Source organism: Homalodisca vitripennis, chromosome 7, assembly GCF_021130785.1.
Source record: "Homalodisca vitripennis isolate AUS2020 chromosome 7, UT_GWSS_2.1, whole genome shotgun sequence".
Classification (NCBI taxonomy): domain Eukaryota; kingdom Metazoa; phylum Arthropoda; class Insecta; order Hemiptera; family Cicadellidae; genus Homalodisca; species Homalodisca vitripennis.
In genome coordinates, this window is record NC_060213.1 from 23,727,526 (window position 1) to 23,799,614 (window position 72,089).

General features: G+C 36.6%; 3 protein-coding genes across 8 annotated transcripts; all 3 read right to left on the reverse strand.

The window, feature by feature from the left end:
* Window positions 1-240: 240 nt before the first annotated feature.
* LOC124367013 (probable CoA ligase CCL7) lies at window positions 241-29,047 on the reverse strand. Of its 5 annotated transcripts, XM_046823690.1 has the most exons (7): window positions 16,211-16,293; window positions 11,798-11,955; window positions 10,790-10,889; window positions 4,478-4,674; window positions 1,896-2,120; window positions 1,650-1,815; window positions 241-1,100 (listed from the first exon to the last, which is right to left on the reverse strand). In XM_046823690.1, exons 2-7 carry the CDS (start codon window positions 11,891-11,893, stop codon window positions 997-999), a joined length of 888 nt encoding a protein of 295 aa, XP_046679646.1. In that variant the 5' UTR covers window positions 11,894-11,955; window positions 16,211-16,293; the 3' UTR covers window positions 241-996. The 5 variants fall into 5 exon arrangements, with proteins under 5 accessions (XP_046679646.1, XP_046679650.1, XP_046679648.1 ...); XM_046823694.1 differs by lacking the exons at window positions 241-1,100; window positions 1,650-1,815; window positions 1,896-2,120; ... (1 more) ...; window positions 10,790-10,889; window positions 11,798-11,955 and adding exons at window positions 13,889-14,080; window positions 17,462-17,660; window positions 19,505-19,694; window positions 29,025-29,047 and having other exon boundaries at window positions 16,211-16,514; XM_046823692.1 differs by lacking the exons at window positions 241-1,100; window positions 1,650-1,815; window positions 1,896-2,120; ... (1 more) ...; window positions 10,790-10,889; window positions 11,798-11,955 and adding exons at window positions 13,889-14,080; window positions 17,462-17,660; window positions 19,505-19,694; window positions 28,680-28,936 and having other exon boundaries at window positions 16,211-16,514.
* Window positions 29,048-39,235: 10,188 nt separating this feature from the next.
* LOC124366505 (probable 4-coumarate--CoA ligase 2) lies at window positions 39,236-55,717 on the reverse strand. 2 transcript variants are annotated; one of them, XM_046823093.1, is made up of 5 exons: window positions 55,597-55,717; window positions 43,036-43,662; window positions 41,569-41,734; window positions 39,908-39,940; window positions 39,236-39,771 (listed from the first exon to the last, which is right to left on the reverse strand). In XM_046823093.1, exons 2-5 carry the CDS (start codon window positions 43,237-43,239, stop codon window positions 39,689-39,691), a joined length of 486 nt encoding a protein of 161 aa, XP_046679049.1. In that variant the 5' UTR covers window positions 43,240-43,662; window positions 55,597-55,717; the 3' UTR covers window positions 39,236-39,688. The 2 variants fall into 2 exon arrangements, with proteins under 2 accessions (XP_046679049.1, XP_046679048.1); XM_046823092.1 differs by lacking the exon at window positions 39,236-39,771 and having other exon boundaries at window positions 39,778-39,940.
* Window positions 44,108-54,216, reverse strand: LOC124366645 (mycosubtilin synthase subunit B-like). The gene is made up of 4 exons (XM_046823245.1): window positions 53,564-54,216; window positions 53,029-53,185; window positions 48,164-48,263; window positions 44,108-44,681 (listed from the first exon to the last, which is right to left on the reverse strand). Exons 1-4 carry the CDS (start codon window positions 54,214-54,216, stop codon window positions 44,623-44,625), a joined length of 969 nt encoding a protein of 322 aa, XP_046679201.1. The 3' UTR covers window positions 44,108-44,622.
* Window positions 55,718-72,089: the final 16,372 nt, after the last annotated feature.

Consider the following 72,089-nt stretch of genomic DNA (forward strand, 5'->3'; position numbering starts at 1 on the left):
TATAATATAACGTTAGCTTGTGAACACAATGAATGCCGTAATTTATAAAATATTCAGACTAAATGTGGTACAAAAGCAGCACTTGCACATAGCTTGGGAGAATTCGTTATTCAATCTTAAACAATTAAAAGTCTCAATATGGCCAACATTAGAATTTGAGCAAAATTTTCAAATCACCAAATTACCACCATACATACGCTGCGTGTATTGGATATTATTGGACTGGATAGTAAAAAGCAATTAAATATATGTCATTTATTGACAAAAAATATATAATTTTTACATACAAATTATAACACACACACACACACACACACACACATATAACTATGTGGAGAGTAAATTTATATTCAGTAATTATGAAATAAAAAAGGTACTCTAACACTAGTCTGTTTGCGTTTGCTTCGTCTAGCGTCTGTCTGTGTCGTGGCATGTGTATCATCCGTTCATAAAATTTCGTCTGTTAAAACGCTGTATTTTATGTGCCCTGTCAATTTTAAAGTAAAATCGTTTTAAACATTATAAAAGGCCGCATTTTTTTTTAAATATTGACGATAAATACTTTTTCAGGAGAAACTGACATTCCATTAAGACTTAAAAATGTGCATATTACAAAACAGTAACTGAAACAGTTTCTAAGTCATTTTTTTATTTATTAAAACACAGACAGACGATAAACGAAGCGAAATTTACCGCAGTGTTAGAGGAGCGTTTTTGGTTGTATTCACCCAAAATCCTATCCCCAAAATATTGTTCCACATTTATGAGCACTCTGTGTAAATATATTCTAGTCGTTCAGAACGAGAAGACAATTGCATGCAATATCTTCACTTTTTTGGAACCATACTTTCGAAATCAGAAGAATATATTTTAATAAGACGTAATGTATAAAGATATGTAAACAGCGACTCTGTATAAGTGGGAGTGGTAGCAGTAGCAGTATAGTACTGTATCGCTGCCAGGCTAAACTGATCGGTGCAATAACAAGACCCAGCCTCAGGTTCTCAACACCTTCCTGATGACTTTGCCGACAGCGATCCTGGGTAGGCTCTCCACAAAGTGGACTCCACCACGCAGCTTTCTCATGTCATCCACTTGATCTGTTAACATGTTGGAAACCTTTACAGCAAGTAAATTAGCAATGGGTTTAATACATGCAATACAATACACTGGGAAATAGTAGATACGTAAGAACCAGTTAGATAAATATTGGTTCTATTTAGTATGTTTCAGCCTACAAAATCAATACATCACATTCTGATTTTTTTCTGTTCGATAAGCAAGAATTAAATTAGTGATTACCTTAACAGACTAAGCTTTACAATAGTGAGGTTTTCTTTTCCAATAAGTACAGACTTCTTTACGTTCATATAGCTAAATGAATAATAAAATTAGTGGAAAGAAACGTGAAACATTGAAAACTGGTTTGTAAAGGTTGAGGCAAAACAAATATTATAACTGAGGCCTGAATGGAATGAAATGGGAAAATACTGCAATGCGACATAGAATCCTTATTGTCTTAGCCTCATAAAATCTTAGTACGTAAAATCCTAGTCATATTCATATATACTTAATTATAGGATTTTGTTTATTCTTATTAATGATTTAAAATCTACTAGCAGATGAACACCAAAATGCTATTGCCTTACTATGGACGAAGGCGGCGATTTCCTCTCCCGTGGCCTGACAGCCAGGTCGCCTGACGACGAAGGCCGTCACGTGTTGTGTGTCGGTAGAGTGAGCCTTCCCTATCACTACGGCGTCCAGGACTGCGGGGTGCGACATCAGCACTTCTTCTACTTCTGCAGGAGCGACCTGTCACATAGCCAACGTGAGGACATCCACACACCGTGTCACCTGCAGACACTCACAAGCAAGCGTAGTCCGACAGTTACCTTGACACCCTTGTACGTGATGAGATCACTGACTCGGCCTCTGTGAAGCAAGTACCCTCGGTGGTTACGGAACCCAGCGTCTCCACTGCAGAAGAACCCGTCCTTGTCGAACACCTGACGGTTTACCTCTGGGAGACTCCAGTAGCCCGGTGTCATGCCCGGACACTTGAACCACACCTCTCCCAGGCTTCCTGGCGCCACGGGCTTCCTGTCATCGTCCAGTATCTAGGACAATATTGGAACAGTAGTTACAATCAACGCAATATCGCATCATCCAGTACCTAGGACAATATTGAAACAGTATGTACAATCAACGCAATGTTGCATCATCCAGTATCTGGGACAATATTGAAACAGTATTACCACTCAACGCAATATCGCATCATCCAGTATCTAGGACAATATTGGAACAGTAGTTACAATCAACGCAATATCACATCATCCAGTACCTAGGACAATATTGAAACAGTATGTACAATCAACGCAATGTTGCATCATCCAGTATCTGGGACAATATTCAGTTTCCAATCTGAAGCTCAATTTGTCTTTCAGTTGGTGGACTTTTATTTTTAATGATAGCCCATGCCGTTTTAGAAAAATTATGTGACGTGAGCAATTTGTTGGTGACGTCATATGCTTTTGCAGCTCTGATCACTTTTTATAAATCCGCTTTTTAATTTCAGAGTATAATCGTAATGTCTCTCTTGAAACCAAAATGCCTCTTGTAATCCATTCACATTTTTTTATTGTAGCCTTTTGATGGATTATTTTTAGGGGACAGCTCACGTTCAGATGGAAAACAAAATTGTCTTCAAAGTTTTTGATTTGTAACTCAAGTATTGAAACAGTAGTTACAATCAATGCAATATCGCATCATCTAGTATCTAGGATAATATTGAGACAGTAGTTACAATCAACGTAATGTTGCATCATCCAGTATCTGGAACAATATTGAAACAGTATATACAATCAACGCAATGTTGCATCATCCCGTATCTAGGACAATATTGAAACAGTATTATTATACACATCTAGGATCTAGGAAAATGTGCGTCGGTAATATTGAGCAAATTGTTTTTTTCTCATTGTTCAGAGCCACTTTACATAATTTGATGATACATAACATTAGCATTCAGTGCAAAATCAGATATTTTTGGTTGTTAACAGGATTAGTTATTATACCACTTATGAATAGTATTTTCATCGATTATTGAGCATACGATTTGTAACATGCAGTCGATAAGATATCTTATTTGTATAAACACTGTGAGAGTCGAAGGTAGACGTAGAAGAAGTGTGTTTGCTCCATGAAGACATACGAATTGTAACATGCAGTCGATAAGATGTCTTATTTGTATAAACACTGTGAGAGTCGAAGGTAGACGTAGAAGAAGTGTGTTTGCTCCATGAAGACATACGAATTGTAACATGCAGTCGATAAGATGTCTTATTTGTATAAACACTGTGAGAGTCGAAGGTAGACGTAGAAGAAGTGTGTTTGCTCCATGAAGACATACGAATTGTAACATGCAGTCGATAAGATGTCTTATTTGTATAAATACTGTGAGAGTCGAAGGTAGACGTAGAAGAAGTGTGTTTGCTCCATGAAGACATACGAATTGTAACATGCAGTCGATAAGATGTCTTATTTGTATTAAACACTGTGAGAGTCGAAGGTAGACGTAGAAGAAGTGTGTTTGCTCCATGAAGACATACGAATTGTAACATGCAGTCGATAAGATGTCTTATTTGTATAAACACTGTGAGAGTCGAAGGTAGATGTAGAAGAAGTGTGTTTGCTCCATGAAGATATACGATTTGTAACATGCAGTCGATAAGATGTCTTATTTGTATAAACACTGTGAGAGTCGAAGGTAGACGTAGAAGAAGTGTGTTTGCTCCATGAAGACATACGAATTGTAACATGCAGTCGATAAGATGTCTTATTTGTATAAACACTGTGAGAGTCGAAGGTAGACGTAGAAGAAGTGTGTTTGCTCCATGAAGACATACGATTTGTAACATGCAGTCAATAAGATGTCTTATTTGTATAAACACTGTGAGAGTCGAAGGTAGACGTAGAAGAAGTGTGTTTGCTCCATGAAGACATACGAATTGTAACATGCAGTCGATAAGATGTCTTATTTGTATAAACACTGTGAGAGTTGAACGTAGACGTAGAAGAAGTGTGTTTGCTCCATGAAGACATACGAATTACCAGTAAAATGTATACATTAAATGTGAAATCTGTATGATTATTCAATTTCTTTTGTGCATGTTGTTTGACGATGGTACAATACATATTATTTAGTCCAATCTATAACAACAGATATAATGCTAGTAAACGTATTATCACTCTTTAATATTTTTGTGCAAGGATTCTTTCCATGTAGATATAGCTTTTTGTACTTCTAACCTAATTTTAAGACAATAACAACTATGTTAAAACTATATCGTGAAGATAGTGATATTGTATGATAACCTTTCGTAAGGGATCTTTAATACTCTAATATGGGTTTTGGATAAACAGTATATATCCATATTACCCCTATCATCGTGCCACTTTCTCTAACTTATCGTACCTTCATCTCCACTCCAGGGGACAAGTGTAAGAACAGTCCCGGCTGAAGACTCGTCTCCAGAAGAGCCTCGTCATCGCTGTTGGTGGTGGCCATTATCCCACCCTCTGTAATACCATACATGACCTGCACCATGGCCGGGCCTCCCACCACTTTGGCCAGGAACGCCTCCATCACGCTCTTTAACATCACTTCTCCTCCTGGAAAAACGCCCAACAAATAAATCCTTGGTTCAATCTTAATGTATTCTTACTTAAAGAGTAGCGTTCTTCAGTGGACAGCGATACAGGTAACTTTTAATGATGACTGTGGAGTATCGTATAACGTGGAGTCAAACGTTTCCCTTGGCCGGAGCATTCTTACTCATTCTTACCGTTCAGTTCTCTAGAGCCCGCTACTAGCCTGTTGTGTAAGACAACATTCGGATCAATTCAGAAGTCGAAACATATGATCGTTTAACCTTTTATTTGTAAATTTCTCTTTACTTTCCTCCCACACATGACTTTAAAAATTATCATACAGCTAGGATCAACTAAATATTTGTTGTTTTTTTTGGAAATCCATTTCAAAATTCATTGAGTAAATGTGTGGTTATGGAGTTTTCGTAGATGTCCCGTAAAAATTACGAAACGAAATGACAAATCTTTACCAAATTCGACACCCAAGTGAATAATTGGATACTTTTTAATATAAAATTTACATTTGGCATATTGTAAGCAGGACACAGTATAATAGTATGTGGTCTATAAATATGTAAATAAACAATTGGGACATACAAATATTACACATTACATTTATTTTATGTTTAAATTATGAACTCGGCCTTGTCCTTACATAGACTATTTAAACAATTTACATATGGATTATTGTAAGCAGGACACAGTATAATAGTATTTGGTCTAAATATGAAAATAAACAATTGGGACATACAAATATTACACATTACATTTATTTTATGTTTAAATTATGAACTCGGCCTTGTCCTTACATAGATTATTTAAACAATTTACAATTTAGCTTATTGTAAGCAGTGCACAGTATAATAGTATGTGGTCTAAATATGTAAATAAACAATTGGGACATACAAATATTACTCATTACATTTATTTAATGTTTAAATTATGAACTCGGCCTTGTCCTTACATAGATTATTTAAACAATTTACATTTAGCTTATTGTAAGCAGGACACAGTATAATAGTATGTGGTCTATAAATATGTAAATAAACAATTGGGACATACAAATATTACACATTACATTTATTTTATGTTTAAATTATGAACTCGGCCTTGTCCTTACATAGACTATTTAAACAATTTACATATGGATTATTGTAAGCAGGACACAGTATAATAGTATTTGGTCTAAATATGAAAATAAACAATTGGGACATACAAATATTACACATTACATTTATTTTATGTTTAAATTATGAACTCGGCCTTGTCCTTACATAGATTATTTAAACAATTTACAATTTAGCTTATTGTAAGCAGGGCACAGTATAATAGTATGTGGTCTAAATATGTAAATAAACAATTGGGACATACAAATATTACTCATTACATTTATTTAATGTTTAAATTATGAACTCGGCCTTGTCCTTACATAGATTATTTAAACAATTTAGAATTTAGCTTATTGTAAGCAGGGCACAGTATAATAGTATGAGGTCTAAATATGTAAATAAACAATTGGGACATACAAATATTACTCATTACATTTATTTAATGTTTAAATTATGAACTCGGCCTTGTCCTTACATAGATTATTTAAACAATTTACATTTAGCTTATTGTAAGCAGGACACAGTATAATAGTATGTGGTCTAAATATGTAAATAAACAATTGGGACATACAAATATTATTCATTACATTTATTTTATGTTTAAATTATGAGCTCGGCCCTGTCCTTACATAGATTATTTAAACCATTTACATTTAGCTTATTGTAAGCAAGACACAGTATAATAGTATGTGGTCTAAATATGTAAATAAACAATTGGGACATACAAATATTACTCATTACATTTATTTTATGTTTAAATTATGAACTCGGCCTTGTCCTTACATAGATTATTTAAACCATTTACATTTAGCTTATTGTAAGCAACACACAGTATAATAGTATGTGGTCTAAATATGTAAATAAACAATTGGGACATAGAAATATTACTCATTACATTTATTTTATGTTTAAATTATGAACTCGGCCTTGTCCTTACATAGATTATTTAAACAATTTTAGAAAACAACGAACAGTTTGACAGTATTTAGCACGATCCAGATAGTAAATATACAATGTTCAGGGTTAACTATTGGCAGGGAATTAAAAACGGAAATCATCAGAATTAGTTGTATAAAATCAATATGTATCCTTGGAAGGCTATCTCACTTTAAAAAAAGTATTTTACTAAATAATATATTAAACTAGACAATACGATTATCTTTGTTTTTAATGAATTTTATATTTAATACACAGAAAAATAAGCATCAATTTAAACAAACTTTAAACGTTATACGAGTAAAATTGTTTACAAACCAAGACGTTCATCGCAGTAAAAAACACTACCTTGAGTATTAGTCATTGGACGCAGCCAGTGTCATAACTAATAGCAAAGGTTTCCGGCTCACACATTACTCACACAATTAAATTACACCATAGGAATATTTTGGCCTCGTTGGAGAGAGTCAACCACCGACCAGTTACCAATATGACTTCTTTTAATGGACTGCCAACTTTTCTACAATTTCACGACTAGCTTCTTTGTTGAAGTTATTTTCTTTCTTCATTATGTTTTAATTTTCTCTGATTATCCTTGAACAATATAAGAAGTTTTCGAACAACTTTTATTTTGTTGGTTATTTATATATTTTGATTTTTAAACCGGGTCCTGCTGCGGCTGATTTTTCACAACTTGACGTTTCGTAATGTTCACTTATTCCTGTTGTTATTAACAGTGTTGGTCCCCAATATAGACTGAGAAAACACTACATGGAATTTCTTGTACTCCCGGCATACAGAAGTGAATCGTGTCCTTTACTGGATTCGAGCAGTTCTTCAATTTTTGAGATGCGGTCAGTTCATCCTTGATGTAGTATATCCTTATATTATCGATCGTTCCCTGGATGTAAGAAAGAGATGCTAGTTTTACGATATAACATCGGGAATATTGATCATTAGTCGGTGGTTGTTTAAGAATCAGCCTATCACGAAATATGTCTAATACTTAAGTCTCCTTATACACAGACGAATGCTTATTGGCAATTTCGGCTTAACATCTGTTGGCTCTCCGCAGCGCGGTTAGAATATTTCAACACGCCTGTTTAAGACAAGGACACCCTGTACAAGTTTGTAACAAACACAAACAATAACAAGGTATGGGTACGCCACACCAAGAGTTGTTGCTACGCTAAGGTTGCATGTAAACTTTCACGTCATTCTCGAGATATCTCGTTAAGATTTTAGAATATTTCAACACGCCTGTTTAAGACAAGGACACCCTGTACAAGTTTGTAACAAACACAAACAATAACAAGGCATGAGTACGCCACACCAAGAGTTGTTGCTACGCTAAGGTTGCATGTAAACTTTCACGTCATTCTCGAGATATCTCGTTAAGATTTTAGAATATTTCAACACGCCTGTTTAAGACAAGGACACCCTGTACAAGTTTGTAACAAACACAAACAATAACAAGGTATGAGTACGCCACACCAAGAGTTGTTGCTACGCTAAGGTTGCATGTAAACTTTCACGTCATTCTCGAGATATCTCGTTAAGATGTTAGAATATTTCAACACGCATGTTTAAGACAAGGACACCCTGTACAAGTTTGTAACAAACACAAACAATAACAAGGTATGAGTACGCCACACCAAGAGTTGTTGCTACGCTAAGGTTGTATGTAAACTTTCACGTCATTCTCGAGATATCTCGTTAAGATAGGCAGACATACCTGTACTCCTATGTTGTTAGAATACTAAGTTATAGGCTTCAATGACGCTCAGCCAAGTTCCATGGTTGGACATTTACCATCATAGATCCGATTCTTGTCTATATAGAAATGAAGTTTTATGCCAAATTTAAAGTCTACACGGGATTATTATAGAAATATGTTGCTACATGTTAGATTGAAATCGTTGTTCGTAGAGTTAGGTTTAATGGCATTGTTTGAATAGTAAATATCCGGCGAGTTAAAGAGAGTAAGATCAGATTCTAGTCACCAACCTTTAACATTGAATTTCACTCTATTATTTTTATTTTACCATCTGAATGATGTACATGTAGTGATGTGCAATATTTTAAACTTCATATAATTGTACTCGGCTTGTTTACAAATATGTTTATTCTGCAATTTCACTCTATTATTTTTATTTTACCATCTGAATGATGTACATGTAGTGATGTGCAATATTTTAAACTTCATATAATTGTACTCGGCTTGTTTACAAATATGTTTATTCTGCAATTTCACTCTATTATTTTTATTTTACCATCTGAATGATGTACATGTAGTGATGTGCAATATTTTAAACTTCATATAATTGTACTCGGCTTGTTTACAAATATGTTTATTCTGCAATTTCACTCTATTATTTTTATTTTACCATCTGAATGATGTACATGTAGTGATGTGCAATATTTTAAACTTCATATAATAATTGTACTCGGCTTGTTTACAAATATGTTTATTCTGCAATTTCACTCTATTATTTTTATTTTACCATCTGAATGATGTACATGTAGTGATGTGCAATATTTTAAACTTCATATAATTGTACTCGGCTTGTTTACAAATATGTTTATTCTGCAATTTCACTCTATTATTTTTATTTTACCATCTGAATGATGTACATGTAGTGATGTGCAATATTTTAAACTTCATATAATTGTACTCGGCTTGTTTACAAATATGTTTATTCTGCAATTTCACTCTATTATTTTTATTTTACCATCTGAATGATGTACATGTAGTGATGTGCAATATTTTAAACTTCATATAATTGTACTCGGCTTGTTTACAAATATGTTTATTCTGCAATTTCACTCTATTATTTTTATTTTACCATCTGAATGATGTACATGTAGTGATGTGCAATATTTTAAACTTCATATAATTGTACTCGGCTTGTTTACAAATATGTTTATTCTGCAATTTCACTCTATTATTTTTATTTTACCATCTGAATGATGTACATGTAGTGATGTGCAATATTTTAAACTTCATATAATTGTACTCGGCTTGTTTACAAATATGTTTATTCTGCAATTTCACTCTATTATTTTTATTTTACCATCTGAATGATGTACATGTAGTGATGTGCAATATTTTAAACTTCATATAATTGTACTCGGCTTGTTTAAAAATATGTTTATTCTGCAATTTCACTCTATTATTTTTATTTTACCATCTGAATGATGTACATGTAGTGATGTGCAATATTTTAAACTTCATATAATTGTACTCGGCTTGTTTACAAATATGTTTATTCTGCAATTTCACTCTATTATTTTTATTTTACCATCTGAATGATGTACATGTAGTGATGTGCAATATTTTAAACTTCATATAATTGTACTCGGCTTGTTTAAAAATATGTTTATTCTGCAATTTCACTCTATTATTTTTATTTTACCATCTGAATGATGTACATGTAGTGATGTGCAATATTTTAAACTTCATATAATTGTACTCGGCTTGTTTACAAATATGTTTATTCTGCAATTTCACTCTATTATTTTTATTTTACCATCTGAATGATGTACATGTAGTGATGTGCAATATTTTAAACTTCATATAATTGTACTCGGCTTGTTTACAAATATGTTTATTCTGCAATTTCACTCTATTATTTTTATTTTACCATCTGAATGATGTACATGTAGTGATGTGCAATATTTTAAACTTCATATAATTGTACTCGGCTTGTTTACAAATATGTTTATTCTGCAATTTCACCGTCATCATCATGGTTACCCAAAGAACAATGTAAAAATATTTGCTAACGCTCGTGCCAAATGCATAGTGACATGCATCATAATCGAATTCCGTGTTGCTAATATATAAATCTTCATACAAAATATCAGTCTATAGACCAGTTCTTTTCCAAGCTATCATAAAGACACACAAAACTAAGTGATTAGACTTAGCTAACGCTCATCCAATAAAAACTCCCTTCATCAAAGCAGTTAAAGGATTAAAATACTTGAGACTATTGTTATTAACATTGTAGAATAATAGCAAATTTTTCAACAAATTAATATTTACTATTACAATAGAAGTGAACACAAAAGTATGTGGTATAACTTACCCGCATACACTTCTTTTATTGAAGAACAATCGTACGATTCGATGTTCTCCAAGTGTGTGCACTGAATCATCGCCCCTATGCTCAGAAACCAGCCGTCTGCCTGCAGGGACAACCACCAATGTACTCGTATGTAGTTCTCACCATCAACGTACAAATATATAACAAACAAAATAACCGGACTTAGTTAAGGATGTTTCCAGTAGAGATACCTCGAACCGGATAAACACTGAACATACTAGAAGATAGAGTGTTTTGTACAAGGATGAATAAGCTTTTTCTACATTCACTTTCCCACGGAAGCATCTTATCTTTCAGAGAGAAGATGTTCGGTTGGTCATCACAAATCATTATTATTTGAAGAAACATCTCCTTCAAGTGGGTATCCTATGAATAATTCACTCTGTAACGAAGACAACACTGCGGAACACTTGCTGTTTGACTGGCCTGTACTAGCTAACAGTCCACTCACAATTCTTGGCACTTGTGTCACTTCTGAAACTGTAAACTGCTCAAGCCTCATTTCATAATTTTAGGGTGCAATAAAGTCTCTTGGGACTTTTGATAATAGACAATGGTCAATATAGCTTGGACTTGACCATAGCTTTTGGTTAAAATCAGAGTTGAATGTTAATTCAAGTTTGACTGTAACACATAGATAAAAATGTTGTAATATTTTTAAGTAATAGGCTTCGAAATTTTAGAGACGTATAATTTTTCAACATGTTACCCATTAGAGATGTGGCATAGCAATCTTTTCCAAACATTCCAGACAATATTTTGGATAAGGGCGGCAGTAAGAATTCGCTTTTTCGCCTGTACTAGCAGGAAAGTTATGTTTCATAAGTACTTATTGAGTTCAATGCATCGTACACTAATGTTATCATAGGTTTGAAACAGCGGAAGACACATTCTAGGATTGCTATACCTACCGTTCATCCTTATAAAATATCTGTGATGTCTGTATGAGTTGTATTCAAAAGTTCAAGATATAACCATTTTACATCTTACTTGATATTTCTGGACCAATTTGACATTTTCTCTTGTCTCCGTTGCATTGCTCATGACGACCGTGTAACTGTTGAGAATTGGAGATATGAAAGTCATCACACCCGTATACCAGTAGAAAGGAGATGCGTTAAACAGAGTTTTTTACATGCGGTGCGAATCTGGAACCAAGCAATGTTTCTGACGTTTATACTGTTGAGAATTGGAGATACGTGAGTCATCACACCCGTATGCCAGTAGAAAGGAGATGCGTTAAACAGAGTTTTTACATGCGGTGCGAATCTGTAACCAAACAAGGTTTCTGACGTTTATACTGTTAAGAATTGGAGATACGTGAGTCATCACACCCGTATACCAGTAGAAAGGAGATGCGTTAAACAGAGTTTTTACATGCGGTGCGAATCTGTAACCAAACAAGGTTTCTGACGTTTATACTGTTAAGAATTGGAGATACGTGAGTCATCACACCCGTATACCAGTAGAAAGGAGATGCGTTAAACAGAGTTTTTACATGCGGTGCGAATCTGTAACCAAACAAGGTTTCTGACGTTTATACTGTTAAGAATTGGAGATACGTGAGTCATCACACCCGTATGCCAGTAGAAAGGAGATGCGTTAAACAGAGTTTTTACATGCGGTGCGAATCTGTAACCAAACAAGGTTTCTGACGTTTATAACTGTTAAGAATTGGAGATACGTGAGTCATCACACCCGTATACCAGTAGAAAGGAGATGCGTTAAACAGAGTTTTTACATGCGGTGCGAATCTGTAACCAAACAAGGTTTCTGACGTTTATAACTGTTAAGAATTGGAGATACGTGAGTCATCACACCCGTATGCCAGTAGAAAGGAGATGCGTTAAACAGAGTTTTTACATGCGGTGCGAATCTGTAACCAAACAAGGTTTCTGACGTTTATACTGTTAAGAATTGGAGATACGTGAGTCATCACACCCGTATGCCAGTAGAAAGGAGATGCGTTAAACAGAGTTTTTACATGCGGTGCGAATCTGTAACCAAACAAGGTTTCTGACGTTTATACTGTTAAGAATTGGAGATACGTGAGTCATCACACCCGTATGCCAGTAGAAAGGAGATGCGTTAAACAGAGTTTTTACATGCGGTGCGAATCTGTAACCAAACAAGGTTTCTGACGTTTATACTGTTAAGAATTGGAGATACGTGAGTCATCACACCCGTATGCCAGTAGAAAGGAGATGCGTTAAACAGAGTTTTTTACATGCGGTGCGAATCTGTAACCAAACAAGGTTTCTGACGTTTATACTGTTAAGAATTGGAGATACGTGAGTCATCACACCCGTATGCCAGTAGAAAGGAGATGCGTTAAACAGAGTTTTTACATGCGGTGCGAATCTGTAACCAAACAAGGTTTCTGACGTTTATACTGTTAAGAATTGGAGATACGTGAGTCATCACACCCGTATGCCAGTAGAAAGGAGATGCGTTAAACAGAGTTTTTACATGCGGTGCGAATCTGTAACCAAACAAGGTTTCTGACGTTTATACTGTTAAGAATTGGAGATACGTGAGTCATCACACCCGTATGCCAGTAGAAAGGAGATGCGTTAAACAGAGTTTTTACATGCGGTGCGAATCTGTAACCAAACAAGGTTTCTGACGTTTATACTGTTAAGAATTGGAGATACGTGAGTCATCACACACCCGTATGCCAGTAGAAAGGAGATGCGTTAAACAGAGTTTTTACATGCGGTGCGAATCTGTAACCAAACAAGGTTTCTGACGTTTATACTGTTAAGAATTGGAGATACGTGAGTCATCACACCCGTATGCCAGTAGAAAGGAGATGCGTTAAACAGAGTTTTTACATGCGGTGCGAATCTGTAACCAAACAAGGTTTCTGACGTTTATACTGTTAAGAATTGGAGATACGTGAGTCATCACACCCGTATGCCAGTAGAAAGGAGATGCGTTAAACAGAGTTTTTACATGCGGTGCGAATCTGTAACCAAACAAGGTTTCTGACGTTTATACTGTTAAGAATTGGAGATACGAGAGTCATCACACCCGTATGCCAGTGCATGCGGTGCATCTGACAAGGTTTCTGACGAGATACGTGAGTCATCACACCCGTATGCCAGTAGAAAGGAGATGCGTTAAACAGAGTTTTTACATGCGGTGCGAATCTGTAACCAAACAAGGTTTCTGACGTTTATACTGTTAAGAATTGGAGATACGTGAGTCATCACACCCGTATGCCAGTAGAAAGGAGATGCGTTAAACAGAGTTTTTACATGCGGTGCGAATCTGTAACCAAACAAGGTTTCTGACGTTTATACTGTTAAGAATTTGAGATACGTGAGTCATCACACCCTTATAACAAAGTAAAAGAGATGCATTAACAGTTTCTACATGCGGTGCGAATCTGGAACCAAGCAAAGTTTCTTACGCGAATAACTGTAAAGAATTATAAAAATATTAAAGTCATCACACCCTTATACCAGAATAAAAGAGATGCATTGAACAGTTTCTACATGCGGTGCGAATCTGGAACCAAGCAATGTTTCTTATGTGAATAATTGTAAAGGGTTATAAAAATAAAAGTCATCACACCCGTATAGTAATAGAAAAAAGATGCATTGAACAGAGTTTTTATCTGCGGCACAAATCCGTAAACTATCAAGGTTTGTGACGTGAATAACTGTTTTACTAATATTGTTCTATGATAATGTTAGGATTTATACACAAATAAAGAAAACTTTAGATACTAGGAAATAATGTATTGGCGAGCCCAGATGATCAAGTGAAATGGCAGATGAGAAAAGGTAAATTTATGGGAAAAAACATACATTTTCTAGATAAGATATATTGAAAACCATTTTGCATTCCTAGAGTTGGTAATTGGAATTAAGGTTTTTTTTATTTCGTTGACTGAAGTGGATTATATAGCAAATTCTAGAAGTAGCACGTCAGTTGTAAACGAGAAGAAATACTCCAAAGCTCTCTACTTAAACCTCAAAAGACGCAGAAAAAGAAGTAACACGTTTTAAACTTTGTAGTTGATACTATGAACAATACGTTGATCGATTTCTGGACGGAAATAGCTATCCTTTGAAATAGAAATAACAATCAGTGGTAAGAGAGACCACAGGTGGTTTGATGCCGGGAGCAGAATCTACAGAATGACCCAAGTCAATCTTTAACACTTCATCGTAAGCGTCCAACACCACAACTATTCCTACAGGCGATCGGTAAGGTCGCAAACGTTTCCGATATTGAGGCCAACTATTGAGGCCGGGAGCAGAATCTACAGAATGACCCAAGTCAATCTTTAACACTTCATCGTAAGCGTCCAACACCACGAGCAACTATTCCTACAGGCGATCGGTAAGGTCGCAAACGTTTCCGATATTGAGGCCAACTATTGAGGCCGGGAGCAGAATCTACAGAATGACCCAAGTCAATCTTTAACACTTCATCGTAAGCGTCCAACACCACAACTATTCCTACAGGCGATCGGTAAGGTCGCAAACGTTTCCGATATTGAGGCCAACTATTGAGGCTGGAGCATAGATTTTTCGTATTAGTGACAATTAATGGAACCCAAAATGGACCAGTTGGAGTAAACAAGAAAGAGGTAGCAAAGTGAATTCTTCTAGGATTGTTTCAGTTATATGAGCTTCGCTTCATATGAGCGAATATTAATTGATCGATTTTTTACGTCATTATTGTTGAATAGTAATAATAAGTTTTTGAAATATGTGGTTTTTCAAAGCCAATTTATATTATTATTGAAAATATAATTTTGATTTCAATTTATTACTTGATCGTGAGTGATTTAGTTCAATAGACTCCCGCAAAGCTCGGTGAAAACATATAAAACAGCAGATTTTCTTCTTAGAGGCTAATTATCAAAGGACCATTATATTTAATCACAATGATTCATACTACTTTTATTTTTAATCAGGATGCTAAGTAAAAAAATCGATAAAGCTGTACATGTACTTTCTTTGTAGAGTTCAAATACTAAAATCTAACAGCTTTTCATCTTCTTTTAGGGTTCTTAAATCTATTAAACGTGATCGCTTTGACAGGCGCCATTTTCCGTCAATATTCTCGATTGTACGTTAACAACTTTTCGTCCAAGAGTCAATACCACCGGCCCACCTAGGAGATTCGTCTAACCCTTCTACAGTAAATACTCAGGTGTAACGTCTCTCTCTTGGAGATTATGGTATTTAATTAATCACCCCTACAAGTCTAGGAACAATTAGAATACCATAGATCTGACAGTGGAGTTTCCAGTTAGTCCAACCAGTTAGTCAAGCAGACAACCGGTTCCTTGAAGAGTTAAATTTAGGTCTAATATTTTAGATACATAGAACTGAATATTGTAGCTTACGATTCCACACGCAATCCCAACACTACAATACTTACAAGACTCCCATGAGCGTGATCGCAGTGTCTGACATCTGTATGCCCTTAGGTTCACCCGTGGTTCCACTGGAGAACAGAATGATGGAAACGTGTTCCTCTGGGTTGAGCACTTTGTACGTGACACACTCCTCCTCTGAGGTGATGATGGCATTCATCTGAGGATCTTCCGAGTCGATGACGGCCACCAGCGAAGGTGGGGTATCCATGCTGCTCAGAGACGCCTTCACTAGTTCAGAATACTTCTTGTGAAAGAATGCAGCTTTCACTCGGTGCCCTTTCGTCATCTCGTGTATAATATCCGCCTCTGCAAACAAATAGTTTATTTCTAATTGGAAATTATATTATATTAGAGAGAACAAAACTAATGTCTTACGGAATCGCAATGGTGAACTAAACGCTGGATTTGTAATTGCAGTTTTCCCCACAGCTCTCTCTTAGACTTAATAAGAATGCCTGATTAAAGTAAATAATATGTGTGAAACTATTACTGTGGTATATTATATATTTACATTTGTATTTGATATGTAAATTTTATATTTAAATAAGAAAGAGATTAAACTGATATACATGGAGTTTTTATGTGAAAGTTTTAGGAACGTAATTGTACTTCGATACACATTTTATATTATTACAAAAAGTGGTCTATTTTCCACTGAAGTGGATCTTTCATTTAATTTACAACATGAAGTTTCATCTCTGAATATTCTGTTTTTTACTATTTTATTTTCAAATACGAGTATGTACAATAATTAAATTTAGCAAATATGCCTATATCTTTTTGAAACGTAATATTTTGGGATACCTGCTCAATAATTTTTTAATAGACTATTGTTTCATAAACGTAATTTAAGTTTTCGTTCTACATATCTGAAGATTCAAACACCAATAAAAATCAATTCAACATTTTTTGGTTCCATTTTTTTTATGAGAAAATAAGTTTGTTGTTTCCCAAAAAATGTTTCATGTAAATTGCCTAACATGATATACGAGCTAACACCTCTATTAGCTTTCTTATTATTATTTCAGGTTTTATAATTAATAATTAATTATACTTGGCTTAAGGTCGTCCATTTATACTTCTTTTATTTAAGTGAAAGAAGCTTTTTTGGTAGGAAAACATTCTAAACCAATATTATAAGCAGAACCAATTGTCATGTAACATACTATACAGCAGAGGAAAATTAGTTGTAGGTCTAAATATTGGTACATTTAAATTGCATTATTAAAGCTTGAAAAGTATTTAAAAATTACTTCCAGGAGGGCAGAGAACAGCAGTAGCTCCAGTGAACATGATGCCCAGCAGTAGCGAGTATGACAATATGCTCTTGTCACAGCACAACACTATGTAGTCTCCTGCAGATATACCAGCGCTTTGCAGTCCTGCAGCCGCGGCGGTACTTTGCTGCAGAATATCCGCGAAACTCGCAGTCTTCCCTGTCTGTCCCTCGACCTGAGTACAGAATATACAATCAGGAGGGCAGAGAACAGCAGTAGCTCCAGTGAACATGACGCCCAGCAGTAGTGAGTATGACCAATGAATACTGTATTCGTTGGTATGACACAGCACATCACTACGTAGTCTCCTGCAGTTATACCAGCGCTTTGCAGTCCTGCCCCAACGGTACTCTACAGCAGAATATCCGCGAAACTCGCATCGCTGAGTACAGCTCAGGAGGGGCAGTAGCTCCAGTGAACATGCGCCAATGAATACTCGTTGGTATGACACAGCACATCACTACGTAGTCTCCTGCAGTTATACCAGCGCTTTGCAGTCCTGCAGCCCCAACGGTACTCTACAGCAGAATATCCGCGAAACTCGCAGTCTTCCCTGTCTGTCCCTCGACCTGAGTACAAAGGGCCGAGATCGTGACGTCCATCAGCGTAGAGTACGACTTAGTCAGTAACAATAACCACATAGCGTCCATGCCGACTAGAAACAACTATCAGTATTTATTCTTAGATTAACGGCCAAGTAGTTTAACTAGTTTGCATCATTACAGTAGTAAAACATATTATTACTTCAATCAATCCAAATTATTCAATTATTGAATTGTTACTGGATCTATTTATTTTTCAGGCATGAATTTATTGAATGTTCAGACGATTAATTAATTTAAATTTATGTGTGGGTGTTTGTAAAGTTAAAAGTTTTATTTTAGGATTTGAGAAGTTATGTTTTTAAATGAAGTAAATTAATAAATTATTATTTAGTAGTTTTTTAAATACATATTGTTTTTAATAATTTATATATTAACTTTCAGTTTTGTTTAATAAACCGTTTGATCCATTTTCAATTAAATTTTAAATGTTAAGTAAAATATCTTTTCCCAACACCTAAATGTCTAGATGAGATTAGGCTTCATAGTATGAACCGAAAGATAAAGGAGCGTTTCTTAATCAATTATCCGTTATTGCAGTGAATAGTAGATAGGATGACTGGAGGTCAAACGTCTTTTATTCCTGTGTCTAAACGTAAAGTAGGAAATATATATGTTATATGTTAAAACTGCTGCTTTATTTTTCCAACATGAGCTGTACACCTTTTTAGGACGATTATTTCGGCGAGTGACAGTTTACAATTTAATATGACAGCTATCTTTTTCTAATGTAGATATGAGGTCAATGTAGCGTAATAATTGTTCTTTTAGGCTAGATAATTGTCAATTAGTCAGTAAAGTATTTAAGATAAACTAATTCAACTATTACAACTATTATTATTTGTTACTCTCATAAGTAAATGTAAGTATATTATCCCTTCAGTGTCAGTTATTAGACGCTGAACAAGCAGAGAGTATTAGTACACAAAACACTTATCACGTGTCGTTTTAATTGGCTAGAAATTACAGCAATTATAACGTCTACCATAATTTCCACTTTTTACTTACTGTACAGTCTACTATTCAGAACTTTATACAGTCGCTCTCTGAAATAAAAACGTTAGTATACAGGCAGGTGTTGTGTCTTAAAATATATCTCAAAATGGTCACAAGCAATAATAAAACACACACAAATTATGTCACAGCACAAAACTATTACATATTCTTCTGTAGTCACATCAGCTCTTGGTGCAGGCTCACAGTCGAGACAGTGTCCTGTCCAAAACTCGTAAATCCTGTACATTTCCCGTCTCCACGAACACAAAACTACGTGAAACTACTACCCCTGAAGTAAGAGTATTTTTAATGCACTTAAAAGATAATTAGAATAATGTACGTTTCTTAATCTACTGTATTTCTTAACTGAGGTAAAACGGGTTACTGATTATCATATGATAAGTATGAAATGAGGTATTACCACTACAGTTGCATCTCCACCTTTACGAAGAGACGCCTCCAACAGGTCAAGAACGGAAATGTTCCGCCGGAAGTGGGGAAGTGCCTTCTCAACATCCGGCCCCTTCAAGTAAGACATAGTATGTCACTTGTTGAACAGTAAGGCTGACTGCAGATTATTTCTTCACGGGATGGCGCTCGTATCTTGACAACTATACACAGACAAATTGTTTGTACAGCGATAGTGTGTTGTGTGTGGTTTTATAATGATAATATGAGTATTCAAGTATCATTGATTACATCTGATCCCTGCACCCGTCAAGAAATTAAAGTGCAAGATGAACTCCCATTTGATAGCATATACATCTAGCCTACTGACTCACTACTTATAGTTAAACTACCGTAGTTTACTAATGAACAATGACAGAAGACGGTCAGAATAATGTAAGACAAGCACACATAAAGCAATGCAAATATAGTGCCTAACAGATGATTTTAGAGTTGAAGTTGTTTCGAATAAGAGTGATGTGGGTGGCTAAATATATGTACTCTAAGATAGTTTCTGAAGCATATTCCGATAAGATCTTTGAATACATTGACTCATTAATAACTATATGGATATTGTAGAATATACTTCGCTCAGCACTTGGTACTGCAGTACCACGACATAAACATGTAAATGTGAGAGTTTATTAAATCTTCATAACATTATACGAATATTTGGGTGTTTTAAAGGATTTAGTTTAAATTCGAGCATGCAATGAAAATTCCAGTCCTTAACGTTCCATACTATGAGTTATACTGGAAGTTCAAATCAAATAACTTCTGAAAATGTGCTATCAAGATTCCGTAAGATTCGATTCGGCTTACATGACTGTACCTGTGAAGGCGGTTATGTTGTTCCACTCTACCTGTTGATGAAAAAGGGAGCCGAAACCTACTTCTACTTGCAAGAAGAAGAGTGAGACAGCGTGAGGGTCGCGGAGGAATCATGGAGTGGTGGACCTTCTCGTGACACCAACCCTCTCTGGACATGGCTGTTTCCGCTGACTCTTAGAAAAGATTGGGAAGGGCGATTCAGGTACCTGCCGGTATTGTATCGCCAACTGGGTGGACAGCAAGCGTGAACGTGGGGTTAAGGGAGTCGGTGATCTTTATAACGTACTCAGCCCCGCATGCACTGGAGTGAAGTACATTCGACCCTTTAGTGTATCTGGTAGCAGGCAGATCTCCCATGCTCAGCCAAAAAAGAAAGATTCCGGAAGATCCTCCTTCTGCTGTTGTTGTAAAAATATTGATGACAGAGTATTCGTATGAGTATGATACTTACTATCATGACTTCCTGTATCAGTATAAGACGTCACCTTGAGTCATCTGCACCTTGAAGAACTAAAAAGATTGTTCAGTCTGCCAATTCGATGATTTTCCTGAGTTCATCACCAAGAGTGTATCCGATATTGCATTCCTCTGATTGAATTATGACAATGGATGCTTTTTTCAATTTGAAAAACCAAGGTAGTCACATTAATTCCAAAAATTATATCTGGACTCTCTCCAATTGTGTCTAAAACATTTGAAAATATTGTTTTATAAGAGAGAGCTCTTTGTCATCTCTTCACAAGAGCACGTAACCTCGATTGTTAGACTGTCCATTGTCCAATACTTGTATTATTCAGCAGTGGCAGTCCTGCGGTTGAGAGACGATGTCAGGTTGATACCTTATGTCCAGACCCGGATTAACACTTCTTAGCGCCCTAAGCCACACTTTTTAATTATGCCCCCTTTACGCCAACTTCTACCCTATCCTCCCCCACCCACATCATTCAGACGCACACTGAAAACAAAACCATACCTTCTCCATTGATCTTCATACCCGTATTACTGATAATTGTTTGCATTGAGAGAGACAAATAATTAATAATTTGCTTCAAATATTAAGTTATTATTAACCCTTAAAGTACCAACTTTCGGCCTTGAGACTGCCTAAGGAGTGCTACAGTAGTAAAATACTAATAACAATACCTTGTACAGTAAAACATATGTTATTAATTACAGTAAATCATAAGTTACGTTTACATAATTACACTTTAAAATAATACAAAGACGAGTACAAACTCAAACTTTGGTCCATGCATTGTATGGTTGAAGTCAACAAGTCTGCAGCAGCATCAGATTTCAGATCAGCCCTTCACACCATAGCTGCTATACAGCTTATTTCGTCTATTACATTTGAAATTTGTAAAATTCCCTTTGGTATGCTAGTAGATCGCGGAATGCAAATAACAGAAAGTATTTACCGATTAAAATATTTTTATGAGGTTATTACTACACCAACTTTATTTTTCTTTGATTTTTTAAAAAAACAATTAATGGAAAACGGTCCAACTCGTATTCATTATGTTTCATTTTCGGGGAATAGAACCCGTGAGCTAATAATTAGAGAGTTGGTACCTTCGGCAAGGATCAAGAAGGTGATTACAGAGAAGTTAGCGTATTGTAAACAGCGACATTCTCTGCACAAATAACTCTTACATAGTTTTAGGTGAAAACTAGTTTCAAGGTCACAATTTTTAAACTGTGGTATTAAAATATTATCAGTTCTTTCGTTTCTCATAATATAAATGTTAATAGTATAAATATATGTATGCACTTTAATTAAGTAAAATTACTACAACTACTCTTATTCAATTTCAAAACACACATATGAATATACAATACAAATGTGTTTTGGTTAATCAATTAATCTTATCATAATTTAAATAGATCTAACCAAATATTTATTAACTAAGGTTGATTTGGAAGGATGATAGATTTTTGGAAATCTACCATTGTTATATGTTACAAAAAATATAATATTACATTTCTAGGAATAAAATGTAACCTCTTCTTCACATGTACAATTACAAAAAGCAAAACAAAAATAAAACCAAAAGAACTTGAATGGAAATCCACTGCTATATTTTTATAGATTTTAAGTGTTTTATTCATCTGTCCTATGTCATTATATCTTATGTTCATGCATTAGATTTTTTGCCACCTGAAGAAGAGTGTAGATGTTATATTTGTAACACCCAAGGGTAGCAAATATCTGAAATCCTATCCTTCCAAAGAGTTTTCTTTCAATTCATTGGTGTTACTGGCACCCGATATTCATATGCTTAAAAACTCAAAATGGCTACGGTTTGATTTGAAATTACCGCCTCACTTCACCAAAATTATATTTTTCACTTTATTCAGTCCAGATTTTCGATGTGCCTACGGGAAGGCCAGCAATGTTTAATTGTGTTCAAAATAAAATTCTACTTTTCTACAGGCAGTTATGATGGCGAGTACATTTTAGTTAACTTATCCGTAAAATGTATTTAATTTTATAATTGTTTTACACAGTATAGCGTGCGTACAGCCTACACGTAAATAAATGTTTGTGAAACCTGTAACATATCACGAAACCGTCTTTGAGAAATTTGAATTTGAAGATAGGAATTTTTATCATAACTGCCCTTGAAATAAAGTTACCACCCGATTGCTCGTATAAAAGGGAATATAAAATTATAACAGTAAAAATATTCTCCTGCACATTATAAAACAAGCAGAATCTGGACTATTTACAGAATAACATAACTGCTATTAATAAAACATTTTGTCAATCACAATTAGAGGTCTCTAATTCAAACTGAGTTAAAAGAATATAACCAAACAGTTTTGTTTTGAATCTATACATAGTACGTAGATGTTGGTAACATGGGTTCAAGTAAACCATGTTGGTACATGACTGAATTAACTATGTCTATGTGTATCGGTCACAACCTACCTCAGTTGTGGAGCGAGGTACGATGACGTCTGAGAGAACTGCAGTCGCTTCGCACATGTTGGTACATGACTGAATTAACTATGTCTATGTGTATCGGTCACAACCTACCTCAGTTGTGGAGCGAGGTACGATGACGTCTGAGAGAACTGCAGTCGCTTCGCACATGTTGGTACATGACTGAATTAACTATGTCTATGTGTATCGGTCACAACCTACCTCAGTTGTGGAGCGAGGTACGATGACGTCTGAGAGAACTGCAGTCGCTTCGCACATGTTGGTACATGACTGAATTAACTATGTCTATGTGTATCGGTCACAACCTACCTCAGTTGTGGAGCGAGGTACGATGACGTCTGAGAGAACTGCAGTCGCTTCGCACATGTTGGTACATGACTGAATTAACTATGTCTATGTGTATCGGTCACAACCTACCTCAGTTGTGGAGCGAGGTACGATGACGTCTGAGAGAACTGCAGTCGCTTCGCACATGTTGGTACATGACTGAATTAACTATGTCTATGTGTATCGGTCACAACCTACCTCAGTTGTGGAGCGAGGTACGATGACGTCTGAGAGAACTGCAGTCGCTTCGCACATGTTGGTACATGACTGAATTAACTATGTCTATGTGTATCGGTCACAACCTACCTCAGTTGTGGAGCGAGGTACGATGACGACTGAGAGAACTGCAGTCGCTTCGCACATGTTGGTACATGACTGAATTAACTATGTCTATGTGTATCGGTCACAACCTACCTCAGTTGTGGAGCGAGGTACGATGACGTCTGAGAGAACTGCAGTCGCTTCGCACATGTTGGTACATGACTGAATTAACTATGTCTATGTGTATCGGTCACAACCTACCTCAGTTGTGGAGCGAGGTACGATGACGTCTGAGAGAACTGCAGTCGCTTCGCACATGTTGGTACATGACTGAATTAACTATGTCTATGTGTATCGGTCACAACCTACCTCAGTTGTGGAGCGAGGTACGATGACGTCTGAGAGAACTGCAGTCGCTTCGCACATGTTGGTACATGACTGAATTAACTATGTCTATGTGTATCGGTCACAACCTACCTCAGTTGTGGAGCGAGGTACGATGACGTCTGAGAGAACTGCAGTCGCTTCGCACATGTTGGTACATGACTGAACTAACTATGTCTATGTGTATCGGTCACAACCTACCTCAGTTGTGGAGCGAGGTACGATGACGTCTGAGAGAACTGCAGTCGCTTCGCACATGTTGGTACATGACTGAACTAACTATGTCTATGTGTATCGGTCACAACCTACCTCAGTTGTGGAGCGAGGTACGATGACGTCTGAGAGAACTGCAGTCGCTTCGCACATGTTGGTACATGACTGAACTAACTATGTCTATGTGTATCGGTCACAACCTACCTCAGTTGTGGAGCGAGGTACGATGACGTCTGAGAGAACTGCAGTCGCTTCGCACATGTTGGTACATGACTGAACTAACTATGTCTATGTGTATCGGTCACAACCTACCTCAGTTGTGGAGCGAGGTACGATGACGTCTGAGAGAACTGCAGTCGCTTCGCACATGCGATTATCCAATTGCTCTTCTATTGATAACCCGATGACGAGCCTCCTGTCTGTACTTCCCGGCTAGTTGTGATTCACAGCCAACTGTATCAGATCAACACGAGGCGCTCTCGTCACTCTTGTATTGCGTATGACAAAGTTAGAGTACGCCATACCACAGCTTCGAAGAGGTTAATTGCAATGTTTCGTGTCTATAGTTCATTTCATTATTGTCAGGCAGAACGACATAATGTCATACAGTAAAGGGATTTGTACTTTTCTCGGCAAAATAAAGATAACGTGTCAGCATTCAACGACGCTGAACCAAAGTCCATGGTTGAACATGCACCATTATAGAACTCATCGATGGCTATGTAGAAATAAAGTATGATGCAACATTTTAATTCCACAGGTGAAATCTTTCTCGAGATATCATGCCACATGATCTATTCACATCTTTGTTGATTACGTTAGGTTTCCTTCAGTGTTTCAACAATACATTTTTACACGCTGATTAAGTATAAAATTGTGTTATATGTGTTAGGATTGTTAGGATTTATGTGTTAATATTTCATATGTTAAAATATCAAATGAGTGTGGTGTGATTGTTTACACATTTATTATGCTGCTATTTTCTCGTTGCCATCATGGTTAGCTATAAGAATAATGCAAAAATGTTCGCTAAAGCTCGGCCAAATCCCATGGTGTGACAAGTAGCATAATCGAACTCAGTGTTGCTTATGCAGAATTGTGGCTTGACGTACGCGTACATGGCTTCATTTGTATACGTTAGTTATCGAGATACCGTATTAGAGACATACAGACTCCTGTAGTGATAAGCTTTGTGTTGTCATATCCTTTCTTTATTGTCATATACGAGATCTATTATGCGACTCGTAACGTGGTGGGCGGCGTTCTCTGCCTTGTCTTAGTCCACGGATTACATTTAGATCATAATTTGGCTGTTAACGCTCAAACTCCTCTGACCTGTGATGCAATGGAAAGACTAACAATGTAATGTTTAACATTTGACACACACTTACGGTTTTTGATTGTTATTATTATTATTATTATTATTATTATATCACAATTTACTTGTTTTCGATATAAATACTTGATATAGAAAACAATAAATTAAAGTGTTAAATGAAACCCTTCCATATAAAAACATTGATAAACAACTAATGTTTTAAAAGCTGCTTTACACGTTGCTTTTACGTTTTATACTACCACATTATTCTAGGGCCTTCTTTACGGCGTTTTGAAAGTAAGATGAGAACAGATACAACTACAAGAGGTGCAAGTTCAGTTATTTTCAGAATTAATAAAATGTGCTACCAATATTCCGATGAGAAGTTTATACATTTTTATTATCCACCGCATTTACAGCAATTAGGTTGTGTGATATTGTTAATATAATATTACATAAACTACTTATCTGTACACACTGTCACTGAACGAGAGTAGTCGACACACTGGATGTAACGTTACTAATTACGGCAGTTATCTAGGCTGTGTGATATTGTTAATATAATATTACATAAACTACTTATCTGTACACACTGTCACTGAACGAGAGTAGTCGACACACTGGATGTAACGTTACTAATTACGGTAGTTATCCTCCTCAGACCTTGAACATGATTCACTGCTACCACACGTTCTCACTTGAACGAGAGTAGTCGACACACTGGATGTAACGTTACTAATTACGGTAGTTATCTAGGCTGTGTGATATTGTTAATATAATATTACATAAACTACTTATCTGTACACACTGTCACTGAACGAGAGTAGTCGACACACTGGATGTAACGTTACTAATTACGGTAGTTATCTAGGCTGTGTGATATTGTTAATATAATATTACATAAACTACTTATCTGTACACACTGTCACTGAACGAGAGTAGTCGACACACTGGATGTAACGTTACTAATTACAGTAGTTATCTAGGTTGTGTGATATTGTTAATATAATATTACATAAACTACTTATCTGTACACACTGTCACTGAACGAGAGTAGTCGACACACTGGATGTAACGTTACTAATTACGGTAGTTATCTAGGCTGTGTGATATTGTTAATATAATATTACATAAACTACTTATCTGTACACACTGTCACTGAACGAGAGTAGTCGACACACTGGATGTAACGTTACTAATTACGGTAGTTATCTAGGTTGTGTGATATTGTTAATATAATATTACATAAACTACTTATCTGTACACACTGTCACTGAACGAGAGTAGTCGACACACTGGATGTAACGTTACTAATTACAGTAGTTATCTAGGTTGTGTGATATTGTTAATATAATATTACATAAACTACTTATCTGTACACACTGTCACTGAACGAGAGTAGTCGACACACTGGATGTAACGTTACTAATTACGGTAGTTATCTAGGCTGTGTGATATTGTTAATATAATATTACATAAACTACTTATCTGTACACACTGTCACTGAACGAGAGTAGTCGACACACTGGATGTAACGTTACTAATTACGGTAGTTATCTAGGTTGTGTGATATTGTTAATATAATATTACATAAACTACTTATCTGTACACACTGTCACTGAACGAGAGTAGTCGACACACTGGATGTAACGTTACTAATTACGGTAGTTATCTAGGCTGTGTGATATTGTTAATATAATATTACATAAACTACTTATCTGTACACACTGTCACTGAACGAGAGTAGTCGACACACTGGATGTAACGTTACTAATTACGGTAGTTATCTAGGCTGTGTGATATTGTTAATATAATATTACATAAACTACTTATCTGTACACACTGTCACTGAACGAGAGTAGTCGACACACTGGATGTAACGTTACTAATTACGGTAGTTATCTAGGCTGTGTGATATTGTTAATATAATATTACATAAACTACTTATCTGTACACACTGTCACTGAACGAGAGTAGTCGACACACTGGATGTAACGTTACTAATTACGGTAGTTATCTAGGCTGTGTGATATTGTTAATATAATATTACATAAACTACTTATCTGTACACACTGTCACTGAACGAGAGTAGTCGACACACTGGATGTAACGTTACTAATTACGGTAGTTATCTAGGCTGTGTGATATTGTTAATATAATATTACATAAACTACTTATCTGTACACACTGTCACTGAACGAGAGTAGTCGACACACTGGATGTAACGTTACTAATTACGGTAGTTATCTAGGCTGTGTGATATTGTTAATATAATATTACATAAACTACTTATCTGTACACACTGTCACTGAACGAGAGTAGTCGACACACTGGATGTAACGTTACTAATTACGGTAGTTATCTAGGCTGTGTGATATTGTTAATATAATATTACATAAACTACTTATCTGTACACACTGTCACTGAACGAGAGTAGTCGACACACTGGATGTAACGTTACTAATTACGGTAGTTATCTAGGCTGTGTGATATTGTTAATATAATATTACATAAACTACTTATCTGTACACACTGTCACTGAACGAGAGTAGTCGACACACTGGATGTAACGTTACTAATTACGGTAGTTATCTAGGCTGTGTGATATTGTTAATATAATATTACATAAACTACTTATCTGTACACACTGTCACTGAACGAGAGTAGTCGACACACTGGATGTAACGTTACTAATTACGGTAGTTATCTAGGCTGTGTGATATTGTTAATATAATATTACATAAACTACTTATCTGTACACACTGTCACTGAACGAGAGTAGTCGACACACTGGATGTAACGTTACTAATTACGGTAGTTATCTAGGCTGTGTGATATTGTTAATATAATATTACATAAACTACTTATCTGTGCACACTGTCACTGAACGAGAGTAGTCGACACACTGGATGTAACGTTACTAATTACGGTAGTTATCTAGGCTGTGTGATATTGTTAATATAATATTACATAAACTACTTATCTGTGCACACTGTCACTGAACGAGAGTAGTCGACACACTGGATGTAACGTTACTAATTACGGTAGTTATCTAGGCTGTGTGATATTGTTAATATAATATTACATAAACTACTTATCTGTACACACTGTCACTGAATGAGAGTAGTCGACACACTGGATGTAACGTTACTAATTACGGTAGTTATCTAGGCTGTGTGATATTGTTAATATAATAATACATAAACTACTTACCTGTGCACACTGTCACTGAACGAGAGTAGTCGACACACTGGATGTAACGTTACTAATTACGGTAGTTATCCTCCTCAGACCTTGAACATGATTCACCGCTACCACATGTTCTCACTTGAGTACGCGGCAACTGTGGCCTGGCCAAGGTCACACTGAGGCTCGCCAGCTGATCCCAGCTATGGTTAGCTCAGTTACCTTACATTCCTGGCATTTTCTGTGTTTGAAGTTTGTTTGTGGTGATGGAAAGTTTGTGAAGGAAACAGGATTTTTCGGACATTTACCACCGTTCAGTGACTCAAAAATCAGTAATACTACGTTTCGAGATCTGCAAATTGATCTCTTCCTCAGGTGGTTAAATAAACCTAAGACAAAACTAAAATCTAGATTAAAATACAACATCATACCTGAGCGTTGCGAGACGGATAAAGTTTACAACCATCACAATTTTTTCCAAAAGTAGAACAAAACTGATTGGAAAAGAAGTTTAAAAGTAATTCTAAAGTCCCGCATGTAATATCTATATGGTGACGGTATACATTGTGCAACATAATATATTAAATATCAATAGTACTCTGCATAGTTATAGTACAAATTGTCAAATGTACAGATTTTGGGTTTTAAGTATCGTGCACAATTATATATGCCAACAGTGCTTTGCTATTGTACACGAATTACGTCAAAACTACTCTAACTACAGTACACAGTGTTACATGCTAACAGTGCGTTGCTATTGTACACGAATTACGTCAAAACTACTCTAATTATTGTACACAATGTTATATGCCAAAAGTGCTTTGCTATTGTACACGGTTTACGTTAAAACTACTCTAATTACAGCACAAAGTGTTATATGCCAACAGTACTTTGCTATTGTACACGAATTACGTCAAAACTACTCTAATTACAGTACACAATGTTATATGCCAACAGTGCTTTGCTATTGTACACGAATTACGTCAAAACTACTCTAATTACAGTACACAATGTTATATGCCCACAGTGCTTTGCTATTGTACACGAATTACGTCAAAACTACTCTAATTACTGTACGAAATGTTATATGCCAACAGTGCTTTGCTATTGTACACGAATTACGTCAAAACTACTCTAATTACTGTACACACTGTTGTATGCCCACAGTGCTTTGCTATTGTACACGAATTACGTCAAAACTACTCTAATTACTGTACGAAATGTTATATGCCAACAGTGCTTTGCTAATGTACACGAATTACGTCAAAACTACTCTGATTACAGTACACAGTGCTATATGCCAACAGTGCCTTGCTATTGTACACGGTTTACGTTAAAACTACTCTAATTACAGCACAAAGTGTTATATACCAACAGTACTTTGCTATTGTACCCGAATTACGTTAAAAGTACTCTGATTACAGTACAAAGTGTTATATGCCAACAGTGCTTTGCTATTGTACACGAAATACGTAAAAACTACTCTAATTACAGTACACAATGTTATATGCCAACAGTGCTTTGCTATTGTACACGAATTACGTCAAAACATACTCTAATTACAGTACACAGTATTATATGCCTCTAGTGCTTTGCTATTGTACACGAATTATGTCAAAACTACTCTGATTAGAGCACAAAGTGTTATATGCCAACAGTGCTTTGCTATTGTACTTGGATTACGACAAAACTACTCTAATTATTGTACACAATATTATATGCCAACAGTGCTTTGCTATTGTATACGATTACTTCAAATCTACTCTAATTACTGTACACAATGTTATATGCCAACAGTGCTTTGCTATTGTACACGAATTACGTCAAATTACTCTAATTACTGTACACAATGTTATATCCCTTTAGTGCTTTGCTATTGTACACGAATTACGTCAAAACTACTCTAATTACAGCACAAAGTGTTATATGCCAACAGTGCTTTGCTATTGTACCCGAATTACGTTAAAACTACTCTAATTACAGTACAAAGTGTTTTATGCCAACAGTGCTTTGCTATTGTACACGAATTACGTCAAAACTACTCTAATTACTGTACACAATGTTATATGCCAACAGTGCTTTGCTATTGTACACGAATTACGTCAAAACTACTCTAATTACAGTACACAGTGTTATATGCCAACAGTGCCTTGCTATTGTACACGGATTACGTCAAAACTACTCTAATTACTGTACGAAATGTTATATGCCAACAGTGCTTTGCTATTGTACACGAATTACGTCAAAACTACTCTAATTATTGTACACAATGTTATATGCCAACAGTGCTTTGCTATTGTACACGAATTACGTTAAAACTACTCTAATTACAGTACACAATGTTATATGCCAACAGTGCTTTGCTATTGTACCCGAATTACGTTAAAACTACTCTAATTACAGTACAAAGTGTTATATGCCAACAGTGCTTTGCTATTGTACACGAATTACGTCAAAACTACTCTAATTACAGTACAAATTGTTATATGCCAACAGTGCTTTGCTATTGTACACGGATTACGTCAAAAGTACTCTGATTACACAGGTTTACAAAAAAATATTTTTTTTTCTGTAACATTGATCAAAATAGGTGTTTCTTATGTATTTTGCCTTGCTAAACACGAAAATAACAATAAAAAGTATGTAGGACGTACGGATTTTTTGGATACAAGACATCCTAAGAAACTTAAGAAAAGTATAGTTTAACAACTATGAGAATAGGGATTTTTCAATAAATTGTTGACAGAAATGTTTCCAACCAAACTTAAGTTTATTATTATATACATTAAAGTGAATGAATAAAGAACATTTTCACTTCAAGTTGACACTAAAGGCTGTTATTATTATTTTACTTCTTTCTCTTGTGGGGTGTGAAATCTTCCCGTCTTCAGGAACCAACAATAGTCCGCCCATCATGGAAGGATCCCAGCGGCCTTGATATCTGCTTTCAATTGTTCTGATGTCCTGGTGGAACCTCTCGCCTTGTTCGTCACTTACGGCTCCCAGATTTTCCGGAAAAAAAGTCCAAGTGAGAGTGGAGAAAGTGTATTTTTAAAGACATTCGACAACCCATAAATTGGTACGCTTTCAAAAGATCTTGGACTAATTTTTTGTAGTTTTCCTCCTTGGTATTTCCTAGAAACCCTTTCACAACTGGACAAATGATTTTTCCAAGCGGCCAACTCTTTTTTTATTGAGTTTTGTTTCGAACTCAGGATCTTTAATCATTTTTTCTGATATCTGGACCAGTAAAAACACCTTCTTTGATCTTAGCTTCGCTCAGCTGAGGAAACAAACTGGATAGGTATGCAAATCCTTCACCTTCTCTACTCATTGCCTTTACAAAGTTTTTTATCAATCCAAGTTTTGATGTGCAGTGGTGGTAGAATTATATTTTCAGGATCTACAAGAGGTATGTTGAGTATATTTCTATCACCAGGCGTGTAGTTAGACCTTTTTGGCCATTCTTTTGCTGGTAGTGCTTGTCTGACGCTCTACTATCCCCATAAGCATATGAAAGCAACAGTATTTTGTGTAGCCACCCTGAAGGCCCATAAGAATAGCAACTACTTTGAAAATCTGCACATATTTGCCACTTGTACTCATCGTATTGAATTGCCTTTAGGATGGCTGCCCATGTTGTCGTATGTTTCTTTCATTTATAACAGAATAAGCAACAGGTATCGATGGTTTCTTATTACCATTGTGTAATAGGACAGCTTTTAGGCTATATTTGGACGAATCGATAAAAAAGACGCCATTCATCCGGTGTATGATTAATGCCAAGTTCATCCATCAGCCCAGTCACATCAAAACAAACACACATTGAACCCTCAAGTTTATAGAAGGCTGAAAACTGTACATTTCTTTTTCTAAAGCAAGACACTGTCGTGGCCTTTTGCTAGAAGATTCCATTCTTGCAGTCGTGATCCTAACAGTTCTGCTTTCTGTTTAGAGAGGCCTAAATCACGAACAAGATCATTCAATTTGTTTTGTTTGATAAAATGTGGTTCGTTTGACATCTGAGGCTCAAAGGTAGGATCGTTAGGGTTATCTGTTTGCTCAGTTACATCTTCACTGTCCATTTTGCTGGCAATCATCTTCACTAATATTGGGAATAAAAAAATTTTCCCAGTCAACTGGAGGGGTGGGAATTGGCAAATCGTCTCCATGTGGAACTGGCTTGATTGCTGAGGGCACGTCTGGGTACTGGATTTTACATTTTTGCTTCTTTGAATATCCCTCAGGGTTTGACAAACAAAAATAACAATCATTGAAGTGGTTGCTAGGCTCACGCCCAAAACCATTGGAACAGCAAAGGGCATTGACCTTCTGTTCCCTTTGGCCCATTGGATAAGGTTGAACCGAACAGCTAATGCAGCAAATATGTGGGGCCCCAACTTTTATCCTGGTCCCCCACCTTGCAGCCAAAATAAAGGAAGTATGCCTTTCTTACCTCTTCAGTTATAGGCCTTCCTTGTGATTTAATAATGTACCTTCCACACACGTAACAAAACTTGTCTGGAGGATTTTTACAAACTCGACGTAAACTAGACATTACAAAAAAATACTTAAGAAGTGTTGAAATTAAACTGAACACAACAACCTCTCTCTTAAAAATACCTGCTCACTACTGCTGTGCTGCTGTGAGTCACCAGACACAAAGGAATGTTTATCTTGCCCCCCACCAACTGCTCTGCAGGGCTGCCAACCACTTTCAGCTTTTAAACACAAATTATGGTATATGACTATGACAGCGGTACTATAACATAAAACTGAGACGTGGTAGGCTATTTATGCTTTCAGTTTTGGATTTTGTAACTTAAAAATAAACAAAAAAACCTTATTTAATGAATGTTACATTTTGTGTGTAAACCTGTGTTACAGTACACAGTGTTATATTCCAACAGTGCTTTGCTATTGTACCAGAATTACGTCAAAACTACTCTAATTACAGCACAAAGTGTTATGTGCCAACAGTGCTTTGCTATTCTACACGAATTACGTCAAAACTACTTTAATTACTGTACGAATTGTTATATGCCAACAGTGATTTGATATTGTACCAGAATTACGTCAAAACTACTCTAATTACAGCACAAAGTGTTATATGCCAACAGTGCTTTGCTATTGTACCCGAATTACGTCAAAACTACTCTAATTACAGTACACAATGTTATATGCCAACAGTGCTTTGCTATTGTACACGAATTACGTAAAAACTACTCTAATTACAGTACACAATGTTATATGCCAACAGTGCTTTGCTATTGTACACGAATTACGTAAAAACTACTCTAATTACAGTACACAATGTTATATGCCAATAGAACTTTGCTATTGTACACGAATTACGTAAAAACTACTCTAATTACTGTACACAATGTTACATGCCCACAGTGCTTTGCTATTGTACACGAATTACGTAAAAACTACTGTTATTACTGTACACAATGTTATCTGCCAACAGTGCCTTGCTATTGTACACGGTTTACGTTAAAACTACTCTAATTACAGTACACAATGTTATATGCCAACAGTGCTTTGCTATTGTACACGAATTACGTAAAAACTACTCTAATTACAGTACACAATGTTATATGCCAACAGTGCTTTGCTATTGTACACGAATTACGTCAAAACTACTCTAATTACAGTACACAATGTTATATGCCAACAGTGCTTTGCTATTGTACCCGAATTACGTTAAAACTACTCTAATTACAGTACAAAGTGTTATATGCCAACAGTGCTTTGCTATTGTACACGAATTACGTCAAAACTACTCTAATTACAGTACACAGTGTTATATGCCAACAGTGCTTTGCTATTGTACACAAATTACGTCAAAACTACTCTGATTACAGTACAAATTGTTATATGCCAACAGTGCTTTTCTATTGTACCCGAATTACGTTAAAAGTACTCTGATTACAGTACAAAGTGTTATATGCCAACAGTGCTTTGCTATTGTACACGAATTACGTCAAAACTACTCTAATTACTGTACAAAGTGTTATATGCCAACAGTGCTTTGCTATTGTACACGAATTACGTCAAAACTACTCTGATTACAGTACACAGTGTTATATGCCAACAGTGCTTTGCTATTGTACACGAATTACGTCAAAACTACTCTAATTACAGTACAAAGTGTTATATGCCAACAGTGCTTTGCTATTGTACACGAATTACGTCAAAACTACTCTAATTACAGTACACAATGTTATATGCCAACAGTGCTTTGCTATTGTACACGAATTACGTCAAAACTACTCTAATTACAGTACACAATGTTATATGCCAACAGTGCTTTGCTATTGTACACGAATTACGTCAAAACTACTCTAATTACAGTACACAATGTTATATGCCAACAGTGCTTTGCTATTGTACCCGAATTACGTTAAAACTACTCTGATTACAGTACAAAGTGTTATATGCCAACAGTGCTTTGCTATTGTACACGAATTACGTCAAAACTACTCTAATTACTGTACACAATGTTATATGCCAACAGTGCTTTGCTATTGTACACGAATTACGTTAAAACTACTCTAATTACAGTACACAATGTTATATGCCAACAGTGCTTTGCTATTGTACACGAATTACGTTAAAACTACTCTAATTACAGTACAAAGTGTTATATGCCAACAGTGCTTTGCTATTGTACACGAATTACGTCAAAACTACTCTAATTACAGTACACAATGTTATATGCCAACAGTGCTTTGCTATTGTACACGAATTACGTCAAAACTACTCTAATTACAGTACACAATGTTATATGCCAACAGTGCTTTGCTATTGTACACGAATTACGTCAAAACTACTCTAATTACAGTACACAATGTTATATGCCAACAGTGCTTTGCTATTGTACACGAATTACGTAAAAACTACTCTAATTACAGTACACAATGTTATATGCCAACAGTGCTTTGCTATTGTACACGAATTACGTCAAAACTACTCTAATTACAGTACACAGAGTTATATGCCAACAGTGCTTTGCTATTGTACACGAATTACGTTAAAACTACTCTAATTACAGTACAAAGTGTTATATGCCAACAGTGCTTTGCTATTGTACACGAATTACGTAAAAACTACTCTAATTACAGTACACAATGTTATATGCCAACAGTGCTTTGCTATTGTACACGAATTACGTCAAAACTACTCTAATTACAGTACACAATGTTATATGCCAACAGTACTTTGCTATTGTACACGAATTACGTCAAACTACTCTAATTACAGTACAAAGTGTTATATGCCAACAGTGCTTTGCTATTGTACACGAATTACGTCAAAACTACTCTAATTACAGTACACAATGTTATATGCCAACAGTGCTTTGCTATTGTACACGAATTACGTAAAAACTACTCTAATTACAGTACACAATGTTATATGCCAACAGTGCTTTGCTATTGTACACGAATTACGTCAAAACTACTCTAATTACAGTACACAATGTTATATGCCAACAGTGCTTTGCTATTGTACACGAATTACGTCAAAACTACTCTAATTACAGTACACAATGTTATATGCCAACAGTGCTTTGCTATTGTACACGAATTACGTCAAAACTACTCTAATTACAGTACACAATGTTATATGCCAACAGTGCTTTGCTATTGTACACGAATTACGTCAAAACTACTCTAATTACAGTACACAATGTTATATGCCAACAGTGCTTTGCTATTGTACACGAATTACGTCAAAACTACTCTAATTACAGTACAAAGAGTTATATGCCAACAGTGCTTTGCTATTGTACACGAATACGTCAAAACTACTCTAATTACAGTACACAATGTTATATGGCTAACAGTGCTTTGCTATTGTACACGAATTACGTCAAAACTACTCTAATTACAGTACACAATGTTATATGCCAACAGTGCTTTGCTATTGTACACGAATTACGTCAAAACTACTCTAATTACAGTACACAATGTTATATGCCAACAGTGCTTTGCTATTGTACACGGATTACGTCAAAACTACTCTAATTACAGTACAAAATGTTATATGCCAACAGTGCTTTGCTATTGTACACGGAATTACGTCAAAACTACTCTAATTATTGTACAAAATGTTATATGCCAACAGTGCTTTGCTATTGTACACGAATTACGTCAAAACTACTCTAATTACAGTACACAATGTTATATGTCAACAGTGCTTTGCTATTGTACACGAATTACGTCAACACTACTCTAATTACAGTACACCATGTTATATGTCTACAGTGCTTTACTACAATATACGAATTACGTCAACACTACTCTAATTACAGTACACCATGTTATATGTCTACAGTGCTTTACTATAATATAAGAATTACGTCAACACTACTCTAATTACAGTACACCATGTTATATGTCTACAGTGCTTTACTATAATATAAAAATTACGTCAACACTACTCTAATTACAGTACACCATGTTATATGTCAACAGTGCTTTACTATAATATACGAATTACGTCAACACTACTCTAATTACAGTACACCATGTTATATGTCTACAGTGCTTTGCTATAGTATACGAATTACGTCAACACTACTCTAATTACAGTACACCGTGTTATATGTCTACAGTGCTTTACTATAGTATACGAATTACGTCAACACTACTCTAATTACAGTACACCGTGTTATATGTCTACAGTGCTTTACTATAGTATACGAATTACGTCAACACTACTCTAATTACAGTACACCATGTTATATGTCTACAGTGCTTTACTATAATATAAGAATTACGTCAACACTACTCTAATTACAGTACACCGTGTTATATGTCTACAGTGCTTTACTATAGTATAAGAATTGCGTCAACACTACTCTAATTACAGTACACGTGTTATATGTACACCATGTTGTATGTCAACAGTGTATATGTCTAGTGCTTATAAACGAATTACCTCAACACTACTCTAATTAATTACAGTACACCGTGTTATATGTCTACAGTGCTTTACTATATAGTATAAGAATTACGTCAACACTACTCTAATTACAGTACACCGTGTTATATGTCTACAGTGCTTTACTATAGTATAAGAATTACGTCAACACTACTCTAATTACAGTACACCGTGTTATATGTCTACAGTGCTTTACTATAATATAAGAATTACGTCAACACTACTCTAATTACAGTACACCGTGTTATATGTCTACAGTGCTTTACTATAGTATAAGAATTACGTCAACACTACTCTAATTACAGTACACCGTGTTATATGTCTACAGTGCTTTACTATAATATAAGAATAACGTCAACACTACTCTAATTACAGTATACTATGTTATATGTCAACAGTGCTTTGCTATAGTATACGAATTACGTCAACACTACTCTAATTACAGTACACCGTGTTATATGTCTACAGTGCTTTACAATAATATACGAATTATGTTAACACCAAACAAATTATAGTACACAATGTTATATAGTATACGATAAGCTAGGAGCAAACAGGCGTCGCTGAAGTTTAAACGCACGATTTCAAGTTTTTACAAATTTTTCATTATTGGCAGATGGAACGAAAGACAGTCATACGGAAAGGCCATTTTTATATTCCCTTGCAAACAAACGTTAACGTGCAGCCAATTAATGTTAAATGTTCTCTATATATAGTAAACAACGTTGTGTACCAACAATCCTTTACAATAGAACACTACTCTAGATATAGGTCACGATGTTATATACCAAGAATAGTTTATCTATAGTACACTGTGTTCAATATTTAAATGGCTTTACCAATCCGTGAACCTGCGTTGGGAAGTTTTGGAACTCCCCATAGACTGTCCGGTTGATCGATTTACACATGTAGTCATAGTGAGTGACATTCGTTTTTGGTCCAATAATTGGAAAATTATCATGTTTTGACTATTTTCTTCTGACCTACAACTCAAACCCCTCTAATTCCGTTGTTAAGGTTCCTACCAGCTCAGCAAGCTTGGATGTTACTGTATGATGGCCGTACAATATCTAACAATGGAGGTGTGTTTATCATCGTTCTCATAACGTAGCTATGGTAGGAAGAGTTGATTCAATTTGCATGTTGAGCCTAGCCAAAAAAGAAAGGTTAACTGGAGCTAAATTCAACATTCAAATCATTCTCATAATACTATATATTTCAAATCCACGTTAATTCTTTATCTTCGACTGTTTACAATTTATGAAATTCATATTTAAGCATTCAAGAATCTACATCACGCAGCTTCTGTAGAATACGTTCACTTGAAGTAATCGCTTCACAGGAACTGAACTGCAAAATCGGTTAGCATAATAATAGTAGTGAGAGTGGGATATTAGGTTTTTCTTATGCAGATAATTTATTACTTGAGTCAGTATAACTTGTTTACAATTTCGCTGTGTTTTCTCAGATCTACTGCAGACTGTAATCTCTCAGCGTCTTCCGCACAACTTTGCCGATGATTGTCCGAGTCAGCACGTCCAGGAACCGGACACCTCCTCTGAGTCAGTATAACTTGTTTATAATTTCGCTGTAAGTTTTCTCAGATCTACTGCAGACTGTAATCTCTCAGCGTCTTCCGCACAACTTTGCCGATGATTGTCCGAGGCAGCACGTCCAGGAACCGGACACCTCCTCTGAGTCAGTATAACTTGTTTATAATTTCGCTGTAAGTTTTCTCAGATCTACTGCAGACTGTAATCTCTCAGCGTCTTCCGCACAACTTTGCCGATGATTGTCCGAGGCAGCACGTCCAGGAACCGGACACCTCCTCTGAGTCAGTATAACTTGTTTATAATTTCGCTGTAAGTTTTCTCAGATCTACTGCAGACTGTAATCTCTCAGCGTCTTCCGCACAACTTTGCCGATGATTGTCCGAGGCAGCACGTCCAGGAACCGGACACCTCCTCTGAGTCTCTTGTAATCTTCGACTCGTTCTGTAACAACCGAACCAGTCGCAGATATAGGCAATAATATTCAATAGCATTACTATACGTATCTAAAAACAATTTTAGAACTTATGCCTGATAATAAGTTTTTCTCAAACCACTTATCACAACAAACTAATTTAACACTATAAAATAATAATCTAATTTGTTGTATTAAAACTTCAAACAGTTTCTAGAATTTGTCTCTAAAATACAGCCCCCCTTCACTCTCTTTTGGAGCGAATCAAATATCCATTCAAATTCGCAAATTAAACCTCGATTGATATTTCGTTCGATTGTTCAGTTCCGGTTCCCATTGGCGCGGCACAGACTTGCAAGGCAGGGCGAGATGCGTGGCGCTTACGAGAAAGCGAATGAAAATTACTGAACCAAATTTAGTAATAACATATTTGATGCGGAGCCAATCTAAAATATATTATTGCAACATATATAACGGCACAAACAGTTGGGCAAATCAAAAATTGACAATTGCATAAACAAATAGCCTACGCAACATATCGAGATATTTTTCGAATTAAAAAAATGACCCAATAAAATTGAAAAATCACGAAAGATCGTACCAAAAAAGTAAAACATGACTCAGTAAGATGTATCTTACTACGATACAAGCAAGTAATCAACTAGACTGATCACGGGGACTTTGGCGTAAAGCAAATTCTTAATTTAAATTTACTTGTTGTCAAACCATCCGAAAGACTTGGAGGTTTTAAAAATAGACTTAGACACTTTCTTATGATAAGAGAATTTCATTTGATTGAACATGTATCTAGACATGACGTAGCTATGGTGGGAAGGGTTGGTTCAATTTGAATGTTGAATTTAGCTTCAATTCACCTTCTTTTTATAGCAGCGTTTGGTATCTGATGTGTCTCTGACTTGACTCCTGGAATCTGGAGTCATATTCGTCTCAAGAGATATATAGAAAGCTTAAAACCAATCTTTACATTGTTTTGTCATCAGAAATACGTATAAACTGTGATTATTACTACTAGTTATATACAAGTTAGAAACTATCTATTTTGTTGAGTCATATTTAAAGACTCAGACCCCAGTGTCGTTTTTTTTTTTAAAAAAAAAATAAAAGTGTCAAATAATTGTAAATGACATTTACGTATGCGTTAGTTGCGTTAGTAATTTTGTCTCTAATATCTTCACAGCGGAATGTTGTAATTTCAAGAACTCAAAGGCAGAAAATATTCTACCGTTGTTTACTAAAATCTTTGAAGTATGTCGAAAAAAGAATAATTTGAATAGTGTCATGAAAAAGAATGTTAAAAAATGTCTTCTCCGTCCTTAATTAAGGAAAAGAAATTCTTGCTGATATTCAATTATTAATCAAATACTGCAATATGTAAGCATTAATTTAGAACATCTAGCAATTCGACCAATGAAGGTTTGATGTATAGATATATACTGTTGTGAAGAAGAGTTACATTCCTTGGCCTTCAAAAAAGTATGAGAGATACTTCAATAACTAAATCCAAACTACTTGAATAGCATCCCTTCAGTAATGAGAAATAAATATAGTTGACATAATTTACTCCAATACTAAAATGATCCTCGATCAGTTAAACAACGAAAACCATTGACACTACATTAACAGAAATCAGACTTGCCGTCAACAAAGTCCAAAATCTGCTGTTCGGTGACGACAGTTCCCAGTTTGCTGACGACAAAGGCTATGGGGTGCTGAGTGTCGCTGACGTGAGGTTTGCTGACCACTGCTGCCTCCTGCACGGCGGGGTGAGTCTGCAGCACATCCTCCAGTTCGGCGGCACTGAACTAACATTCACTTGTCACATCTAGTTCTTCACCAAGTTCCTTTAGTACTTATACGAGAGGAGTGACTACGGGACAAAGTTGAGTTATTGCTAGATCTGTGAGTAGAGTTTTGGTTACCTGATTACTTTGAAACTGTCCGTGACACATTATTTACATCTCATTTTTGTAACAGCCCAACGTGTTTTTAAATAACTAAACTCATTTTCTCTTCTTTAATTAATAAAATGTACGAACTAAAATTGTGATACACTGGGTTCTTATGGCATTTAATAAATGTTAAAAAGATAAAACGTGTACGCCGAGGTTTTGTTTTCTTTAAGTATCGTCTATAGATTATTGTGTCCAGTAAACAATTTATAAATGAATATACCTTGAACCTTTACACATTTTTGATCACGATGTTGCCATAAAAAAGATTAACTTCCACCCGAGGCGATGCCGGTCAGTAAAACAAGCAGAGGTACCTCTGAGATTAAAAGAATACCATGGACAAATACAGTATTTCACCATTTTGTAACTTATTTACTTGCGGCACCATCAGGCCATTCATGTTTCAGTGCCTCAAAATATACCAAGCTCGTTTTAAAGGTAAAGCATTGTGATTATACTCAAAACAAATAACTTTCTATTCTAAACCTCCCTTTGAACAATAAATTGCTCTAGATATGAATGAGTGAATGAAATAAAATAAATATGAATGAATATGAAATGAAATACCATAATATAAACAATAATTAAAAAGGGGTAATTTGAAAAATCTTTAGCCCAACTACTTCTATGATTCCATATAAACTCTCTTCCACATCTCTTAATCACTAACAACGAATGTGTGTCAGGTTACCTGCCTTTGATGAGAATCACATTAGGTATTTTGAATTATCACACTTAATATTTTTACGGGAAACGGTTCAACCCGCCCCCCAAACCATTTGTTGACTGTTGAGATGGCGCGGCGCTTCACAACGACGTTGAAGTGCTTTACCAAATCGACGCGGTTTAAACCAGAAACCTTTGGCGGTAGTCGTGACAGTTCTTGCGTTGGATTAGTTATTTAAGCTACAGCAAACATTTAACAGAAATAATGTAATAATATTTAACCAAACTAACTGTTGTGTGCATACATTTTAAATAAAATAAATTAATACATAATGTCATATTCTAAATAACCGTTGTTTTTAAGGAACGTTTCCTTTGTTTTAAGGTGCATAACTTCTCGAATTTTTGGAAGTTTTGACTCACAATCATCCTTTATAAGAAATTTCTCTATTACTTAATAAAAAAAAAAAAAAAATAGGGAATACCTTTTTCCCACGGTAGTTTATGAGGTCCCCGGCACGGCCTCGTAGATATAAGTAGCCGTCGTCGTCCACGAACCCCACGTCTCCGCTGTTGAAGAACCCTTGATGATCAAACAGGCGCTTGTTCAGATCAGGCCTGCCCCAATACCCGGTAGTGGCTGCTGGTGTTTTGATCCACACCTCGCCCATCTCTCCGACATGTACCATGGTCCCAGCGTCGTCGATCACCTGCCCTTACAAGTAGTTATCTATGTATTAGACAGATCAGGCCTGCCCCAGTACCCGGTAGTGGCTGCTGGTGTTTTGATCCACACCTCGCCCATCTCTCCGACATGTACCATGGTCCCAGCGTCGTCGATCACCTGCCCTTACAAGTAGTTATCTATGTATTAGACAGATCAGGCCTGCCCCAGTACCCGGTAGTGGCTGCTGGTGTTTTGATCCACACCTCGCCCATCTCTCCGACATGTACCATGGTCCCAGCGTCGTCGATCACCTGCCCTTACAAGTAGTTATCTATGTATTAGACAGATCAGGCCTGCCCCAATACCCGGTAGTGGCTGCTGGTGTTTTGATCCACACCTCGCCCATCTCTCCGACATGTACCATGGTCCCAGCGTCGTCGATCACCTGCCCTTACAAGTAGTTATCTATGTATTAGTTATATTAGTTTAGAATTGGATTTTTTTAATTTTTACTTAGACGATTGTTTCCAAAACACACATCTAAATTTCTTTTCTTTTTAATTGACACGGAAAAAACACCATAAAACAGGTACAGGAAATAAACATGTATAAACATGCGAATGTTGGGTTTACCTTCATTTCATCTTCCGCTTAGTGCATCGTCTGAAATATGACACTGGTGTCGATTAAATCCTAGAATTTGGATCTACCGGAAGTCCAAGGTCTAAGTCGGAAGATGAAATGGAGCGTAAATCAATATTCACATTGGATTGACCCTTCCCACCACAGATGCGTTATCTATAAACATGTTGAAGCAAAAACAAAAAGACTAGTAAAATATGTACAGTTATATCTTGAACATTACCTTAATCTCAACTCCAGGGTTCGGACGTCCACAGGCCCCTAACTTGACGTATATACTCTCGAGTTTCAGTAGTTTCAAACACAAGTCAAGCTACTATGATGTATAGAAATTAAGTTCTTGTAAATGACTCGACTATATCACCTGTTTTGAGCAGAAGTCTTCAGCCACACAGCTCAGGATGTTCTCTCCAGCTGGTCACGTGGTCACGTTACAAACACAAGTCAAGCTACTATGATGTATAGAAATTAAGTTCTTGTAAATGACTCGACTATATCACCTGTTTTGAGCAGAAGTCTTCAGCCACACAGCTCAGGATGTTCTCTCCAGCTGGTCACGTGGTCACGTTACAAACACAAGTCAAGCTACTATGATGTATAGAAATTAAGTTCTTGTAAATGACTCGACTATATCACCTGTTTTGAGCAGAAGTCTTCAGCCACACAGCTCAGGATGTTCTCTCCAGCTGGTCACGTGGTCACGTTACAAACACAAGTCAAGCTACTATGATGTATAGAAATTAAGTTCTTGTAAATGACTCGACTATATCACCTGTTTTGAGCAGAAGTCTTCAGCCACACAGCTCAGGATGTTCTCTCCAGCTGGTCACGTGGTCACGTTACAAACACAAGTCAAGCTACTATGATGTATAGAAATTAAGTTCTTGTAAATGACTCGACTATATCACCTGTTTTGAGCAGAAGTCTTCATTTTCTATGACAGTTCCCTTTTGAAACTCATAATCAAATATATAAACCATAAAAATTACTTTAAACTACTTTAGCATTTATAAATAATCAATTAGGCTAATTGATTAATTATTTGATTGTTAGAAGCTTGAAAGAAGTAATTGTTGCGATATCAGGGATTGATGGTATTTCGAGCAGAGTTGTAAAATAAAGTATGTATGCCATCAGCCGGTTACTAGCCACCATTATATCAGCTTCCTTTAGATTAAGTCAGTTCCCTAGTGACTGAAGAATACAGAGACTATTCCAGTGCACCAGGGAGGCGATAGAAGTCTAGAAGACTTATATAGAAGACCTATATCATAAATATCCACTTTTAGTCAAACTTTCAATTGATTTTTCTTGACTGTTTAACTTCTTTTCTGAACTCAAACGAAATTTTCTCTAAAAATACGGAGGTTAAATGCATTAGTGAGGCAATAATTTGCTACATTTCCGACATTATTACTGAAATAGACAATACAAGACGGGCGGTGGGAGTCATGATGGATCTGACGGAAGCAGATTGCCTCAAACATGACATCTTCTGGATTGTCTGAGAGATCTTGGGTTAGGTCGCTTGACATTACAGTGGTTGAGCTCCTATCTATCTCAAACACAGAAGTTTGTCCAGGTCGAATGTACGGTTCCCAAGTAACTACAAATGTTAAATTTTCGTGTGTGGATAAATGCTGTATATATAAAGTTTAAACTATAACAACTCCAGATGAATGATCTTCGCTTTAAATTCTTATTGACGCCAGAAGATGAATTACTACTAGTTAAAACTGTAGTAACGTATATTACTAATCTCCTATCTCTTTGACGTGGTAATGTTTTAATATTAATCATATATTCTCAGTTTGGACTGTAGCAATATTTAAATACGTTAATTTTGGTCTTAATTGCTTACTAGTAGGGATAAAATCTTATGAAATTAAAAATTGTATTTTGAATGATGTGCTTTGACATAATATATGCTCCTTCTAAACTACGTTTGAATTGATTTTGTTCGCAATTAAGGAAATTATCGATTTTCACCTTATTTCTGGTATATTATTGTATACTTCTTAACAATTACATTACGTCGACCCCTTAACCTTTGCAAATTATTAAAAAGGGTATCTGCTCTCAATATTTTATTTGTGTGCTCTGAGTGGCAGTAGAACAATAATAATAATAATATTCCTTATTGCGTGAAACAATTGCAATATTGCATGGCATGCGTCAACGTAACTGTATAAAATACATAAGATAAATGATGGTAAAGATATACAACGCAATACAATTCTTGTATGTATCAGAACCGGGGTTTTGTGATTGTTGTTAATTTCAAAAATTTTCATCCCAGTGGCTCATCATGAATTCATCAGTCGAGTAAAATGCATTTGACAGAAGAAAATGTTTTAGTCGAGTTTTTAATTTTTCGTTTCATTGATTTGTTTGATGCCCTCAGGGAGCCTATTGATTAGTCCGACTCCAACTTGTGATGGAAAGTGTTCGAAAACTGCCGTTCTGTGCTGTTCGACTCGAAAGTTATCCCTGCCTCTAGTCCCGTATTGGTGGACATCCCTGCCCCGTACCAACTCTCATTTAAGTCGGCAGTACAAGGCCACCTCGAGAATATAAAGACAGGGCAAGGTCAGCAATCCAAGCTCCCTAAAGGCGTTTTGCACGTCTCTGAGTTTTAATTGTGAAAGAATTCTTACTGCTTTCTTTTGAGATCTGAAAACCCTTTCAAGTATTTGGAACAGTTTCCCCACAATCTTAAGCCAAATGTTAAATGTGGATGTATCAGACCGAAATAGACCATTTTAATACATCCACCGAACAAAATTTTGCAAGATTGCGCAGGACATAAATTCCCGGAGCAAACGTTTTCAATGTGATCGTCCCATGTCAGCTCCCGATCAAGATACATTCCAAGAAACTTAATGGATTCTGCTTCATCCAAAAGGCCACCAGAACCGCGGGTCGAAGTTCTTGCTCTTGTTGTGGCAGAAGGAAAACAATTATGACGTTTGGTTATGAACTGTTTGTTTTCAAATTGAATCTGGTGAAATATTTGATGTATGAATTCAATTCAATGAATGACTCCACATCAAGTTCGTTTTTTTATTTTGATCTGATGGAGAGAGTCGTAATGTCAGCATATTGAATCATGTTTCCATTTTGGATCGCTGAGTTTAATCTGTTGATGTAAATTAAAAAAAAAAACGCCCTAATATTGATCCCTGTGGGACATCGTAGGGAATTTTGACTTGACCTGACAAGACGTTCGCAATCTGCACGCACTGCTCTCTATCTTTCAAATCAGACGAGATCTAATCGTGCGGAAGTCCCCGAATACCACTTGACCACAACTGGTGCAACACTGTTGCATGATGCACACGGTCAAAAGCTTTAGAGAGGTCGAGGAATATGCTTAGCACGTGCACTCGCCTCTCTAGGCCCTCGACAACATAGTAAATGAGATTCGTTACGGCATCGATTGTCGACTTGTTTTTCCTGAACCCAAATTGTTCGGGACATAGAACCTCGTAACGATCAAGAAATTATTAAAATTGTTTGAGAAAAGCTTTTTCGAACATTTTTCTGAAAACTGGGAGAGTAGAAATTGGACGATAGTTGCTTGGAATGCAAGGATGGTACTTTTTGAGAGATTGATCAGTCGGGTGATTGGAGTCAAGAGGTATTTGAAGCACCCCCTGAGCAACCACACTGACATGCCATTGAAGTCATTGAGTTTTTTTTCAGCTTCAGATCCCGCAAGTTACGGGCCACCTCAACCTCACTCACAGGAAAAATAACTATAGACGAGACGAAAATGAGTCGTCTGGTTCAGCCACAGCTGTAAAAGAGTTGTTAAATACAATTCAATTATACCCGGCGCGAGAAAAGTAGTTTCACTTTCAATGTTCTATAACTTCGTCATTTGTCATCGTCGCCCCTTAAAACCATAAATTGTTTAGTTCATGAAGACGATAACAAAAAGTTAATAACGCGAAATTCATCTTTGTCCATTCCGGTCGTTAAGTTCACAATTTTTGAAAATGTTACGCAATACTAATGAGTTTACAACATTAACTTGAGAGATTTATCCAAGAATCTGCTACTTGGTTCTTTGTACTTCACTCGCTGTTTGGGTTGCCTGTCATCTTAAGATTGTGCATTCAGTGAAGTTAGTTAGTATGCGTTTGTAACTAATATTTCTATATAAATTGTGGTCTAAATAAGTCAAATCGTGCAAGAGTTATTGCAATGCAATAGACTGAGATATCTATGAAATCTACCCAAGTACAAACACGCATCCAATGTACTAAAGTAAATATGAGAATGTATCAGCAAATTCTTACCGACAAATACTCTTTCCACTGAAGACACGTCAAACTTGTGCAGATCTGGTTCATTCGTGTATCGGGACATACTACCCGTACTTAGAAACCAGCCTTGTATCTATAAAGAAACTTTTATGAGAAAAATTAACGTAAGGTTAATCCATATAATTTTGAGACACTATCGCACAAATAGTGTTACATAATATAAACAGCCAAATAGGTCAAAGTTATATAAGAATGGTTGAGTTTGAAACTAATTTATTATCATTAACTACTAGTTTGTTTTATTTACTTATTATTATTCAATTTAACTAAATAATTGACCTTAAACAAGAAAACGTTACTAATTTATTAAATATGTACAAAAGTGGTATTGGGTTTGGCTAGAATTCACCTTCCTCTTAGTGCAGCGCAGCGTACAGAATCTGACGCTGTCACAGACGACTCTTGGAACTACGATGCACTACTGGGGTTTATTTCACTACGATGAACTACTGGGGTTTAGTGCACTACGATGCACTACTGGAGTTTAGTGCACTACGATGCAATACTGGAGTTTAGTGCACTACGATGCACTACTGGGGTCTAGTGCACTACGATGCACTACTGGGGTTTAGTACAATACGATGCACTACTGGGGTTTAGTGCACTACGATGCACTACTGGGGTTTAGTGCAATACGATGCACTACTGGAATTTATGGCTCTACTATGCACTACTGGAGTTTAGTGCACTACGATGCACTACTGGGGTTTAGTGCAATACGATGCACTACTGGAGTTTAGTGCACTACGATGCAATACTGGAGTTTAGTGCACTACGATGCACTACTGGGGTTTAGTGCAATACTATGCACTACTGGAGTTTAGTGCACTACGATGCACTACTGGGGTTTAGTGCAATACTATGCACTACTGGAGTTTAGTGCACTACGATGCAATACTGGAGTTTAGTGCACTACGATGCACTACTGGGGTTTATGGCTCGACTATGCACTACTGGAGTTTAGTGCACTACGATGCAATACTGGAGTTTAGTGCACTACGATGCACTACTGGAATTTATGGCTCTACTATGCACTACTGGAGTTTAGTGCACTACGATGCACTACTGGGGTTTAGTGCAATACGATGCACTACTGGAATTTATGGCTCTACTATGCACTACTGGAGTTTAGTGCACTACGATGCAATACTGGAGTTTAGTGCACTACGATGCACTACTGGGGTTTAGTGCAATACGATGCACTACTGGAATTTAGTGCACTACGATGCACTACTGGGGTTTAGTGCACTACGATGCACTACTGGGGTTTAGTGCACTACGATGCACTACTGGGGTTTAGTGCACTACGATGCACTACTGGGGTTTAGTGCAATACGATGCACTACTGGAATTTATGGCTCTACTATGCACTACTGGGGTTTAGTGCACTACGATGTACTACTGGAATTTAGTAAACTAAGATGCACTACTGTAGTTTAGTGCACTACGATGCACTACTGGGGTTTAGTGCAATACGATGCACTACTGGAATTTATGGCTCTACTATGCACTACTGGGGTTTAGTGCAATACGATGCACTACTGGGGTTTAGTGCACTACGATGCACTACTGGGGTTTAGTGCAATACGATGCACTACTGGAATTTATTGCTCTACTATGCACTACTGGAAGTTTAGTGCACTACGATGCAATACTGTAGTTTAGTGCACTACGATGTAATACTGAAATTTAGTAAACTACGATGCACTACTGTAGTTAAGTGCACTACGATGCACTACTGGAATTTAGTGCTCTACGATGCACTACTGGAATTTAGTACACTAAGATCCACTACTGGCATTTAGTAAACTATGATGCACTACTGTAGTTTAGTACACTACGATGTACTACTGGAATTTAGTAAATTACGATGCACTACTGTAGTTTAGTGCACTACGATGTAATACTGAAATTTAGTAAACTACGATGCACTACTGTAGTTTAGTGCACTACGATGTAATACTGGAATTTAGTAAACTAAGATGCACTACTGTAGTTTAGTGCACTACGATGTACTACTGGAATTTAGTAAACTACGATGCACTACTGTAGTTTAGTGCACTACGATGTAATACTGGAATTTAGTAAACTAAGATGCACTACTGTAGTTTAGTGCACTACGATGTACTACTGAAATTTAGTAAACTACGATGCACTACTGTAGTTTAGTGCACTACGATGTACTACTGGAATTTAGTAAATTACGATGCACTACTGGAGTTTAGTGCACTACGATGTAATACTGGAATTTAGTAAACTAAGATGCACTACTGGAGTTTAGTACACAACGATGCACTACTGGAATTTAGTGCTCTACGATGCACTACTGGAATTTAGTACACTAAGATCCACTACTGGAATTTAGTAAACTACGATGCACTACTGTAGTTTAGTGCACTACGATGTAATACTGGAATTTAGTAAACTAAGATGCACTACTGTAGTTTAGTGCACTACGATGTAATACTGGAATTTAGTAAACTACGATGCACTACTGGAGTTTAGTGCACTACGATGTACTACTGGAATTTAGTAAACTACGATGCCCTACTGGAGTTTAGTGCACTACGATGTACTACTGGAATTTAGTAAACTAAGATGCACTACTGTAGTTTAGTTCACTACGATGTACTACTGGAATTTAGTAAACTAAGATGCACTACTGTAGTTTAGTTCACTACGATGTAATACTGGAATTTAGTAAACTAAGATGCACTACTGTAGTATAGTGCACTACGATGTATACTGGAATTTAGTAAACTAAGATGCACTACTGTAGTTTAGTGCACTACGATGTACTACTGGAATTTAGTAAACTAAGATGCACTACTGTAGTTTAGTTCACTACGATGTACTACTGGAATTTAGTAAACTACGATGCACTACTGTAGTTTAGTGCACTACGATGTAATACTGGAATTTAGTAAACTAAGATGCACTACTGTAGTTTAGTGCAATACGATGTACTACTGGAATTTAGTAAACTAAGATGCACTACTGTAGTTTAGTGCACTACGATGTAATACTGGAATTTAGTAAACTAAGATGCACTACTGTAGTTTAGTGCACTACGATGTAATACTGAAATTTAGTAAACTAAGATGCACTACTGTAGTTTAGTGCACTACGATGTACTACTGGAATTTAGTAAACTAAGATGCACTACTGTAGTTTAGTGCACTACGATGTAATACTGGAATTTAGTAAACTAAGATGCACTACTGTAGTTTAGTGCACTACGATGTACTACTGGAATTTAGTAAACTACGATGCACTACTGTAGTTTAGTGCACTACGATGTAATACTGGAATTTAGTAAACTAAGATGCACTACTGTAGTTTAGTGCACTACGATGTACTACTGGAATTTAGTAAACTACGATGCCCTACTGGAGTTTAGTGCACTACGATGTACTACTGGAATTTAGTAAACTAAGATGCACTACTGTAGTTTAGTTCACTACGATGTACTACTGGAATTTAGTAAACTAAGATGCACTACTGTAGTTTAGTGCACTACGATGTAATACTGGAATTTAGTAAACTAAGATGCACTACTGTAGTTTAGTGCACTACGATGTAATACTGGAATTTAGTAAACTAAGATGCACTACTGTAGTTTAGTGCACTACGATGTACTACTGGAATTTAGTAAACTACGATGCACTACTGTAGTTTAGTGCACTACGATGTAATACTGGAATTTAGTAAACTAAGATGCACTACTGTAGTTTAGTGCACTACGATGTAATACTGGAATTTAGTAAACTAAGATGCACTACTGTAGTTTAGTGCACTACGATGTACTACTGGAATTTAGTAAACTACGATGCACTACTGTAGTTTAGTGCACTACGATGTAATACTGGAATTTAGTAAACTAAGATGCACTACTGTAGTTTAGTGCACTACGATGTACTACTGGAATTTAGTAAACTACGATGCACTACTGGAGTTTAGTGCACTACGATGTACTACTGGAATTTAGTAAACTACGATGCACTACTGGAGTTTAGTGCACTACGATGCACTACTGGAATTTAGTGCACTACGAAGCACTAGTTGGAGTTTAGTGCACTACGATGTAATACTGTAATTTAGTAAACTAAGATGCACTACTGTAGTTTAGTGCACTACGATGTAATACTGGAATTTAGTAAACTAAGATGCACTACTGTAGTTTAGTGCACTACGATGTACTACTGGAATTTAGTAAACTACGATGCACTACTGAAGTTTAGTGCACTACGATGCACTACTGGAATTTAGTGCACTACGAAGCACTAGTTGGAGTTTAGTGCACTACAATGATTCAGGCACGACCTCTAAGCGCGGTCATTTCGTAGGTTTTTGACACTGTTTGACATCAGAGACTTCCACATTACAAAATCAAGTGTAATATATATGAAGAAGTGCACCACATTATTTTTCACATGGTGGACACTGAGAACAACTCTTCGTATAGATTACACTTGACTTTATATGTTAGGTGTCCCTGATGTCGAAACAATGCAAAAGTTCGTATTGAGCTTCTCTGTCCCCGACGGTGTCGTATCTCTTCAGACAGACTCGGACTCCAGACCCAGGAGTCAAAGCTGTGGCGGTAATGTTTGGTTATCACTTAGACTTACTGTTTGTACTTAAACCTCATCCTTCTTCGTATTGTTTCAACAAGTAATGTTCAATTCATTTTCATAAATATATGAGATAAAGTTATCCATTCCAAATCCCAGTCTAAGCGATATCATGTTCGGAATTACAAATAAATATCTAAGATTGGATCGGCAGCGGAATGTGGCTAATGAATCTACAAACCTACAAACAACTGAAGCCTTTACCTGGTACTTGGCTGTAAGTCGCAAATTCTCTGTAACTTCTGGGATATTGTTCATGATGAGCGGATACTTATTGTAACATGCAGAGACGAACGTGAAAATCGCACTGTACCAGAAAAACGGAAAGGCGACCAGAAAAGATTTGAAGGGATAGTCAAAACTGAAACGAAACCATGAAAATATCTAATGTCAATACCAAGAAATTCATTTAAATAAGATCTTAAAAAAAATAATTTCGATTCAACTGTAAGCATGAGACTTGAGTAAGCCTGAATACATATGATATAACATTAATATATATTACAATATTATAGATCTATATTTCTATAGTACTGTTAATATTTATTTAAATGAAGTACGATCCTTATTCGATATAAACTAAACACAAACAACTGAAATATAATTTTTGCCTTTAATTTAATAAAAAGTCTCAACCAGAGCAGTACGTGCTATAAAAGCATTAAATGGATTGATTGAATATTTTTAAACAACACACCATATACGAATGTAGATAAAAAACGAGTTTTGGATGTGTTACTTAATTCCACTCCACTGGACCGCAACATCTGTGATCTCGATGCCCTTGGGTACTCCCGTGGTGCCGCTGGAGAACAGTATCACAGCAGTGTGTTTGTAGACATCATTGACCCGGTACAGAGAAAACTCGCCACGACTTGTCAGGATGGGCTTGAGGACCGGGTCCTCGATGTCGACCGTACCCAGTAGCGGCGGAGGACTCATCCTGCTCACACACTTCTGCACGGAGTCCATGTACACACTGCTGCAGAACACCGCTTTCACAGTGTGACCCTGACTCAACTTGTCGATGATGTCTGCATCCGGAATCGACGTCACCATAGAAAGCGTTAGTGATAGAATATCCGCGAAACTCGCAGTCATCCCTGTCTGTCCCTCGACCTGAGTAGAGAACAAACTATCAGGAGGGCAGAGAGCAGTAATAGCTCCAGTGAACATGACGCCCAGCAGTAGCGAGTATGACAATATGCTCTTGTCACAGCACAACACTACGCATTCTCCTGCATTTATACCAGCGCTTTGCAGTCCTGCAGCCGCGGCGGTACTCTGCTGCAGAATATCCGCGAAACTCGCAGTCTTCCCTGTCTGTCCCTCGACCTGAGTAGAGAAAAAACTATCAGGAGGGCAGAGAGCAGTAGTAGCTCCAGTGAACATGACGCCCAGCAGTAGCGAGTATGACAATATGCTCTTGTCACAGCACAACACTACGTAGATTCTGCAGTTATACTAGCGCTTTGCAGTCCTGCAGCCGCGGTGCTACTCTGCTGCAGAATATCTGTAAAACTCGCAGTCATCCCTGTCTGTCCCTCGACCTGAGTAGAGAAAAAACTATCAGGAGGGCAGAGAGCAGTAGTAGCTCCAGTGAACATGACGCCCAGCAGTAGCGAGTATGACAATATGCTCTTGTCACAGCACAACACTACGTAGATTCTGCAGTTATACTAGCGCTTTGCAGTCCTGCAGCCGCGGTGCTACTCTGCTACAGAATATCTGTGAAACTCGCAGTCATCCCTGTCTGTCCCTCGACCTGAGTAGAGAACAAAATATCAGGAGGGCAGAGAGCAGTAGTAGCTTCAGTGAACATGACGCCCAGCAGAAGCGAGTATGACAATATGCTCTTGTCACAGCACAACACTACGTAGATTCTGCAGTTATACTAGCGCTATGCAGTCCCATGCAGTCCTGCAGCCGCGGTGCTACTCTGCTGCAGAATATCTGTGAAACTCGCAGTCTTCCCTGTCAGCCCTAACCTGAGTACACAAATTGTTATGTGTAAATTTAGTTATCTTAAATTAAATAAGTGATCGTTATGTTGGTGAGCGTAAGTCTATATAAAGGGTGTTACATTTAGCTTAAGTAAATATTTTATTTTCTAGTGGCTTATTAACACATAAAACATAATTAATTACTGAATGAACGGCTTTTAACTTGATAATTTACATATGTTATAACGTATAAAACTTCTGTATCAAACATTATTATTATAAATATTTTATGTATAATCTGTACCCTTTTCAAGATTTTAAATATGAAGAAAAATTGAATTTTATAACATTTCATAATACATATAAAAACTGCTCAATTAAAGTATTGTTACTTTCAAAGGTAAGTTCAAGGTTGATATGTTCGTTTACAATTTATTTAGGAAATTTATATTAAAATTAAAAGTTGGAGGCTGTAGTTAATGTTAATAAAATAGTAACACTTGTATTGTATATTTTACCTTCAAATCAACCAAGGAGTTTTATGACTACAGCTAAAATCACTTTTACAGTAGGAAAACTACTTTTAAATACTACTTAATTTCAATAAATCGATACTAAGATAAATAAAAAAATGTACGCACTTGTTTCCTGAATATAATTTTGGTGATCAGTCTCAAAATGGCTTACTCTCGTCTGACATTCTTACAAATTTCTAGAAACTTTTCGAGAAGATGTGTTTACTATGAAGGCATTTATACATTTTTTCTAAATGTCTCTTTGAATCATTTTATGGCAGACAGTAAAATGTAAGGAAAATATGTAAATTCACCAATGCGGTTGTATCCCCATTATTGTGGAGGTATTCCACCAGCAACTGGAGAACGGAAGTGCTTGACCGGAAGCGAGGTCGGGATGACTCTATATCCGGTCCCTTCACGTGCGACATCTCACGAGCTCGGGTGAGCAATATTCTCTCACGTTATGATGGTTGCCAAGTCGTGACCTTGTAGTGATAAGTACAATGGCAATAGTTCAGTGTTAAAGATAAGATTATAAACTTCGTGTCTGCCGTTGTGTATATATTTGTTTATAACCTAGTAATAGTTTATCTCATATATACCTCACCTTCAACATGTATTTAATATTTTATTCCTACAGCATTTTACCCATTATTCTAATATGAACAAATATTCTAAAAAAACTGTGTTTATTTTTAGTTTGATTTAGAATAATTGACATAAAATATCATGGTATTGAATTTACAGTGTATAATATATATTACAATTTTCAAATTGTAACCCCTATCTTATAGCATGTTATTTTAAACGTCCATTCAATAGAAACACAATGAAACGAAGGCAACATCTCTGCGTCGTTCCTAGCAAAGGTTATGGGCAAATAAACCCTTACATTGTAATTTCATCTCGAAAAAGACACCTCTTACCAAAACTATGCACACTGCAAACATTAGATACTACGTAAATGGATAAGCTGGGCAACTCAAAGTCTTACAGAAAGATATCACGCATGCATTGTCTTGATATGCGCAAGACATTAGCAGTGTTCCCCTTTTTTAAGTTACCCCCTTCTACCTCCCTTTGAAAATAGAATGTTTTTTATCTCAAAAATATCCACGAAAGTATTTTTATATGATGGTGAAGGTTGTACGTCGATATCTCAATCCGTTTTGAATATATCAGTTTTGTACCATGTGATAGTTTAGATAGATTATGTAAGTCGATTAAATTTAAATAAAATATTTGATTGTTACATAACATATACATAACATAAGCGAGATTTAAAGAATGCGTATTCCGGAGATGTTGGTTGTGTACTTTATGTTTTATTTCTCTTTTGTTATTCAGGACACGGTAACTTTTGTTAGCCTAAATTACACAAACATTAACTCATTCATGAGCATCAAAGGGAACAGGTTTCAGCCATAAATTGTACGCAGAGTATATTTTAACCTGTACTAATACAATTAGTAAATTTGATAAATATTTAGTTCGAAATCAAGTTAATTCTCACACATTGATTTATGAGTTATAAATTTGTATTTATATTTGTGACTTTACCTCGCCCTCAAGTTCGGGGCCGGTAGCAGCATCCACCAGCGGTGAAACGCGTACTCGTGTTTTGGATCACAATACTTACTTGGAAACTATATCAGGGCATTAAGGTACCAAGGTCTCCGGACCCCCCAAGTTTTCAATTTCTTTCAATTAAATTTTAACAAACAATTTAAATCATTCAGTATTACTGACATGTACTACTGAAAGATAGTTCTCAACATTGAAATAGGTCAAGGACTTTTTAAGATACAAAATGTGGAAAGAAAAGTGGTTTACTGCACTTACCTTAATTTCTGTCCAGTACAAGAAAACATCAGTCGTCTTGACCCCCCAAAAGTTTTTCCTGGTTACGTTCTTGTATCAGGGTAGTCTTCATATAGACTCTCGAATTTAATTATTTGGTCAGAACGTTCGTTTTATTTAGTCAATGTATATTAATAGCACTGTATATGTGTAAATAAAATTATTTATTTATTTAAACTGTGCACTAGCCTTCGCTTGTTCAATATACTTTAAGTTTATGAATTTTGATTGAGACTCACAGAATTCCAAGAGAGAAACACAACTCACGTAAGAGTAAAGAAAGTAAGTTTACTACTTAGCTCACATTATCTGTGGCACAATAGTACGAGTAGGTAGTGACGTCATTTCGCGCATACTACGAAGCATAATGAGGACACACAATTGTAAATTAAATGTTTTTGTTTAATAAAATTAATTTTTTAATTTCTAAAAATGTTATGTCACATGTTTCTAAGATATTTTCAAATGTTTTATATGTTTTGGCCACATGATATTCGTATTACAAATAACACAAACTCTCTTCTCTCTTTTTCAAGAAATATGATTTGTCAGGATTGCACCTTAACTCAGACCCTAGATACGCTACTGTTTACAGTTTTAACTTTTCTTGCAACATCTGTTTTTTGAACACTGTGATGCTACTAGAATGCTCAATACTTTGGCTATGCAATTGTAAGGGACTAAGTCAAATTACAACCAGAAAAGTAATTTTACAGTTAACATATGTAGCACGAGAAGGAGAAGAGGATTTTATTTCAAGAAAATAAAATGAAGATTTTTCAAAAATGTGTTTTAAATTGATTGAAATATTTTAGGGTGTCTTTAAGTACTGCAATAATATCATCAAAATTCCATATAATGTTTGAGAATAACTCGTTTTAGGTGACAGCTTATTCGGCAACTTGCCCAACCTTCAATACTAGACTCAAAATAGGGCTTTCCTAATAAACGACTCGCAGGATCTACATTTATATTACATATATTATGTCCTTCATGAAGTTTCTAGTAACCAGGCCAATCGATCTTAAACACTAAGACTCAAAACATTCCTTATAAACCACTCGCAGGATCTACATTTATATTACATTTATTATGTTCTTTATGAAGTTTCTAGTAACCAGGCCAATCGATATTAAACACTAAGACTCAAAACATTCCTTATAAACCACTCGCAGGATCTACATTAATATTACATATATTATGTTCTTTATGAAGTTTCTAGTAACCAGGCCAATAGACCTTAAACACTAAGACTCAAAACATTCCTTATAAACCACTCTCAGGATCTACATTTATATTACATATATTATGTTCTTTATGAAGTTTCTAGTAACCAGGCCAATCGACCTTAAACACTAAGACTCAAAACATTCCTTATAAACCACTCTCAGGATCTACATTTAATATTACATATATTATGTTCTTTATGAAGTTTCTAGTAACCAGGCCAATCGACCTTAAACACTAACACTCAAAACATTCCTTATAAACCACTCTCAGGATCTACATTTATATTACATATATTATGTTCTTTATGAAGTTTCTAGTAACCAGGCCAATCGACCTTAAACACTAAGACTCAAAACATTCCTTATAAACCACTCTCAGGACCTACGTATATATTGCATGTATTATGTTCTTTATGAAGTTTCTAGTAACCAGGCCAATCGACCTTAAACACTAAGACTCAAAACATTCCTTATAAACCACTCGCAGGATCTACATTTATATTACATATATTATGTCCTTCATGAAGTTCCTAGTAACCAGGCCAATCGACCTTAAACACTAAGACTCAAAACATTCCTTATAAACCACTCTCAGGATCTACATTTATATTACATATATTATGTTCTTTATGAAGTTTCTAGTAACCAGGCCAATCGACCTTAAACACTAACACTCAAAACATTCCTTATAAACCACTCTCAGGATCTACATTTATATTACATATATTATGTTCTTTATGAAGTTTCTAGTAACCAGGCCAATCGACCTTAAACACTAAGACTCAAAACATTCCTTATAAACCACTCGCATGATCTACATTTATATTACATATATTATGTTCTTTATGAAGTTTCTAGTAACCAGGCCAATCGACCTTAAACACTAAGACTCAAAACATTCCTTATAAACCACTCTCAGGACCTACGTATATATTGCATGTATTATGTTCTTTATGAAGTTTCTAGTAACCAGGCCAATCGACCTTAAACACTAAGACTCAAAACATTCCTTATAAACCACTCTCAGGACCTACGTATATATTGCATGTATTATGTTCTTTATGAAGTTTCTAGTAACCAGGCCAATCGACCTTAAACACTAAGACTCAAAACATTCCTTATAAACCACTCTCAGGACCTACGTATATATTGCATGTATTATGTTCTTTATGAAGTTTCTAGTAACCAGGCCAATCGACCTTAAACACTAAGACTCAAAACATTCCTTATAAACCACTCTCAGGACCTACGTATATATTGCATGTATTATGTTCTTTATGAAGTTTCTAGTAACCAGGCCAATCGACCTTAAACACTAAGACTCAAAACATTCCTTATAAACCACTCTCAGGACCTACGTATATATTGCATGTATTATGTTCTTTATGAAGTTTCTAGTAACCAGGCCAATCGACCTTAAACACTAAGACTCAAAACATTCCTTATAAACCACTCTCAGGACCTACGTATATATTGCATGTATTATGTTCTTTATGAAGTTTCTAGTAACCAGGCCAATCGACCTTAAACACTAAGACTCAAAACATTCCTTATAAACCACTCTCAGGACCTACGTATATATTGCATGTATTATATGTTTTGTTGAAGTTATAATCGAGAATTATTTTACACATAGAAAATGTGTCTTTATATTATGTAATTGTTCATATTATACATGTAGTAAAAGAACGTTTCCTTGTATTCGTTCGTTTCTCGTGTTTGTTTCAAGGTGGTTCCAGTGTTGACATAAATAACTTTACTTTCTCATAAAATTATAAAAATTGTATTCCCTATTTTCTTTTGTGTTCAGAGCTGTAATAAATATTTCAATGATAAAAATAAGCCAGCAGATATGTGATTGCAATACTTTAACTTTCAATGCAACAATAGTTTATTTTCTGGTGCGAGGAGTAAATGACGTACAGTCGAAGGCAGTTCGCCGTTCCTCTCCTCGAAGTATCCAATCCACTTTACCCTGTCCATAGCTCAAGCGGGCGCTGTTTTTTTACATCGGGGACGCTCACAAACTGCCTACTTATCCCCGGAGCACTTGACGCCCGCGCTCGCCGTGTCAGTGTTGGGGGGGGGATGTGGGGGGCACTACAGAATATTGTGTCCTGACCACTGAAACTGATTGTCTCCTTTTTTACCAGAAAGTAAATCAATATCGTCGACTCTGCCCGGATTAAAGGGATTTCACGCTTTGCGACTCTCCGGCAAAGTTCGTCTCTGTTCCACGTAAAACTCCGCACTCAAATTGAGTATCTTTTCACACGAGCCAGTTTTAAAGTCCAAGTTTAATTTTGTAATTCGTAATCTCCGACACTTCCTGTCAACAGATTTATGAAACTTAGAATTCCGTAAATGGTTTTGTGCACAATATGGCAATGACGTACCCCCTACTTGACATTCTCGATTACTTCTCTTTTCTTTCAGAGGTTATTTCATTCAAAGTCAAATTTAATTCATAGTTATGCAATATACCTATACTTATACTTATGCATAATTCGTACTTTTTCCATGTTTAACAATTTAACTAAACATAAAGTGTAGTAAAAATCACGAGACGTGTTTTTTCATGTATAAGTATTAGAAATAAAGAAACTGTTACCAAGATGTGATTTTTAATCAGAAATGGAATCAACTGAATACAAGATTTAAATTATGGCAATTAATTTTCATTTATATTTATCTTCAATTGTTAAAATTTGGTTGCTTATTTTCGAATAAGATTTTTAGAGCGATACAACTTAGGGACTGCAATTTAGACTTCTTTAAAACCCTTTATTAGTTTGCGAGAAAGTTCCACAATGTTAAGGCTTGCCTGCATACTTGCTTACTTGGAACTAGATGGAAGCATGGTTTGATCAGAATTGTTCCTTACGAATGATGGTAAATGTGCACTAGGGTGGTCTGAAGATAGGCTAAATATTTCACGGACAACCAAAACTCCAGCCATAAGTCTGTTACAGTTCCTCCCTGTGTACTGTTTTGGACGTAGAAATTAAAAATATCTTTTAGACAAACACATTTCTCCAAGTGAAATTGTACTGTATGTAGTGTGTTTAATAATACTTTGATTTTTTTTTAACTTTCAGTAAAGTTTCATTTGACCTTCTGTTTAGTGCATCGGCTGAAGTTTGACTGATACAGATTGACTCTTGTAATCTGGAGCGATGTTTGTCTGAAGAGATCTGTATACAGTTCGCGACGAAGGTGTTCAAAACGAACTCTGCATAGCTTCGACAAGAGACACCTAGGCTACAAAGGTTCTCGATCTGGTTATCCAACACTGTCTCATCAGATACACAATTGAGTGTACTCAATGTAATGTACGTGGTATTTTCATTGTCCCATCAGGTGTACATGACACAATGTGATGACAAAAGATGGGTGAGACAATGAGAATACCTTTTAACCTAGATTATAATGAATAGCTACTGGGTAACCAGACTTAGCTCATTTGTAGCCTATGTAGAAGCCATGCAGAGTTCGTTTAGAACGCCAGTGACATATTTCAGACGCTGGACTAAGTGGAAGGTGGAGCTTAGCTCTTGAATCAATCCTTCCACCAGCTACGTTATGAGTATAAAACTACTATGCTCCACTTTGAAACTTATTTCTCACATTAAGTCAATCAACGAGGCCTATGGATTTGCAATAAGTATACAGTCAACTAGGAACAAACATACAGAACTGTAAATAAAACATCGACACCTTAATGTGAGTATCGGAGCCCCTTATCACAAGAACCTCAGCGTCTACATAAGTATACAGTCAACTAGGAACAAACATACAGAACTGTAAATAAAACATCGACACCTTAAATGTGAGTATCGGAGCCCCTTATCACAAGAACCTCAGCGTCTACATAAGTATACAGTCCAACTAGGAACAAACATACAGAACTGTAACAAAAACATCGACACCTTAATGTGAGTATCGGAGCCCCTTATCACAAGAACCTCAGCGTCTACATAAGTATACAGTCAACTAGGAACAAACATACAGAACTGTAACAAAAACATCGACACCTTAATGTGAGTATCGGAGCCCCTTATCACAAGAACCTCAGCGCACAGAATCAACATCAACAGGAACAACATACAGAACTGTATAAAGAACTGAAAAACATCGACACCTTAATGTGAGTATCGGAGCCCCTTATCACAAGAACCTCAGCGTCTACATAAGTATACAGTCAACTAGGAACAAACATACAGACTGTAACAAAAACATCGACACCTTAATGTGAGTATCGGAGCCCCTTATCACAAGAACCTCAGCATCTACATAAGTATTTGGCTTGTATGTATATCGAATCGGACTATAGTTCTTGAGATCCACTTTGTCAAAATATAATAAAACTATGGAGAATTTCGAAGCAGAAGGGAAATGTTCTTTGTAAATGGGATATTATTTAAAAGGAGTGGTCAAGTTGTAGCTTGTTGTAATAGTATTTACATGGTACAGTGGATGTTCGAGAGCTGGACAGAAAAGCGAATACTTCAGACTCAGTTGAAGGTGCAAGAAAGAACTGGAAATTAAGTATTCTTATTGCCCATAAGTAAATAATAACGGCTGTAATGTAAAATATGAAAAACGAGAAATTTATACGTTTGAAAGTTTTAGCCAAAATTAATTTTTTAACTTAAAATCCTTACTAAACTTAACATTCCTACATAAGTTGTTGAAAGATGAATCCCGATTGCTTTTGGAAACGCTAACAAAAGTCTGTATTGTGAATTATTTTTTGAAAACTTACCAAAGGGGTCTTTGAAGGAATTAGCTTAGAACGCTAAGAGATTGTTGGAAGTGTTGAAATTAAGATAAATCATTCGTTCATAGAACACTAAAAAAGTTGTCTCAAGAGGAAAATAGCAAACCTAGACTATATATGAGATTAAGAATAATTTCTTAAACTTTCATAAATTCTACGAAGGATGAGTCAAGACGTCTAGAGGGGGGAATCCTAATTATTTTTGCAATTAGCGGAATGGCTGTGTGTACAGCCGCCAATAATTGCTGGTGTATTCCTCCCTCGAGTCGGTGGGGGGAGGAGGGGTGATAACAATTAAATATGCATTGTTGTCGACATCTGATGTTTTTATGGCCGCCAACAAGAAGGTCATAACTTGCCGCAGTTTTATTCCGTCTTTAAGCCGCCCCGACTCGTGGTTTAATGCGGCCGTATATCTCTGTTTCAGCGAGGGGGTTACGGTGGCTGGTCGAAAACTTGTTCGGGGGAATTTTTATTCCATAATTGAATGAAAATATTTTATAAACGTCTGGGCCGGTTGTTTATGGCCGTGTTTCATTTCGGAAACAGTTCAATTCGACAAATGACGGTGTATTTCACCGGAAATGGAGATTAAAGTGGGTTTCTCCTGGTCCGCGACCGGAGTAAATAATAGCCCGCTTCCGCTCTGAGGGTGCAGCGCACTGGGGTGGACTTGACTTATTTGTGTAAGAATTTCATACAAGACTTTACGTACTGGGTGTTGTAGAATTTTATCAGATTTATGTACGGATTGGGTAGAGTTTTCTAAGTTTGGTCCCGAGTGTCGGAGACTAACCTGATATCGATACTAGTAGCTTGTACACGCTAACATTCTTAAAATTTCAAATTTGTAGGACTTCTAATTCGTATATATAAGATGGATACTACGATGACGATCCCAAAGAACAAGCATCCGAGTCTTCTACACATAACGTAGCTATGGTGGGAAGTGTTGATTCAATGCGAATTTTCTACCTCTTACGTGCAACATCTAAAATCTGATGCTGTTGCGGACTTGTCTCCTGAAATCATGTCATGTTCGTCTGAAGGGATCCAAAAACAGTCGGCGACGAAATATAGAGAAGCTCAAACGAAATCCCCCTAGTCGTTTGGACATTAGATACACCCAGACTACACCCATTCTTCGTTGCCAACTGTTTTTGGATCCCTTTACACCAACATGACTACAGATTTCAGGAGTAAAGTCAGCAACAGCATCAGATTTCAGATGCTGCACGTAACAGGAAGGTGAACTGGAGCTAAACTCAACATTTGCATTGAATCAACCCTGACCTGAAAATTGATATTTTGGATGAATCCTAATTCCTGTAGAAGCGTATCTCCGTGGAATTTGGCTGGGTATTAGCAAACATTTTTAATTGATCTTAATAGTAACCATGATGGTTGCGATAAAATATCAGAATAAATAAATTTGTGAACAGAGTAAAAGCATACGAGATTTTAACATGTAACGTATATGTATTGTAATTTATACAACAACTAAAATACTTTCAAAATACCGGAAACTGTCATGCTAACTGACGTTCTCTTGAAAAATATAAACATAGTATTTGAGAAGATTTGCTTAGAACAACGCAAACATTCCAAGGACAATTTAGAGAAGCTGTTAAAAATTATTCGTGCTAAGTATAGGAAGTGATCAGATACATTTCCTAAAAAATGTTCGTTGCTTATACATCTTTCGTTCATGAGTAACTAAGATTTAACGAAAGAGAGCTGGATTTTTCAGTCGGATGTTACAGATAAGAAAGCCAGCAAGTATTTTTGGTTTTCCCAGTACATTTGTTGTAATCGGATCAAGGCCCGCGCCCGCTCCGTGGTTAGGCCGTGCTTTATGTAGCTCGGGGGCTTAAATCGCCCGAAACTGAATCCAATAAAAATTCCGCGGCCGTTCTCAATCGCGAGCTGCGCAGTTTGACGCACGGCGCGACTGATGTTACTCGGTGTCAGGGGGGGGCGACAGTTTCAGATTTGGGGATAATTCTGCAGTTCCATTCCGTAAAACGGGTTCCATGTCGAATCAATGGCCCGTACAGATCGTATATTGACCCGCATTCGACTATAAATTCCAACTTCGAAGTAGATTTTATAATGGAAAATGACTTAGGACCACATCATTCCACCCAGTATGCCTACAGAGGGGTCTGCGCATTCCCCGTACAGCCGGATACTCGCCGTATACCCTTACAAGGGTTTAATACTATTATAACAAGTTCATTATTAGTTAAAATAATTGTTGGATTTAAGAGAGACGAGATTTATTAATTGTTTCCACCCTCCGCTAAGATTCAGACTAATCTTTATTAATTTTGTCATACTAAATGTATGTGACGTAACAATTTATTTTTAGAATATCAAATTACATATATAAAATCAAATATAATTTAAAGCTATGTGAATGAAATTATATGTTCATGCAATAAAAACAGAACACGATGATGCTACTGCGACGCTAGCAGCCTGAGTGTGCGTTAATGGTATATGCATAACCTTAAATCTAATGTTATTCACCGCTAGATTTGTTACTAAAACTCGGCCGTGTTTAGTAAGTTTATTTCCACTTGAACTCTATTTGGAGGCATTTCCTAAGACAATTGTAGCTCATATGGCTTTATGAAAGCAAACAAGATTTTTCATTCAGTGAGAATATATTAGATAGAGATTTAACTTGACGTTATTCGTTAAAGAAGAAATGATAAATACACTAAAAGGTAAAATACAAATTCAATGAGTATACACTTTTTGGCACAATGTGACAACATCAGTAAAAGTCGTCAGTCTTGGATGATTTCATTTTGAAGCAATTATTTACATCTTTTAGCTTTTTAAGTGGATAACAGAAAAATAAGACCTACCAAAAAAAAAAATTAACCTCACCGATCAAAACTTAACCTAACCAAACCTAGCCTAACACAACATAACATTAAAATAACCTAACATCCACCTAGCCTAACCTTACCTAGCCTACCCTAACCTAATATTAATATAACTTAACATTCACGTAATCTAACCTACCCTGCCCGGCCCATGTGGGACCGAGGGTGTGATGTATTGCGCTGACTACCTGTGATAGCCAAGTGATTGCGCCACCACAGCTCATTGTAGTCAGAAGACATGATCACGGTGCTGTAGAAGGGTATTGTTGTGTTGTTCACCGGTCCCATAATCCCCGGGTAATCGCGAGCCCGGCCCGGCCCATGTGGGACCGAGGGTGTGATGTATTGCGCTGACTACCTGTGATAGCCAAGTGATTGCGCCACCACAGCTCATTGTAGTCAGAAGACATGATCACGGTGCTGTAGAAGGGTATTGTTGTGTTGTTCACCGGTCCCATAATCCCCGGGTAATCGCGAGCCCGGCCCGGCCCATGTGGGACCGAGGGTGTGATGTATTGCGCTGACTACCTGTGATAGCCAAGTGATTGCGCCGCCACAGCTCATTGTAGTCAGAAGACATGATCACGGTGCTGTAGAAGGGTATTGTTGTGTTGTTCACCGGTCCCATAATCCCCGGGTAATCGCGAGCCCGGCCCGGCCCATGTGGGACCGAGGGTGTGATGTATTGCGCTGACTACCTGTGATAGCCAAGTGATTGCGCCACCACAGCTCATTGTAGTCAGAAGACATGATCACGGTGCTGTAGAAGGGTATTGTTGTGTTGTTCACCGGTCCCATAATCCCCGGGTAATCGCGAGCCCGGCCCGGCCCATGTGGGACCGAGGGTGTGATGTATTGCGCGCTGCTAATCTGGCTCTACCGCGCTTGATGAATTTATAGCCACCGCTAATACTGCCGTTTGTTTATTTGTGCGGGACTTCATTCAATTTGTTCGCGCTGCCATTGTTGGATTTATTGTGTCGGCGTGGTTCACTCGTCCTGACAGGTTTACAGGCTAATGTGACTTTTACTGCATTTACAATATATACTACGCTCTAGCAATCCAATTCTTTAGTTATGGTATTAACAATGAAATAATAGCACAACTAAACTAGAATTTTAAAGAATAACTTTTCTCCTTTTTAATCTTGTTCTGCTAAATATGCTAACTTCAAGACCACTGACAATTGCTTGTAAACACTTCTGATGGCTGAATTCTACCGCCTTCAAAGCTCACTTTTCAACTACAGTGTAGTTGACTGAATTACCTGTCATGCCGAGCTTATTCCCCTCGGAATGATTATAATTTTCACGACAGTCAAACACGCGTAACAGCTCACTTTCTTTCATTTTAGAGTTGTGGTGCGGACAGATAGAGACAAGATATGTTTACCTTTCCTGGCAGATAGAAGAGAACTCGTGCTACCCTACTGAGTGATAGGTTCCAGATTCAGTAACACCAAATTAGATGGTTGGGCATCCACCACAGTAGATTTCATTCTTGTCTATGTAAACATGAAGTTTCATGTATAATTTAAAGTCTTGATGTAAAATATTTCACGAGATATATCTTGTTACATATCCACATGTGTGTTCATTGATTTACGTTCCAAGGAAGGTCTCAAATAATAAAAATTACAGTGATCAAGGGAGACACTACAACTCAAGAGTGCACTGAAATCAAATATTGCCACCAATACATATAACATTTATTTTACCTGTATGAATAAAACTAACACATGTTAAAATCTTCCATAATTATTGTACTTAGTGTGTTTACAAATAAATTCTGATATTTTCTCGTTGCCGTCATGAATAATAATAATAATAATATTTTTATTGCGGTAACAATTATAAAATTGCATACAAACGTCATAAAATAAATATTTAAATAGTAAAAAGGTAGGCCTAAACTTCATTCGCTCACGCACACAGTCACATGGTTCTCTCATTCACTCTCATCTTCATTCTCACCAGACAATCCTGCCACTGCCACACCAGAACCAGAGGATTGATGGTGTTAGTTTTGAATTTCGTCCCAGCGGCTCTCCATAAACTCGTCAACCGAGTAAAACACCCTCGACAGCAAAAGATGTCTTAGTCGAGTTTTAATTTTTTTTTTGGTCATTCAATTGTTTGATCTCTTCAGGGAGCTTATTGATTAGCTTGACACCAACCTCAGACGGCAAACGTTCGAATGCTGCAGTTCTGTGTTGTTGAACGCGGAAGTTGTCCTGCCTCTAGTCCCGTACTTGAAACCAAGTTACACTTAGAACGGCCAGTACAGGACAACCTCCAGGATATAGAGACAGAGCAAAGTCAGCAATCCAAGCTCCCTGAAAGGTGTTTTTGCATGAATCTCTGGAAGTTCAATTTTGAAATGATTCGGGCAGCTTTCTTTTGACTTCTAAATACACGTTCGAATTTGTATTTAGAACAGCTGCCCCACAGTCTCAAACCGTATGTCAGATGTGGATATACCAAGCCAAAGTAGGCCGTTCTTAGTATATCCAAAGAGCAGAATTTTGCAAGGTTCCGTAAGGCATAAATGCCTGAGGAAACCTTTGAACAAATGCCGTCAATGTGATCGTCCCCAAGTCAGCCCTCGATCTAGGTGCATTCCGAGGAACTTGGTGGAATCAGTTTCTTCTATTAGAACATCATCCGCCATCACGGCAGCGAAGTTGTCAGTTGTTCTTGCTGCCGGAGAAAAAAAAATTGACGACGCTTGATTTGGAACTGTTGGCCCTCAGATTTAGTGTTGAAAAAATACTGAATACATGAATTCAGTTCTAAAAATGAGTTGATTTTCTAATTCATCTTTTGTTTTTGCTCTGATGCAGAGAGTTGTATCGTCAGCATACTGAACCATCCTCCCCGTAAGGATCGTTGAGTTCAATCTGTTTGACGTACACAAGGAAAAGGACAGGTCCAAGGATAGATCCCTGTGGGACACCATAAGTCATTTTAACCTTTCCTGACAGGGTATTCGCAATCTGCACACACTGGCTTCTATCCCTGAGGTAAGACGAGATCCATTTGTGCGGCAGACCTCGAACACCACATGTCGTCCAACTGGTACAACAGTGTTTCGTGATGTACACAGTCGAATGCTTTAGAAGAGGTCTAGAAATATGCTTAACACATGTTCTCTTCTCTCCAGGCCATCGACAACTGTATCGATTAAGGTCTGTGACCGCATCGATTGTTGATTTGTTTTTTTTTCTGAAACCAAATTGTTCGGAACAGAGGATTTCAAAACGATCAAGAAAATTTTCAAATCTGACAAGAAAAATCTTTTCAAAAACTTTGCTCATAACTGGGAGGATTGAAATTGGACGATAGTTGCTTGCAAGGCAAGGATCGTCTTTTTTGAAAATGGGTGTGACTTTCGCAGATTTCAAAAGGGAGGGGAAAATGCCTCGGGCGAAAGACAAGTTGATCAAATTTGTGAGTGGAGCCAAAATATGCTTAGAGCAACGTTTGAGCAGCCACACAGACATGCCGTTGATGTCACATGATTTTTTTTGGTTTCAATCCCTGTATCACGCGGGCCACCTCTTCCTCACTCACTGGAGACAGTGCCATGGATGAGACCGGTCCCATCGATGACACTTCGCTGCAATTGAGGCCTTTGAATGATGGGTCAAGTGATGCAACAGATGAAAAAAAATGAGTTGAATTCACTTGCCACTTTAGAGGGATCTGAAATAATTTCGTCCTGGATTTTGAGCTTTGGAATTTGGAAGTTTTTTGGGCAATTTGGCTGTGTTGTTACATTTTTAATAATGCCCCAAGCAGTTTTGGAAAAGTTTTCGCAATTTTTCAATTTTGTTTCAATTTCACGTGCTTTTGCAGATTTAATTGTTTTCCGATATTTGCTCTTGAAATTCTAAAAAAAGTTTTTAATTGTTCATTTTCGGTGCTAATGTAAATCGAATGATAAAATTTGAGCCGTTCACGTAATTCTAAAATTTCCTTCGTCACCCAAGAATTTTGTTTTGCTTGTTTGCGCTCTTTAAAATTTTTGAAAGGAAAAGTTACATTTAAGTGATAAACAAAAAGATTATGAAACGTGGTGTAAGCTTCATCTACGCTTTCAAGATTGTCCTAAAAAACGACCAGGACTCATTTTTTGAATACCCATAAGACCAATGTAAAGATTTACGCTCATCAAAATCCCATGAAGTAACATACACCGTTTCTACATGAACGCAGTGCTCAATAGAAATGAAGCTTCATGCGCCATTTAGAGTTTACAGGTCAATTCGTTTTCGGGGTGTAGTGCGGAGAGAGACATAAATGACATCATCCCAGTCACTCGACTGATAATATTCGCTAACGCTCGGTTAGTTATAGGTTTATAAATAATCATCGTACACTGTATAAAGTCGAGTTTGAGAACACCTACTACAGCCTAGAGGGAGTGTGACGTGCTGTACCAAGAACAACCCGGACAGCGTCGTCTGTACCAAGACCAGACTGGATATCAACATACAGTCACAACGCTAGATAATAAATAGTAGTCTGTACTAAGGAGAGAACTCATATCAAGTTACTGTAACAACGCTAGATTACAAACAGTCGCCTGTACTAAGGCCAGACTGGATATCTACATACAGTCACAACGCTAGATAATAAATAGTAATCTGTACTAAGGAGAGAACTCATATCAAGTTACTGTAACAACGCTAGATTACAAACAGTCGTCTGTACTAAGGCCAGACTGGATATCTACATACAGTCACAACGCTAGATAATAAATAGTAGTCTGTACTAAGGAGAGAACTCATATCAAGTTACTGTAACAACGCTAGATTACAAACAGTCGCCTGTACTAAGGCCAGACTGGATATCAACATACAGTCACAACGCTAGATAATAAATAGTAGTCTGTACTAAGGCTAGACCTGATAGATACTCATATCAAGTTACTGTAACAACGCTAGATTACAAACAGTCGTCTGTACTAAGGCCAGACTGGATATCTACATACAGTCACAACGCTAGATTACAAACAGTCGCCTGTACTAAGGCTAGACCTGATAGATAGATAAATACTGTAACAACGCTAGATTACAAACAGTCGCCTGTACTAAGGCTAGACCTGATAGATAGATAGATACTGTAACAACGCTAGATTACAAACAGTCGTCTGTACTAAGGCCAGACTGGATATCTACATACAGTCACAACACTAGATTACAAACAGTCGCCTGTACTAAGGCTAGACCTGATAGATAGATAGATACTGTAACAACGCTAGATTACAAACATTCGCCTGTACTAAGGCTAGACCTGATAGATAGATAAATACTGTAACAACGCTAGATTACAAACAGTCGTCTGTACTAAGGCCAGACTGGATATCTACATACAGTCACAACGCTAGATTACAAACAGTCGCCTGTACTAAGGCTAGACCTGATAGATAGATAGATACTGTAACAACGCTAGATTACAAACAGTCGTCTGTACTAAGGCCAGACTGGATATCTACATACAGTCACAACGCTAGATTACAAACAGTCGCCTGTACTAAGGCTAGACCTGATAGATAGATAGATACTGTAACAACGCTAGATTACAAACATTCGCCTGTACTAAGGCTAGACCTGATAGATAGATAAATACTGTAACAACGCTAGATTACAAACAGTCGTCTGTACTAAGGCCAGACTGGATATCTACATACAGTCACAACGCTAGATTACAAACAGTCGTCTGTACTAAGGCCAGACTGGATATCTACATACAGTCACAACGCTAGATTACAAACAGTCGCCTGTACTAAGGCTAGACCTGATAGATAGATAGATACTGTAACAACGCTAGATTACAAACAGTCGCCTGTACTAAGGCTAGACCTGATAGATAGATAAATACTGTAACAACGCTAGATTACAAACAGTCGTCTGTACTAAGGCTAGACCTGATAGATAGATAAATACTGTAACAACGCTAGATTACAAACAGTCGTCTGTACTAAGGCTAGACCTGATAGATAGATAAATACTGTAACAACGCTAGATTACAAA

What these genes read in the sequence shown, in the direction of transcription:
- LOC124367013 (XM_046823690.1), bottom strand. Translation starts at nt 11,893, where the DNA reads ATGACTTTCATATCTCCAATTCTCAACAGTTACACGGTCGTCATGAGC. An exon ending in AATTGGTCCAGAAATATCAA is followed by an intron (nt 10,890 to 11,797) that starts GTAAGATGTAAA and finishes TTGTCCCTGCAG; the next exon opens with GCAGACGGCTGGTTTCTGAG. An exon ending in CCCCTGGAGTGGAGATGAAG is followed by an intron (nt 2,121 to 4,477) that starts GTACGATAAGTT and finishes ATATTGTCCTAG; the next exon opens with ATACTGGACGATGACAGGAA.
- LOC124366645 (XM_046823245.1), bottom strand. Translation starts at nt 54,216, where the DNA reads ATGTTCACTGGAGCTACTACTGCTCTCTGCCCTCCTGATAGTTTTTTC. An exon ending in GACTTACAGCCAAGTACCAG is followed by an intron (nt 48,264 to 53,028) that starts GTAAAGGCTTCA and finishes GTTTCTTTATAG; the next exon opens with ATACAAGGCTGGTTTCTAAG. An exon ending in AGTGGAAAGAGTATTTGTCG is followed by an intron (nt 44,682 to 48,163) that starts GTAAGAATTTGC and finishes CCACGTGACCAG; the next exon opens with CTGGAGAGAACATCCTGAGC.
- LOC124366505 (XM_046823093.1), bottom strand. Translation starts at nt 43,239, where the DNA reads ATGGTACATGTCGGAGAGATGGGCGAGGTGTGGATCAAAACACCAGCA. An exon ending in TAAACTACCGTGGGAAAAAG is followed by an intron (nt 41,735 to 43,035) that starts GTATTCCCTATT and finishes AGTGAATGTTAG; the next exon opens with TTCAGTGCCGCCGAACTGGA. An exon ending in TTACAAGAGACTCAGAGGAG is followed by an intron (nt 39,772 to 39,907) that starts GTGTCCGGTTCC and finishes GACTCAGAGGAG; the next exon opens with GTGTCCGGTTCCTGGACGTG.